We start from the raw sequence: 71,491 nt of genomic DNA on the forward strand, positions 1-71,491 counted from the left end.
AAGTATGGTTACTCCTCATCCATAATTAGCAAACCACCAAGAAAAGGCATAGGCACTTCCTTGGCCAATACAAAAAATACATTTCCAAGTATGATATCAAAATCATCAAGAGGCACAATTAAAAATGTTAGGGGTAATTACCTTTTCCCCCCTTCAACTACCAACCATTGTCAACATGCCCCCATGAACTGACACCTCGACCAAAAGAGAGCATCCAACTACCAACTTTACACACTTTGCCCCCTTCCGTCAAGGAATTCCGTTAATTTGGACAGAATATTCTATTTTTGGGCATTAATTTTGGTTTAAAGACCGAAATGCCCTCCAACAGTAATTAATAAAAAAAATATTAAAATTAATATGTTTAAAAAAGTTGAGGGCATTTATGTCTTTTTACGAATTAAACTGACGGAATGGGGCAAAGTGTGTAAAGTTGGTAGTTGGATGCTCTCTTTTGGTCGAGGTGTCAGTTCATGGGGGCATGTTGACAATGGCTGGTAGTTGATGGGGGAAAAAGGTAATTACCCCAAAATGTTACCTTTTCAGACCAGTCTCCGACCCTCAAGGAGACAGCATGAGCGACACCAACCACAGGTTGTGCTTCTAAGTTCACCGCCTTCAACCGATTGGGGCAATTGCTCACCTTCAACCCTAACATTTCCACCATATGGGCAGCCACAAAGTTATGAGTAGCCTAGTGTCCAGCATGGCAAAAGGACTCTGGGCATTTGCTTTTATGGGGGACTTACAACAGTTCGCTTGATGCTTAACTTTTAAGGGCATTCAACCGAATTTGAAGAGGATTCATCCTCACTTGGGTGTCACCATCCTCACTCTTTTGTTCCACCCCAACAGTGGAAATGACATTCAGCTTCTCCATCTTGGGGCAATCATTCGCTTTGTGAGGTCCGTTGCAAATGAAACAACCGTTGTTGCTTCTACTGGGCTACTTCTCAACAGCATTGTTTTTGCCTTTGTTATTCGGTTTGCCTTTGGTTGGGACTTCCTCCCATCCCATTCCTTCTTTTTTGCCTTTGTCCTTGGACTTAGGCTTGCGTTGTTCCCCATCTTCTCGACTCTGGTGGAAATCCACCAAAGCATCTGCAGCAGCCACAGCAGTACGGAGATCATGAACTCCCTGCCTTCTAAGTTTAAGCTGAGCCCACCCTTTCAGCCCATACAAGAAATTATACAGCTTGTCTGCCTTGGACATGTCCTTGATATCCAGCATCAAAGAACTAAACTGCTTGACATATTCACGAACTAAAGTGGTGTGCTTTAGTTTCTTCAAGGAATCCCTAGCAACCCATGCAGTGTTGCAAGGAATGAATTGATCCTTCAACTCATTTCGCATATTTTCCCATGTTAGCACCTTTGGCCTTTCTGAATCTTCCTCATCGTGGGTCCGCCACCATAGCTTTGCATCACCAGTAAGGTACATGGTGGTGATAGTAACACGTTCTTCCTCTAAAATACGAGCAGCTCGAAAAATACTGCTCCATATCCTAAAGAAAGTTCTCCAGCTCCTTGGCACTCCTAGCACTCGTGAAAGGCTTTGGTTCGGGAACCCTTAGCTTGCTGGGTGCCTCCCCACCCATAGGCATTCCGCTGATAGCCATTTTTAGAATCATCAAGTCTACATCCATGCGGCCAGAGAATGCCTTCACGTCATCACGTAGGGACTTCGTTTCTTCACATATACTTTCTATTCGGTCAACAAGAGCAATATGGTCCTCTGCTCTGTCTACTAGCCACTGTGTGCACTCAACAGTGTGTTGGTCAAGGGTCGTTTGTAGGGATGCAATGACATCTTGCATTGTAGCTATCTATTCGCACAGAGAACAGGAAGACGACCCCTCCACTAGGACGCCCAATAGTGCCTCCAACTTTGCCACCCTATCTCGTAAATCTTGTATCGAACCGCCACCAGCCATGATCTCAACCCCGCTCTAATACCAGTTGTCACCGGCTTAATTTTTTGCTTTGGAACAAGCTTAATCCAGCCACTTGATGGCCTTAAACAAAGCACGAAGCAGTGCCTAAACAGCCAAACCACACCTCATCGAGGTTATCTAACAAGACAATCACAGCACATCACACAATACTTTTACAGGAGCAACACCTCCCAACCTTTTACACTCCATTAACAATGAATGTACATAGGACGACAAGGGCCCTTACAACACAATGGCACCAAAGTCTAACTCAGCCAACAAGGCTTACAAAAGGAACACACAGAATACAACTCTCTGCACTCAGTGTTTCCTCACCAGCAGCTCATACACAAGACTCACTTTGCTTCCCTGCCATTCTGGAGCACCCAGCAGCTCCTTTTATAGCAAAGCATCCAGTCTTCAGCCCTGGCAATGTGGGCGGCCACCTGGCATTTGCCTACACTCTGTTGTAGCATCATATCTCCTACAACCTACCATTGTAGCTAGTGTTAGCCTACAAGCAACCAACCCCAGCAGCCATGCCACATGTCCTCAGCAGTTGTGCCCATTTGAAATGCACCAACAGTTTCTTTTGCTTTCCCCAGCCATCCACCATGATCAGCCAGCCAGTCTATCATAAGGGCCAAGCCCACAAGCATATTTGAAATCAGCCAACCACGTGCTTAGGATTCTGCCAGAACCTAGCACCTTTTGAATTTCACCTAACTAGCATGCTTGGGCTGTTGCCACAAACCACATCATATTTGAATTCGCCCAACCAATATAAAGCTTATCATTAGTACTTAAACAAGGGCTGGGCAGGGCAGTGCTACCACATGACAACTGCCTGCAGCAATCAAGGGGATCAACCAACAGCAAAGGGACTAAGGGCCTGGGCCAAGCCACAGCCCACACAGCAATAATGCATATTGACCAAGCACCTTGACAATGCTTGGGCCAACACCAGCCAACTCTGCCAAGCTTACGAATTTAGCCCAAAGCATGCCTCCCTTATGCTTGGGCTTGGTCGTCAGCAAAGGTGCAAGGCATCCCACTTGCTGCCACCAATGCAGCCATGTGATGGCCTTAGACAAAGCACGTAGCAATGTCTAAAGCAGTCAAACTACACCTCACTGAGGTTATCTAACAAGGCAATCACAACACAACACACAATACTTTTACGGGAGCAACACCTCCTAACCCTTTACATTCTCAATAACAATGAATGTACACAGGAACGATAAGGGCCCTTACAATACAATGACACTAAAGTCTAACTCAACCAACAAGGCTCACAAAAGGAACACACAGAATACAATTCTTCGCACTCGGTGTTTCCTCATCAGCAGCTTATACACAAGTTTCACTCTGCTTCCCTGCCATTCTGGAGCACCCAGTAGCTCCTTTTATAGCAAAGCATCCAGTCTTCAGCCCTGGCAGTGTGGGCGGCCACCTGGCATTTGCTTACACTCTGTTGCAGCATCATATCTCCTGCAACCTACCACTGCAGCTATAGTGTTAGCCTACAAGCAACCAGCCCCAGCAGCCATGCCACATGTCCTTAGTAGTTATGCCCATTTGAAATGCACCAACAGCTTCCTTTGCTTCCCCCAGCCATCCACCATGATCAGCCAGCCAGTCCATCATGAGGGCTTAGCTTCCAAGCATATTTGAAATCAGCCAACCACGTGCTTAGGATTTTGCCACAAGCTAGCACCTTTTGAATTTCGCCCAACTAGCATACTTAGGTTGTTGCCACAAGGTACAACATATTTAAATTCACCCAACCAGCATAAAGCTCATCATTAGTACTCAAACAAGGGCAGGGCAGGGCAATGCCACCACGTGGCAACTGCGTGCAGCAACCAAGGGGATCAATCAACAGCAAAGGGACCAAGGGCCTAGTCCAAGCCACAGCCCACACAGCAACAATGCATACTGGCCAAGCACCTTGAGAAGACTCACAAGGAAGGTGGGGTGCACCTTCAATCTCTCAGGTAGCTTCAACTGATAGGCTACATTGCCCACTCTTTTTACAATCTCAAAGGGCCCATCATACTTCGGGATTAGCCCTTTGTGAATAACACCTCTGCGGAATTTTCTGAGGATTTTAGTTGGCAACTTCAGCATCACTTTTTCACCCACAAAAAACTCTAAGGGACGCCTCTTTGCATCGGCAAACTTCTTCATCTGTCATTGCACTTTAGCCAAACTGTCCTTGGCTTGCTGCAACAACTCCTGCCTTTCTCTAGGAAATCGATAGGCAGTGGAGCATTTACCTCCAGTCCTTTGGGCAGCAATCTCATGAGGGGCTACAGTTTGCTAGTTTGTTGGCCAAACACCAACTCCGAAGGACTCATGCCTGTTGCAGAGGACTTGTACATATTATACCCAAATTGGGCAACATCCAACAAGTCTAGCCAATTCTTCTAGCTAGTCGAGACATAGTGCCTCAAATAATCTTCCAATAATGCGTTCACCCTCTCCGTTTGCCCATCTTTTTACGGATGATAACCTGTAAAAAATTTCAGTTTGGATCCCATGATGTTGAACAAGGCTGTCCAAAATTGGCCAATAAATCTAGGATCACAATTGCACACAATATCTTCGGGCAATCCAAAAAATTTCACCACATTAGCAAAGAACATTCTGGCCTCATGGTCCGCTACGCAGGTACGCAGGTGCTAGGCACTGCCATGAACACGACATATTTCGAGAGTCTGTCCACCACTACCATTACTGCTTCCATCCCCTCCACTTGAGGGAATCCCCCAAGAAAAGCCATGAAAATTGAGGCTCATGGCCTGTCGGGCATAGGAAGGGGTTGCAACAAACCTACTTCCTTCCTTTGATTCACTTTGTCTTGCTAGCACACCAGGCAAGTCTTCACATACAGCTCCACATCATCTCTTAAACGGTGCCAGTAATAAGATTAGGACATGAGGGAAAACATCATTTCCCCACCAGGATGCCTAGCCCACTAAGAATCATGGGACTCTCTCAATAGTTCGCGCCGAATGGAACCAGCGGGGACATACAAGTGATGGCCCTTAGCATACAACACACAATCTTCCAGCTAGTATTGACGCACCACACCTTGCTTCACAAGGTTTGTCATCTTAAAGTAGCCAAAATCGTGCTTGGACAATTCACAAATTCTATCTAGGAAATCTGTTTCCACTCTAGACAGTACAGCCACTACCACATCAACGTGCTTGCAACTAAGTGCATCTGTCACCTGATTATACCTTCATGGCTTGTGCTCCCACACAAAGTCATATTCTTGCAGAAACTCTTGCCATCGAGCCTACTTTGGAGACAACTTCTTTTGAGAATGAAAATATGTGTTGGAAGCGTTGTCGGTGCGGACCACAAACTTCGCCCCCATTAAGTATACTCTCCATACCACTAGGCAATGAGTCACAGCCAGCATTTCCTTTTCGTGGGTAGAATATCTCTACTCCGCTTCCTTCACCTTCCTGCTCTCATAAGCTACAGGATGGCCTGTGTGCACCAAGACTCTACCAATGGCTTTGTCTGATGCATTAGTATGCACTTCAAATGGTAGTTCAAAGTTGGGCAGGTGCAGAACTGGCTCACATAGTTATTGGAGGCAAGCTTCATTCAGCCTTCCAAAGCACCCTACGGTGCCCTTGTTTTGTTCCAGAGGAAGAAAGATGGAGCCCTACGAATGTGTGTAGACTACAGGGCCTTGAACAAGGTCACAGTGAAGAACAAGTATCATGTGCCCCTGATCCAAGACATGTTCGATCGACTCTGCAAGGTTGGCTATTTTTCCAAGTTGGACCTTCGGTTGGGCTATTGGCAGGTGCACATTGCGGAAGGGGATGAGCCTAAAACAACCTGCATAACCCGGTATGGTTCCTTCGAATTTATGTTGATGCCTTTTGGACTCACCAATGCCCATGCTACTTTCTGCAATTTGATGAATGATGTCTTTCATGAATAAATTGATAAATTTGTAGTTATATACTTGGATGACATTGTTGTTTATAGTGAGTCTTTTGATGACCAGTTGTAACACCTTAGATTGGTACTGTCCCGGTTGAAGGAAAACTCATTGTTTGTGAAAAATGAGAAATGTGACTTTGCTTGCAAAGACATTTTGTTTCTTGGTCACATGATCAGTTTGGGGAAAATTCTGATGGATCAAGGCAAGGTGAAGGTGATTCATGACTGGTCTGCACTGAAGACTGTGTTGGAGTTGCGGTCTTTCCTTGGTTTGGCCAACTATTACAGGAAGTTCATAGCTGCCTATGCCAAGAAGGCAGCCCCTCTTATTGACCTACTGAAGAAGGAAGTGAGTTGGCGTTAAAGCGACCTATTTTTTTTCTCCAAAAAACTTTCTTTTCAATTTTACTTATTGATTTTTAATTTGAAGAGAATAATAAAAATATAAAAACTAGGCTAGACAAATACACTTCTAACCTAAATATAAAAACTAGTTAATTGAATACGTTGGCTTCTTTCTTCTTTCCCGCTAAGCATCCAAGATTTGTGCTTCTCCATGGACTCAAACTCCTTAGAAGTTAGAACTCAAACTGTTGTCACGAACAGATTTGAGAGCAGAGAAACTCTTAGCTTACACACTTGTCTCAATGGTCGACGATATAAATTGAATGGTAGCAGAATCAGCAACAGAGAACTCCGGCTAACAGAGAAGGAGACAATAGGAGAGAGTGCAACCTTCTGAGTTTTTCTAGCAGATAGAGAGAGAGAGAGGTCTTATATATAGAGTGGTTACGAGATGTTAATGAGAAGAGGGCATTGAATCTGTCCAAGTTTATTAAGTTGTCTCAGCGTTGAGAGTGCAGTTAGCCACGTGCATGAGGGTCATCCACGTGGCTAACTGCTAACTACGTGGGTTCCATGTAGTGTATCCGGTTGTTGCTAAATGTATATTTAGCAATGTGACCTTTTATATATGTGGCTATTTAGCCACGTGCCACCCTCAAGTGGCTAAATGTATTTTTATTTTTATTTTTTAAAAAAATGGAAAATTATATATTTTTAGCCACCTATTCCTAATCCACGTCGCCAAAATCAATATTTTTTAAAAAAAAAAAGAAAAGAAAAAAGAACAAATCGATATCTGTTCTTTTCTTCTTCTTCTTCTTCTTCTTTTTTTTCTTTTTTTTTTTCTTCCTAATATTGTATACGATATACGTATACGTACGTATATCTCACTGGATCTGGAGAAAGGGCCGGTGTATCCAGCGAGATCCGCGCTGGATCTTCGTCCAACTCGTCGTCGAGATCCGGCGAGGGCTGGTGAGAATACCCACGCCACCGATCGACGAAAATACCCACTCCAAAAATACTCATTTGGCCGAGAATGAGCAAAAAACATCAAAAGACACCAACTACTCCGGAGACTAACAAAAATGACAAAAAAAAAAGTAACAAAAAGAACAAAAATCACCATCAAAAGGACCCATCAACCACCGGCCTCTTCTCCATCACCGACAATGAAAATGAGCTTCTCCGGGTGTTGGCAATCGAGTCGTGCGTCCGAGTGGGGGTGAGTCGTCGTCTGCTGAGAAAAAAATACAAACAAAGTGAGAATTTTTTTTGATGAAAAATGGGGAGAGACGAGAGAGTTGAAAAAAATAAGAAAAAAAGAAGAAAATGAGGAGAGATGAGAGATTTCTAAAAAAAAGAAAAAAAAATATTAAGAAGCTAGATGGCGAAAAAAAAAAAAAAAATTGAAATCAAAGACAAATTTAAAACAAACGAGAGGCGCGGGACCCTTCCCCCCAAAACATGCAAATGGCGACGTGGTTTATTTGCCAGGTGGCCAATTGGCCAGCAACATGGTAATAATGCACGTTGCTAAAATTTTAAATTAAAAAAAAAAAAATTAATTAATTCCTGAAAAAATTTAAAAAAAAAAAAAAAAAAAAAAAAAAAAAAAAAGAAAAGAAAAGAATATTTTAACCATGTGGTTTATGTGCCACATGGCCAATTGGCGACATGGCCAATAAACTACATGACTAAAATTTTAAATTTTAAAAAAAAATTAAAAAAATTAGCCATACGATTTATGTGCCACATGGCCAATTAGCAACATGGCTAATAAACCAAATGGCTAAAATTAGCCACGTGGTTTATGTGCCACATGGCCAATAAATCATGTGGCTAAAATTTAAAACCTCAAAAAAATTTCAAAAAAATTTCAATTTCTGATAAAAAAAATTTAAAACAAAATGAATATTTTAACCACGTATCTTATTTGCCACGTGGCGAATTGGCGAAGTGAAAAATACACGTGGTTAATTGCCAACGCAAAGCATTTCGCTACGTGGTGGATTACACAAATGGCAAAATCGCGATGTGGGTAATCACCACATCGCTAAATCGTCACGTGGCTACACGTGGCTAAAAACTAAGTTTTTGTAGTTGAGAATGCCAAATATGAACAAAGCGATTTATGCTTGAGAAACAATGAGGTAACCCTTTTATCTCCTCTGTTTACTTGGTCCTCTTAAGTAGAACCTAAAACCAAAAGAAAAGGACGAAGAGTGTTTGGAGAAGACTAATCACTTGCAGACATACAAAGGGGACCGTTATTTTGGTGACTTTTGGAGCAGTTGTACGTATGCGTAAATGGAAGAAAAGCCTTTTTTCAAGTCCCCATCGGCGAGCAAAGTTCAGCAGCTCACGACACGATAAACGGTCAAACTAAACAGGACTCCGCAGGAAAAACGACGCAAGGGTACGTAGCCAAGCACTCAAATTCTTCTCCCAGTTTGCGGAAATCAGACGTACTAATTTGGGCTCCATGCGATCGAATCAACACCCAACGGCTTGGTAAGATGGTCGTGCGTGATTATGAGAAGTGTTGACGACAGATAATCATGTTGATATGCTCAAGAGTATATATATAAAAAAGGATGCATGTAACTCTTCTCCTCAAGTGTAAACTTCTTTCCGGCCACCATTGTTGGTTGACCATTTCCATCTCCATGATGAACTATACCAAACAAGTGCTGGAAAAGCTCTTCGTTATCCTCACTTCTGTTGATGCCTGGGTTTGAGAGTGTATTTCCCTCAAACTATCATATCATTCATGATCTACGTACATATGCTGTGCTCTTCTGGAATATATGTCCAGGTTTGTTTTTCGAATGTGGGTTGTGTACGTGTTTCACTTGTCCAAGAAAAGAATTAAGAGGAATAATAAGTACATCATCGTTCAAAGGAGAGCCTTGATCCTTTGAAGCATTCAGATGGCCACCTTATAACCTCTTTTGAAGTGTATATTTTTTTTAAAAAAATAAAAAATAAAAATAAAAAAATAAAAACTAATGTAACCTTTAAATACAAAGAAGGTGAAACCCACCCCCCAAAACTAGTAAATGTAAAAAATAAAAATAAAATACGGAGGTGCTTTCGCATAAAATAAACTTTAGAAGGCCATAACTTTGCCTTAGGTAAACTATGTGCCGCAGAATTTGTGTCTCTACTAATGAGACCATGAGTGTGTCATCTACTCGTTGTTCAAATTTACTCTAGTTTCGTCTTGTAGAGCTCACCGCATTTACCGCCGTAAGCATATCACGTTCCGAAATACTATTTCATAACTCCAAATCTTTGCTAGACACATTTGCCTAATTCACCCTGTAAAACACCTTCCGAATTGAATGAGCTTTTCATTTTATTTGGTTCCCACCCCGCCCCATTTAGTTGGTCAGTATCTTTCATATATATTAGTCTTCGATCCTGTACTCTTTAGAGGACTCAATCGCCCCCTCACAAGAATATTAGGATTGAAGAAACTCTTCTTATATATAAACCATTGTGCTTCTTCATAACCATATCTTTATTGAGATCCCCACAAATAGTTTAAACTCAACTGTGTCACACTTTTTTTTTTTTTTCAGTGACTGCCAGTCACAACATGATAACTAGAGTTTGGCAACTCGCTTAGCTTTCCAAATTGTCTTTCATAGCACTCCAGCACTTCAAACCTTCAAAAAAAAAAAATAGAATTATGTGGCTGAAAAATCAAAAATAAAAAATAATGAAAAAAAAATCATAAAATAAGAATAAGAATAAGGGTTAAATATTATTTAGCCTTCTAAACTTACAACCATTTTTTGTAAGCCAACACGAACTAACAAATGTCATGATTTGACCAATCAAACTTTTTTCAATTTGTTATTATTTAGCCCCCTCCGTTAGTCTTGACCGTTGTGTTGGATTTTCTATCCAACACAACGGTCAAGACTGACGGAGGAGGCTAAATAATAACAGATTGACAGTTTGAAAGGTCAAATCATAACACTTGTCAATTCGTGGTGCTTCATAAAAAAAATGACTGTTAATTTAGGGGGTTAAATAATATTTAACCTAAGAATAATGATAAAAACTACATTTTATATATCTCACAACTATCACACAAAGATAACTTGGAAGTCCAAACCGACCTTGCTAAAAAAAAAAAAAAAATTGATTGAGATTGTCACGTCAACTTTGTGAGATAATTGTAACATAAAAATGTAGTATATAATAATAATAATAATAATAATAATAAGGAAAAACTTTACTTAACCCCCATAAATTGTCGCCGCTTTTACAATTAAATTCAGAGATTTTGAAGTTTAGAAGAATAATTACAAATATAATAAAAGTTCAAATGGGTTAAGTGAAGTTTTCATCGTAATAATAATTGAGCGATAGTGGAAAAAAGCGTTGTTTTGGAGATTGAAAGATGCATACCAGTAGGCCAAACTCTGATATGGTGCATACTTTTCATAAATGTCTTTGACATGTTGTTGAACAATCTCTAATTTCTTCCTCATGCCAACCTTATCAGGAACCTTCCTCCCATGAAACTCTTCCAAATGCCGAACAGTTTCTGAATCCACCGGAACCACTTGATAAAATCCCATGCACATCATAAGTGTGGCGCATGCAAAAGGACCAAACCCTTTGATTTTCATCATTTCTTTGTATATTGTTTCACTCTCAAATACTTCTTCAAGCTTAACCTTTCCACTCTCAACGTCTCTAGCAAGTCTAACAATGTTTTCTGCTCTGTACCCAAGATTGCAATGCCTTTTCAAGAAACTTTCGTCCAAGCAAGCTATTTCTTTTGAGCTTGGAAAATTTCCCATTGCCCTATCTTGTGACTCTGAGCAATTTTCTGGGTTTTTGTTGATCAGCTTATTACTTTGTTTTTGAGTCGCTTTCTTTCTCTTTAATCTTCTTTTTTTGGAAGGTTCTTCTGCTAGATTTTCACAGCAATATTGCTTGGATATTAAACCATTGGCTAGTTCTGATTGAAGCACACAGAGAGCTTTGGCCATGTCCAGTGTCCTCTTCCACCTAATTCACATACAAATATTGTAGGAAACAACTAATTGTAAATATATATACACACATGTTTTACATCGATCATAAAAGAATTGAAGACAGATAACTTACATGCAATTGCAAAGAAGGATTGACTTAATAGCATCCTCAAAAAGTGTGGGAGAACGAAAGATTCGACCGAAATCTTTCTTTTCCGCTTCCGGATACACTTTTTGAAATGCCATTAGATTCTTTTTATCTCGCAATGATATCCTTAACATGCGGGATACTTGTTCCTACAATATATATGAAAGTCAGGACCCATTAATTTTTCTTTTCTTTTTAGGGGAAATTTCACTTAATCCCCTTATGAAATTTCAGGAGGGTTAAAATGAAGCTTTCCATTCTTTTTACAATGTCTTTCCTATTTACATATATAAGTAAACAGAAATTTTATTTAGTAAACTGCTATACGACAATGAGACAACTGAGATTACGTATAGCAGTCTACTAAATAGCATTACCCATACGTAAAAGAGAGGGAGAGAATAGTACCAGTATAACTTTCTCATCTTCAGGAGAAACATTTTCAATGTCATGAACTTGTATAACAATGGAGGTGTTGTCCGGAGGGTGTGAAATAGAAACATTGACAGAGGTGGTGGAGTTTGCAAGTCGCAACGGCCGCCGAAGAGTTTTGGTGGATGGAATCCAGGAGTTTGGAGCCATCATGAAGAAGCCATGGTTGCAGACGGCCTTCTCTAAGCTGAATGTTTCCATACAGTACTCCTCCTCAAGTGGCAAGTGCAAAAAGCAACTGCCCATTTTTGTGCTTTCTCTTCCTCGTTTTCCAATTCTGATTTTAATGCTTGTTATTGACATAAATGATATGATCATACACAGAGTTCTTAATTAGTAAAACTGCAGAAACATAAATGATATGATAATTTTGAAGAAAATTTGAGAAACCCCACAAGCTAAAATCAGCCAGCAAACTCCTAAAAGGCTAATTAAGGCCCTAACTAATGATATATGCTCTCGATCAAAAGCTCATTATTAATGGTTCAATAGTCCCTTTTCTAAGCAACCAATTAAATAGACCATCAAAAAGTTAATTATGAAAAAACAAAGAAACATAATGCAGTATCATGCTAAACACCTGCCATATGTTTAGGGAAGAGGAATGATACGAGAAAAAATGACAAACTATAAGCACTGAAGCTTGATTTTACATAAATGTTCCAGTACTTGAGATTTTCCTAAAATCTATACTATACCACTCATATAATTGAAAAAAAAATATGCTACTTCACACCAATTAAGTAAACAGTTTGCTTTTAATTTGGATTTTAAAGAATTTGATATACTCAGAAAAGCATAAGACACGCATGTTCATCTAACAAAAGAAGGAATGTTCAAAATGTTTTCTAGCCTTTTATAACTGCATACAAACTTCAACATTTTTTTGCCAAATTCATTCATTTGAACACTTTTATAATGCAATGAATACTGCAGACTAATTAAAAAAGAGAAATCATTAAGTAAATCTTCTCTTACTTACTCAGAAGCTTAAGTGGTTCGTCCCTTGCAAACCTGAATCTCTGTGGATCTGTGACATGCACATGCAACACTGGTATCACCATACAAATTGATGTATCCAGTATCTATGTACGTATGCACACATACAACCTACATAACATCATGTACCTATGAATGACTAAGAAAGTAATTAGTCCTACTCACCTTCTTCAGAATGATTCTCACTAGAGTGTTCACTGTCAGTCTGTCAGTATTCTCTATATATATCCTCGATCTCCCCACGTACATTCATGTACAAACAGAAGAAAAATAAACAATTTACAGTACATTTGGTATGACTCCTCGTTTATCCCTACCATTTCCATCACAATTATGTTGACAGCATATATATTTGAAATGACTCCTCGTTTATCCTACCATTTCCATCACAATTATGTTGACATGCAGTATATATATTTGAAATGACTCCTCGTTTACCCCTACTGTTCTCCCCTTTTTATGGTCTTTTTTTTTTAATGATATTCTTGATATTAATTCGGAGTTTGTAAGAATGAATGTCCATTCGTGAGAGATTTATATTCGTTTTTCAGCATCACTTGCACAGGGGTACGTTATAGTTTGATATAATTAATTAATTGATAAATAAGTAACTTAATTTCTTTTTATTAATTATGGGAGTCGGTCAAAGCGATCTACTTACGTACGTAGTTATCCAAGAACTAAAGGTGATCAATGATTAATGGATTGGCGAATGGTTATACAGCTCTCGATCTCCACTACTGGCCTGTTACCGTTAAGAGCGGCGGCGGTGCCTCGTAAACAAACAGACGTTCTCACTCTCTCATGCACACAGCCACATACGACACAGCAATAGGCAATAGAGAAGAAACCCATTTCATTGATTACGCTTTGAAAATCGCAGACGAACTGATCGAGGAATATATAAATGCACCCAATACATTTTTTTGGATGAATAATATTGCACCCGCTACATGCAACCGCTTCGTCACCCACCATTGTTTCTTCAACAAAACCCACCTTTACAACACGCTCTCTCGCACCATATAGCTTCTTCCTCTCTCTCTCTCTCGATCTAGAGTGTCGATTTCCATCAGTGCATGCGTGGGAAAATGGGGAAGGACTTGAAGAGGAAATTCTTCGAGGAAGGCCAGTGCTCCTACTCTCATGCTCGGCCAAGGTGAGTCTCTTCTTCATTCCTGCTTCTCTCATCGATCGCTCATAACTATACTCATAAACATCAGTGGGAGTGTCTCCTTTCATATATTGATTAATAATTAAATAAATCTTTCAATGAAAAAATAAGGTTTTATTCTTTTATTTTATTGTTTTCCTTAGACTCTATACTTCCAGATACTTATATATATGAATCTACATCATTAGCGAGCAAGATCAGAATATATTTCTGAGGAAAAAAATAAAGAGAGCAAATGAAAATTATAATTTTTTCTTTTTATTCTTATGTATTACTGAGTTTTAGCGGGGGGTCAAGCTTGAGCCGAGCTAGCTCGATCAGGCTAAACTTAGCTTTGTTCGGCCCGATTACAGCCCTACTCTTTATTTGTATATATGTGCAACTTTTTTGAACCAATGGAGGCTAGAACCTATATATTTGTTTGCATACTTAATATAATTTTATTTTTGGTGTATCTATTTTGATGCTTTTTCTAGCAAAAAGAAAAAACAAAAACAGAAAATATGTGTTCTATAGAACATGCATGTTTGTATTGTTAGCGTCTGATTAATGTTCTTACAATTTTTTTTTCTAAGAACTACAACCTTATTGTTATATACTTCTTAGGGTAATCTTTTGTCATTAGTAAGCATGCATGTCCCTTGTAGCCTCTGATTTAAATGAGATATTACTATCTAATTGTATATTGTTCATATCCACCACTCTTAGTTTTTTGAAAAGCAGGCTGTTAAAATAACTAGAAAGGCTAACTTCCAATATTTTCTTATTTTGATGTTTTCAATGTTCAAACCTGTCCGTTTTTTGGTTTCCCAATATTATTTGACATTTTTGCTCTCAATAGTCTGTCTCACGCGCACATATATAACCCTTTGAAACTCACTTTGTTTATCCTTCATAAACTACTTTGCAGCATGGCCCCCAGCTCTCGATCTTGGGTGAATTCCCTTCCAGATTACTTTGTAGAAGAAGATTATGAAACAGATCATACATATGAACCAGAAGAGTCTGACTCCTCTGAGGAATTTTCATTCGAAGAAGAGGCAAAGGAAGATTACGACTACCATTACGATGATGGCCTCGGAGAATATGTGGCTATTTCATCTCCTTCTGTATCTATTGAGAAAGAATACCATCCCGAGTTCGAAACCCAGATCGAATCTGAGAGCGGCGACACAACTATGAGTGCTAGGAAGAGTAGTGAAAATCCCAAAAAGTCATTGTTTGAGAGGGTGTGGAATGAGAATGACGAAATATCCATACTAGAAGCTTTATTGGAATATGCCGAGAACAAGCGCAAAAATCCAGTTTCAGCAACTGCTGATATGAATCAGTTTTATAATACATTCAAGCAATCCTTTCACCGCAATATCACGAGGCTTCAACTGGCCGACAAAGTTAGAAGGTTGAAGAAAAAGTTCAAGAATAATATTGCTAGAAAGAGTGAGAAAAAAGAGGACAAAGACTCTCCGTTTTCGAAGCCTCATGAGGCTAAGTTGTTTCAACTATCTAATAAGATATGGGGTTCTATAGGTAATGATACCAATGAAGCCTTGAATGTAGCAAACAATGTGGTTGGGATGCATAAGCCATCTCATAATTTGCATTTCGATGGTTTGGAAGACTTGGTGAAAGAGTGTGGCTTGAGCTTGAGTCAGTTAGAAGAAAAAGGCAAGGCAACCTTAGAAGAAAAGTGGATTGAATACAATTTATCTAAATGGGTGACCTTTGGTAAGAAGGCTGCATTGGACAAAGAGTTGATGCAGCAGGCATTGGATGCGCACAAGTCAGGTCGGGTTTAGTTAGAGTTCCACAAGATCAGTTTATTTTGTAAAATGTTGGGAAAAATGCTTGTAGTAGTCTTTCTTGACTTTTTTATTTTATTTTTTTAGTGGCTTTTAAGAATGGTAATTTACTTTGATTTCTGTTTTGACAAGTCCATCTCTCAGGTGCTTTATGCAGAGACTACAGTAAAATTTGTTGTTGAAATTGGCTTGTATTAACAGTAATTCATATACTTCATTGCATGAAACTGTTTGTAAAGGCAATGGAAACCAGATTCATTACTTATCCACATATTGATGACTACTTAATTTCCTTAAATCATTAAAGTAATTACAAATTCTAGATCCCTTTAGTAGTGTGCAAGCAGACATACTTGAAGCTTGCAAAATGTTGCGGCTAAGCTTTGCATACAAATGGGAAGTATAATATAGAAGAAAGGAATGTACAGCTTTTTAATGGAGGGTAACCTTGTGATCACGCTTTTGAACTTGCTTCCATGACCTTGCCTGCTGCTACTTTCTCCTGCCTTTCTATGTAAGCAGAGGGAAACCATCCAGCCTTTCCTTTGCATTCTCCTTCAGACCATCCATTCGCAGCCACCTGGTGACGTTACAAGAATAAAAGACACTTGAATGCAAATCCAAGATAAAACCAATTCACTCTGAAAGGAACTAAAATCTTATTTGCATGTTTCATTTGCTGTTTAGAAATAATTTGTTCACACTTGATTTCTACAGCCAAATTCGATACAAGATACCAATTTACTCTTCTTTTTTTCTTCAACTCAATGGGAATATGGATAAGACATACATTGCCACTGAGTACACTCTTCCGCTCCATAAATAAGCTCGGGTGACATTTTATATGGAACATATAATGCATTTGATGTGAAGGATTATCTTACATGTCTCGATCATTTACTCAATGTAACTAGGTGGTTTTTCAAGTAAAACTTGAAGCATACACTTTCTGACTTGTTATACTGCTAAACGGTACTGGACCCGAGGACCCTCCATAAAAACCATGTATATCGAACATTCTTAGTCATCTTTTTTTTTTTTTGCTTTTCTTTTTTTGAAATCTCTTAGCCATCTATTGTGGGGGTTAGACCATATTTGAATTAGTAGTGAAGTACCTGCCGAACCACAACGTAATCATCAATGGATAGGCTCAACTCCCCTTGATTTTGAGCATCAAATGAATGTACAGCCTGCAAGATGAAGGATAGGTTTTTTTTTTTTTTTTTGGGTGGGGGAGAACAAAGCCTGATATGTTAAAAGCAACAAAGGAAAAGTCAACTAAGAACAGAAAATCTCAAACAATTGCAGCAATATCTAATGTCAATTTAGATATAAAGAACTGCTAACTAAATAAGTAACTTTGGAGAGAAATTCTAGGCTTTTTGAGGATGTGGAGGTTCAGGCTGGGGCTCTTTGTAGAATTTTGCTTAATATGTTTTTTTTTGGGTGTCGGCGAATGGCATAGGTAGTATGTCGTACGCTGATTTTTTACTTTCTTGTTCGTTTCGGTCCTCTAATTAGGGGCTCCTTTGTATACTCCCTGTGTACTAGGGTTGCGCCCCTCTGCGCTCTTTAATGAATTCTTACTTATCAAAAAAAAACTAAATAAGTAATGCCTAGGATTGAGATTGGGACTAGGATCTAGGATGTTTCACCCAGCAATCTCATGTTTGCAACTGGAGACAGGATTATGATGCCAATTTCAATCCTAGTATATTTACAAGTAAGCTAGAGTTACAACAACACACATGTTTCACAGCACATGTAAAATCAGGTCAAGAGCAAAGAGAGGCAAAAAGGCCTGCTTCAAACCGAAAAAGAACCATAGCCTAATGCTGTAAGTGATTGGAGATTCTATAAAGAGTGGATACTTTATGATGCAAAGGTATATAAACCCAAAAAGAGAAAATCAGTATCCATTCTCTTCTTGCTTTAACTTTTCACTATTTGAAAATACCAAATGATCAAGAATTTTGAGTTTTCTTTGTTCTTCGTTGAAATTGCTAGGTGGCAACCAGAGGCACAAGACTAAAGGTGCAGCAATCACCATTGTCAAGAAAATACAATACGCAGGCTCGCACTCTTTGAGGTATATTGTGATGCCGTGCTCTCAAGACACATGGCATTACTAGATTGATTTCGCCACCATTTGTTACAATTAGAGGACACAATAACCATATATGCGGGGATACCCCAAAAAGACTAGCCACAATTGTGGCTCCCCATAATCACTCATATAGCCTAATTCGAGAAGAACACCCCAAAGAGAGGCATAAATGCCGATTTCAAGACGAAGTACCATAGCCTAGTGCTTTAAGTGATTGGAGAGTATACAAAGAGTGGACACTTCACAAGACAAAGTCATATAAACCCAAAAGAAGCAAGTTAGTATATATTCTCTTCTTCGTTTAGCTTTTTAGCATTTGAAAATAGCAAATGATCAAAGATCTTGAGTTTCTTTGTTCTTGATTGGTCCAACTGGGTGGCAACAAGAGACACAAGATTAAAGGTGCAGTGATCACTATATTCAAGAAAATATGATGCACAATCTGGTTTCTACTTTTTGAGGTACATTGTGATGTAGTACCCTCAAGATATATGGCATTACCAGGTTGACTCTTATACGATTTGTCACAACTATGAAACAGTCCAAGTTGACCTACCACACAACCAAAGTAGGACTTAACACATGCTCATGCTAAACCTTTATGATTTAATTCAGGGAACTCTAACCAAAACTGAAAACCCGACTCAATCAATCAGCCAACCAGCACCACATTGATCGTAGCTGCTGCGGTGTGGTTTGGTTTTCCATTACTAATTGTGCAGTCTAGTGGCCAGTTTTCAATGAACAACATTGTTGGTCTGTAGTTGGAATCTAGCAAAACCCAATCCCTTAGGCCGATGCTTACCCCTAGGCGTATGGCAGTGGCATTAAGGTGTTTAACCGTTGGTGCGAGTTGGCAACGCTGATTGTGGGTGATGTGATGAATATTGGGTTTCGGTGTTGTTTGGGGATTCGAATTTGGAACCTATATATCATGGGGGTCCGTTAATAGCGATTGTGTGGTCGGCGTTAGATGGTAAAAGTGTGGTTATGATGGTCAGTGTGGTTTTATGCGTTGCAAAATGTTCAGTATATTTCTCAATCCCCTGAATAATGAATGACTCGTATTATCCAACAAAGTAGTTTAATAGTTGCCTACTCACTCATGGGTGAATACCTATAGCAAGGTGGAGGGTGAGGTTGTGGGTTCAAGTCCCATCGAGTGCGTATGTGACTTACCAATCCAAAAAAAAAAAGTTGCCTACTCACTTAATGGTGAAGACCTATAAAGGATTGACAACTGGCCATAATCTCACGCTTCTATTTTAAGGTTAGAATGCAATCAGATAATTTTTTTTCTTTCTTTCTTGTCATGTATCAACAGTTGGTATTCTTTAAAGTACAATGACTTGATTTGATTGTCATGAAAATCAATGGTAATGAAACAAACCAATTCTATAACCAATAAGAATCAAACTCCATGCTTCGCTAAGTGTTTAATGATGCGTCTTGCTATGCAAATATGTGAATTTATTTCATGGTGACAGTCATACAACAATTCTGATAACAAGGAAAACTCTCTCCATCGCCAGTTTTTTTTTTTTTTTTTTTCCAGTGTGGGGTGCTTGGGAGGAGGGATGAAATCCTGAGAGTTCAGAGGTCTCACCTTCGCAATAAAGTACTTTTCATTTTGAATAGTATGCCCATGATCACCAGATCTATTTGAATCAATATTTTCATGCACTTGCTGATCATACACGTCTGTCCACATTCTCTCTGACGGCAATGAAGACTCTTTCAATTGCTTCTCCAGTATCATCTAACTCCAATAATAACCATGCAATAAATAAGAAACTAGTAAAGGCAAACCTTTGACAAACAACAAAATATAAGATGGTCATGGGGAACAGAACAAATTACAGGCGACTGAGTCCAAAGCCAGGGTACATAGTTACAAACCTCGGCATATAGCTTCTCTAAAATAGTAATAACCTTTTGATGATAGGTTCTCTCAGCATCCACCTGCACAGATGATCCCTTTTGAGGTTCAAAAACAACTCAAGTACCACCAAAAGATCATGTGCAGAAAATTAGAATAACTGAATTGAATTTCAACAATAAACAAAATTCTACATAAAACTAAAGCCATTAGTAGAATGGGCACCAAACTGCTATCGCACATTTTTCATATCTACAAAGATCCTCATACATAGCTGGAGAGAGTTGAGTGAGGATGCGTTACAAATTCTTTACTTTATATGAAATAAATGAAAATTGAACAACTAATACAAAATAAATGAAAAGTGAACTAGCCTTTTTCATGCACAGTGATATACCATAATACGAAGCTTCTGGAAAGTTATTTGTTGCTGTTGATCCTCAACTGACAACATGGCAGCAGTTGCTTCTCTCCCAAGTGCCATAATTGTAGATTGTAGCTCAGTCAGTCTTGCTTCTGCATTTTGAAGCCTCATTGAAGACTCCACAGAAATAGAGGACTCCCTCGACTTCAGTCGGCGCCTCAACACTTCAGCTGCCTGATGAAAAGATAGTCAAAAAGATATGCCATAAACCCTATAGCACGATTTACAAACAGATAAGACATAAATGATCACCTGGGCCTCTGCCTCTTGGCGCAATTTGTCATAACGGTGTGTCAAGTGGCGAGCATCTTCCAGAGGAGCTCCTGTTATTTGAGCCCGTAGTGGCTCAGATACCTACAGATTCAATACCTGTTACACATCTAGAAACATAAAATAAAATAAAAAATAGTAGTAAAATTGGACAAAAATTTAATTTATTAGAATATGACAGAGTTTAACCTAAGATATTCTTTGGTTCTAGGAAATATGTCTTACAGTAAATAAGAGTACACTATTTGAGAAATTCAAAATTCTGGTGAATTACACAACTCAAAAATGGGGAGAGATGTTAACGATCCTGCTTCATATGGTTTATCCAAGTTTTCTAATGACTTCAATGTACCACCACACATCTCACCACCATATTTTTGGAAGTTTTTTCTTCAACATTTAGGAGGTGTTTATGTTGCTTTTGAAATTTAAAGAACAGTCCCAATTGCTAATAAATGATAACATCTATCTATGAGATGTATGTATTCTATTATTCCTTCACTTTGGCATGTCCCATCAAAGAAATTGCTAGAAAATTTTCAATTCATGAGATGGATTATCGAGGACTATACCTTGTGAAATTAAAACAATATTCATAAAAATAAATGCAGTAAGTGAAGAATTACCTGATCACCAAGTATCCCAAGAAAAGTCTCCTTGTGCTCCTCCATCGAACAATGTGAGGTACCAAAGTAAACAGAAGCTCTTGCAAGAGGAGAACTAGTGCTTTGATTCTCATCTCCATATTTACAACAATCTTGAGCCAACTTCCTTACTAGATAATTTAATGCAACTTTTCATGAATCCACCTTGTAAAGGAACAAAACGAGCAAAGAAGTAAAACTACGCTCACCTATCTCCATTTGCTTTGAGCTTAAAGAAACAAAGGCGTCAATTCCACGAACAATATTCCGCTGAAAATGCTGTGCACCATATTATATTTTAAAACATTGCTTAGATTAACCATCATTGATGCATTTGCTAATCTTGCATCACCTATTCATCCATTAGACCCACTAGGCCAAATAAGTAAATGCTGGTATTACTTGGTAAAGTCTTGATGACTGATTGACTGTACCTTAGCTGCTCTCGTAGAATTGTATAGATTTTGAAGTTGGTGGTGACACTGAAGTTCAGCTTCATCAACCATAACTGTTTCATGACCAAAATGTCCCAGTTGTCTTAACACTGCCTGCAAAATAATGACCATCAGAATCTGTTTTAGCGACATAAGACACGGGATATGCAGTATAGGAATGACCCCATTCAAATACAATAATTTAAAAAGCAGAACGCAACACATCTAGGATATGCCCAAAAAGACATGTATGTGTGTGAGTATGTATCTTACATATAGTCAATTTTTCATTGAAGTGTTGTATATATCAAAGTTTTAGGGTGTAATAGTTTAATAATGCAACCATAAGTTCCTAAATGAGTCAAAACATGTGTAAATCCCTTCCTACATATTCATGTTCAATTTTGTAATACTCTTTTTGATTTGGGAATTTTTGTATGTATTGTATCGAATGAATTTGAATTTGAATTTGTAATCTAGATGGAAATGGAATGAAAAGATAAAATGTTGTATTGAAGAAATGGATAGAACAAAGGAAGCTGAATTCGAGAACCGCAGGGTCTCCAAAAGAAGAAAAATACAATCTGTGAATACAATTCTGAGTGACCCAACCCATTCTACAATTTGGGCTTTATACCTGAACTATATACTAACTAACTAATACAACTGTCCAATTACAGCTCATTCAGCCCAACCACTTCTTACAGTTATTAAACGCCCAGCATCACTACGAAATGTAAACTTCAACTAAAACTGCATACATGTTTATCTACGGAATTAACCCTTCACCACTTGCAATGCACGCTGGTCATTGTGCTTCTCGAAGTCCAGCTGTCAGCCATTCCTTCTCTTGCTTCTGCCAACGCCATCACTCCTTCTGATTACACACTGCCCCATATTTTGAATCACACAATTACACTACTCAATCTCTCCTGTTGCTACTTCTCATCTCAACCGTCCATTAGCTTTAACCCTACCAATCCCTAAACGAGCTTCTCAAACCTTCTCAATCCTTCTTTCACTACAACAACATTTCTCAGCCTTATTGTCTTCCTCTTTCTACGGTGATCATGAAAAATTACTCTTTTATCAAGTTCTATACTTGAAAAGATCATATCCTAATTTTCCATGTGTTTCCGCTATTCCTTCAGCATACTCAAGTATTAAGTACTAAATGCATATTTGTAAATATTTGAAAAGTATCATATCTTATACATATCCAATACAGATACAGCTCCCTTCTAAAAGCATCTATGCTTTAGAAGATCTAATTTGAAACAAATGAAACCATACATGATACACATTAACTATGATGTGAAACAAATGAAGCCAATTACATATTAATATGATCAACATCAACTTGCTTCTTCCACTGAATCTTGATTACACAATATGAAAGCATGATCAGCGAAATTGACCAATCAAGTGTGAGTTTAGTTCAAAATACTTACATGGTACTCATCAGAAAATGTTAAATTCTCTACAGTGTTTGAAATAAGATGTCTCGGTAACCACTATATTTATGATCACTTTCCCATGAGTCCAAATCCTTAACATTAACTATGGCAATCAAGTTTTAATTTTGGAAAATTTGCTTCTTTTTTTAAAAAAAAGAAAAAAAGAAAAAAAAAAAGAGAGAGAGAGAGAGAGCAGAAAGACAGCTTTCGGGAACTTTTAAATTAATCTTCTTTCTTGCTGGGGAAGGCCACGCGGGGTTTAAGGGCATAAATTATGAACAACTTTCACAAGTACTTAATGAAGAAAAATGCTCCAAATTAAACTCTGTTTTTCATACCTCACACTAAAAAATATGATTCTGATTGATAATTGTCCTTTTTGGGGACAAGAAATAGATTCATTGAAAGGTACCAAATAAACCCATTACAGTTTTAACCATAACATGATCCATTGAATTGGAGAGCAAGAGAAAAAGGTGGAAGATCACCTGCTGTTGCTTGGCAACTTGCTCCCTCAGCTTGCTCGCTTGCCTCCGTATGCTCTCCATATTGATCGGAAAGCCCTTTCTTTTTACGCTTAGTTTTACAGGGAACACAGAGAGAAAGAGGAAAATGTAAAGGGTTTGGGAGTGAAGTGAAAAAAACTGTCGGGAATCGCTTATTAGCGAAACAGAGAAAGGTGTCGGTCCAAAATATGTCTATTCCTTGTCTTTTTACTTCCACTGAAAATGAACGTAAGGGCCTGTTTGGTAGCTTTTTCTGTTTGTAAAACAGCAAAACGCGTTTCTTGTTGTTGATTGAATGATTGCAAACTGTATTAAAAATTAAAACAAATAAAAACAAAAACACCAAAAATAAAAAATTCTAAAAACTTATACATCTTTTCGAAAACAGTTTTTCAGTGTTTTCATTTTGTCTAATTTGTTTTTCTTCCTCGGTAAAGAGAAATATTATATATATATATATATACACACACACACGTATATGTTAAATTATATTTAATTATTTGCATACTTACATAAATATTAGTATACTTATGACATAAATAATAATATTATATCAAATATATCATAAATTATTTAATATTTTTTATAAATTATAACTTATAGCATTATAACATATGACATACATTTTTTAATATACTCTTAAACTATAGCATTATAGCATATACTTATAGTTGATAACATATGAGTATATAACATTATAACATATACTTATATATACATAAGTCAAGCATAACAAGGGAGTCGAGCTTTTTATGAGCTTGTTTACGAACGTTAATCGAGTAAAGCCGAGTATATATCGCCTAATAATCAAGTCTAGTTTCGTGTTTACAAACATATCGTTTAGTAATCGAGTCGAACTCAACTATGTTCACAAGTAGACTGAGTAGTTATGTTCATTTACAGCCCTACTTACTTCACTTTCAGCCCAAATAAAAATTATGATACCTAACCATTTATCCAGTGAGATGGATTCTATAAATAATTTCTCATAATCACTTATCCGAATTCTCTCAACTTTGAGCAAATAATTGTAAAGGATTCTTATTCCCTTTTGTAGCTTGTGGGAGTGAGCTTATTGTGCTCTTTTGATCGGGCCTTCTTTCAGCCTGCATTTAATGCAGACACGTTTTTTTGAATTTACAAAAAATTGACCTTAAACAAAGTGCAATTCCAGTGATAGTTTGGGAGTACGAACTTTAATTTAAGGGTTAAATATAGGAGTGACAGATGAGCCCAACTGCTCGTGAATTCAGTTCAATTCGGCTCGTTTAAACTTGATTCGATCTCAATTTGAAAAATAAATGAGTCATTCATGAACACAATAATCTGCTCATATATTAAATGAAACATACTCGTATAAAACTCGGCTCTGTTCAAACAAAGCTCGTGAACTTGGCTTGTATAAGTTCAACTCAACTCGTTCGGTTCGAATCATTAGCTCTTCCATGCGTGTGTGTGTGTGTGTAAAAATAAGTTTTATAAATATAAGATTATATAATTGTAGTGTATAAATATTAACATAGTAAACATAATATATATATATAATACTACAAACGTTCTATTTAGAATGTGAAACATATATCAAAGTTAAAATTGTACTGAATTTTAATAATTTTTTTTTGAGGTAAAAAATTAAAAATTATTATAAAACCATAATCGAGATCGAGCCGCTCGAGCTCGATTGGAGGCTCGGCTTGTTAAGTTAGCCGAGCTCGAGCCAAGCTCGAACTTGGCTAGGCTCTTAACAAGTCGAATTCGAGCAACCCTTCAAAACTCAGCTTGAGCTCGAGCACCTATACTATGTATTTGAGTCGAATTTGACAGCTTCAAACTCGACTTGAATACAGCCCTTTAAATATCATTGACTCCCTTAAACTATCTCTTATTTACAAGTTGCCTTGCAAGTTATCACTTGTCACACTTAACTCCTTCTCGAACTATCATTTTTCTTGCAAAAAAAACCCCACCGCTAATAAATCTCGATAAATTAAACGAACTATGCGTTTTTTAAACAAAAAAAAAGATAGAAACACCTCGAATAAAAAATAAAATAAAAAAACTACATAAAAAAACTAAATAAAAATATTTAAAAAATATGGGTCGTCGTCAAACCACCCCCAAGTGTTTGGGGGTGGGTCGGCCACCCCCAAAAGGTGACTTGACAATCCTTGAGGGTGGTTTGATTAGCCCTATAGCGCCCCAAGTTTTAAGACATAAAATATAACATCTTAAATTTGAATTTAATACCTAATTAGGATACCAAAGAATATATAAATATTCATTAATATTCAATATGTACATTTATAGGATTAAATATTCATTAATCTTATAATTCTAAATTGATTAAAGAAGTTTAACAAATCTTAAATCTAAAATTACGATAGAAAGAAAAGAAACCAGTCTAACGAGAGAGCGATCGATCTAGACGTTTTGACAATCAATCCATACAATGCTTGATCCTCGATACTTAGCGATCGATCAACCTGACGCTCGATTGCCAATGCTTAGCGCTCGATCGACATAGTTATGCAAAGCGCAGATTTCATCAAACAATTGTCCCTAATATTTTTTTATATAGATATAGATATTGTCCCTAATATTATAGAAGTCATGATTTCATGCATGACTCATCACCACAGCGCATCACCCAGCTTGCTGCCCACGTTGCTTACCAGCCGTTGATCAAGTGTGACTCAAAGTTGTCTTAGCCGTTTAAAGCTTCTATAAAAAAAGGTGCAGCCCCTTTGTTGACGCATTGCTCTTCTTCCTTCTTTCTCTGTTTTTCTTTCATGGCAGAAAGCTTCTCTCTGTGTCCTTTGTAAGAAAAACCCAGAAGCTCTCATCTCTTTCGGCCAGCAGCTCAAACAGCAGCAAGTTCTTCTCTTCTCCTATATTTCGATTTACAACAGAAAAAGGAAAGGAAAAACAGAAAACTCTCTCTCTCTCTGTTCTCTCGGCCAACAGTGAGTCCAGCTCACTTTCTGCTTGAGACAACACCTTTCTTTTAGCTGAACCAAAACTCAGTTATCTTCTTGGTGGTTTATCCGACCAGCAAGCTATTTAACGAAGAAACTTCTCTCTGTCTCGACTTGAAGCAGAAAGGAAAAGAAACTCTCAAAAACTCTCCCTCTGCTTCGGTTTGTAACAGAAAAAGGAAGAGGAAAATCCTCTCAAAACTCTCTTTCTCTTATCTCCCTCTCTGTCGTAGCCAACAAATCTCTCTCTCTCTCTCGGGCTCGGCCAGTAGTCCAAAGAAAAGCAAGAAAAGCACTCTCTCTCACTCACAGTGCCTCTCGGCCGGTTAGTGGACAGCAAGGGGATTAATATCCCAGTCCTTTTTTCTTGAAGCTTTTGGTAATTAAGTTTCCTAAAGCTTTAATTTAGTTTTTATGATTTTATAAGTTAATGGGTTACTTAATGTTTAAATGTTATGTTTAACAGGTATTTTCAAAAATGAAGTATTTTGTAAATAAGCTGTTATAATGCCCGAATAAAAATATATATTTTATAAAAAGTACCGTTATACGGCCCAAAATTATAAAATATATTTTTAAGCATTAGTCATACTAATGCCGTTACTCTGCCTAAATTTTATAAAAGGATAAAATATAAATTATCTATAATTATACAGTTATGCTGTCCACGTATTTTAACAAATATTATACCCATTATTTATATTAATGAGGTTGTTATTACTATTTTTATACAAAAAATATTACATTTTTTGCATACTAATGCTGTTGTGATGTTTGTTTTACTTTGTATGTATTTTAGGCATTAATTAATAAATGTCGTAATAATGCACACATGAAAATATGTGGTCATGCAATCGGTCTATGTTGCATGCCATTATAATATCCAAGCGATATTAAGAAGTTCTGTTAAGTTGTTTTGGAATCGAAAGTGATAAAGATAATAAAATAATATTCTTAGCGATTTGTACTAACACACTATCACATGTACAAAACTATATTATAATGAACACTTGTGTGAATATTTTCCGAAGCAGGAAAAGGCTGTAAGTATAAATTACTTACTGAGCATGATACTGATTTCCATAATCTAATGATTATAGATTTGTTGAATTGTATGTGTGTGAATGGAACATTGCATTTTATGCTTCTTGTTGTGATTAATGAATTGTTAGAGCAAGACCAGGAGTTAGAGGCCCACGACACCAATGAATAATAAGACCGGAGATGATTAGAGTCTTACGGCACCAATAAATATTAAGACCGTATCATGAGTTAAAGTCTTACAACATAAATAAATAAGACTGCATATAGAACTGTCATAATATCATTGCATTATATGTTTTTAAATAAGTCAGTAACTGTTATTTTATTGAAACAATTGACTCACACAATTACAGTATGAGATTGTAGAGTTACCCACGATCTTGTAGATGTTTATGTAGGAATGAAAGGAGAAGGATCAGGACAATTAGGATCTTTTTACCGATACCGATATATGTGGATGAGGCTATCTACTGCCTCTTTAGTGTGATGGATTACCCTGCTTAGTCTATCTTTTTATATTTATGCTGTGATTTGTCTTTATGCGTTTCTTTGGTATGTAATAATTTGTATTATGGTTTGTATTAGGTTAAAATAATGATTACGTAATATATGTGCTGCATGTGGCACATATGTTACAATTTTTAGTGAGTATTTATTATGTAAGAATACTTTGTTCATATTAATTTATATCTAAAAGTATTTTAGTTAGTTCTGATGTGTTATATTCTTAAGTTTTAAAAAGAACAATATGTTTTGCTACAAAATTTTATTGTCTCTGATGTCATAATGTCAAGTGGTTTATTAGATATAACCACTTATACCTTTTTTGTAAAAAGCGGAGTGTTACAAACACGAACCGCCTGGGGGTGGTTCAAGACCACCATCAAAGGATCCTTTTTTTTTTTCTTTTTTTTTTTTTTTTTTTTTTTTTTTTTTTTTCTCTTCTGTTGATGGCTTTATTTATTTTTTTAAATAATAATAATAATAATAATTTTTTCATTTTTATTTAAGGGTATTTTTGTAATTTTTTCTTTCTTAACGATTTTGACTATCAAATGGATTTTTTTGCTAACAAATAATAGTTTGAGGTTGTTGTTGAGTGTGCCAAGTGGTAGTTAGTAGACTAATGTATAAATGAGTAGTAGTCAAAGGGGTAAGTATATTTAGCCCTTAATTTAAAGGCCTTTAAACAACAATCATTTAGTATATACCACAAAAATGCTTTTACATTTTTTTTTTTCCAATAAAAAATATTATTTAGTCCATAGGTTTTCATTCTATTTCAATCTAATCCTTATGTTTTTAATTTCATAATGAGGTCCTTAGTTTTTTTTTTTTTTTTTTCAAATATGTCACTCTGTCAACGTATCATCCACTTAATTTACATGTCACATCAAACCAACCAATTAATACTACATGAATCACGTTTGACACGTGATATGCCAACTATACATTATATCTTTGGAGCCTCTCCGGGGATGGCCAACCACTTTTTCTTTTTCTTAAAAAGAAAATTAAACTTTTTTAATTTTTTTTATTTAAGATATATTTCTAATTTAAAGTAAGTGTGCGACGTGCACGTATAATTGGCACCATAACACTGCGGTCTTTTATTGAAAAGATAAGAGTAACCAATATAAAATAGGTGATTTATAAAAATAACCAGAATACATAGTTTAATTACTAAGTAAAATTGAGATTTATAAGTAAATTTTGGGCTCTTTTATAGGGATATAGAAGGCCTATGTATACGCGCAGCACCGCCTTATAAACAGCGCCGGTTATCGAGGAATGAATCAAGGAAAGCAACCAAAGCGTCACACTCGAAAGAAACGTGGGAAAGAAATCCCAGAAAAAAACAAAATCCCATAAAAAACAAGCGAACACCCAAAACAGGAATGGTGAGGCTTCGCGGACACAGCCGGCCGGACAACAGCCCGGAGTTCTTCAAAGTTTTCCTCCCCTACACGAGCTCGCACCAAATGGTAATCTCTCTCCCTCTCTCTCTTTCTCGCTATTACTGTTTCTCTAATGGTTGGTGGGTATATGTGAGGCTTTGCTATTCAGTGACTTTTGTATTTGTTTTTGATCAAAAGGGTAAAAGACTGGGTCTTTCTTTTTGGGTTCATTGATTCATAAAGTTCTTTTTTTGGTTCTGGTTTGTCATCATCAAACTTGATACAAAAGGCCTCGTTTTTATGTGTCAGCCAGCCGTCAGGGGTTTGAATCTTTACGATATATCCGAGATTAGAAAAGGGTCTACTTGATAGAATGATATTATATTTTACACCTTTTTTCTTTTTAGAAGTTCGGAATTTGATGTTCTGTTTTGTAAAATACCATGATGATGATGGGATTTTAATTAATTTTTTTTCCCCATATGTTATTATATAATTCAATAATGTAGAAACTAGCAAACGTTGTAAAAGAATTGTTTAAGATGCATGACTGTTAGTAGCCAGCGTTAAGCTGTTATGATTGAAAAGATGTGAACTTTATACGTATTGCCATATATGTATGTCTCCTTTATATACAACCACACTATAAATTATATTTTTTTTTAAAGAAAAAATAGAGAGAGAACAACGTATAGTACTTGAAGAATTGTGGATAAAGAAGTTCTTTCTGCAAAGTATATCAAACAGTGGACTTCTATGTCGTGCTTCTTGGTCTTCCTTTAATTTTTTTTTTTTTTTTTGTTCGAGTTTTGATAAGCCTTAGATTCCATTTGGATATTAATAGGTTCTTTTTAGAACCTAAACAGGTTATTAGTCTTGTCGTGTAGGCTATATTTATCCTAGAACAACATTTGTATTCAAAGGAAGATGATTAAATGTTCTATGCCCTATGATATAGATTACAGTGTGTACACAAGATAGGAATGAGTGTCTTGTGCAGTGTTTTTGAATATTAGATAGACTGCTTGTTATCTGGTGAAAACTTAATCTTATTTGATATTGCAGGCCATACCGCAAGCTTTTATCAGGCACTTCAATGGAGCCATACCAAAGAAGACCATTCTCTTTGATCATACTAAGAAGCCTTGGCATGTCACACTGGAGCAAACTGACGGGCGCTTGTGTTTTAAGAATGGTTGGCAATGCTTTGCTAGTGATCACTCTTTGAAATTTGGAGACTTCCTGGTTTTTAAATACAATAGTAATTCTTCGTTTGAAGTGAAAATATTCGATAATACTGGATGCAAGAAGGGAGAAACTGTGGCTATTGAGAAGACTATTCCAATTGTGGATTTGGAACAAGATTCTGAACCAGAGAAAAATTGTAGAAGACTCACTTGTGCTGGCAAGCGAAAGCTTTCGGAAATAGGCTTCAAGAAAAATGAAGAGGCAGGCAGTGAGTTGTAGTTAATTACTTCTTATTTTCAGCTAATTGCCTATCTTCCAGTTTTTGTTTTGTATAACATGAATATATATGATTTAGAAAGTTGTATGCTTACAGGCTCATCTAAAGCTGGTCGGCATAAATCACGAAGAATTGTTGAAACAAATCTTGAAAAACAGATTATCCCAAAAGTTGCCCAATTTGTTGCACCAAAGAATCCATACTTCGTGGTGGCCTTTGCTAACCATATGCAGTATACATTGGTGAGTTTTTTGGTCTTGTATTTTGCAGTGTATATGCATTGTTGTTCCAATATATGTTGGGTAGGGCTAAGCACCGCCCCCTTACGAGCAGATTTCAGCCGCCTTAGCCTGGCCCCCGTATCCGCTCCCCAGCGGAAGGCTGTTCCAGAAATTGCCTGCCCATCCACAGGGGGCGGAGATCGGCTGTAACCACCCTCAACGGATGGATATTTTTTTAGGTCTCTTCCGTTTAGCCCGTGATTCCAAACTTGCCCTTTTGCTGGCCTCCTTGAAAATCTCAGTGGTGACCTTGTGCTGAATCTGGAGCGCACGCAATAATAACCTAGATTAAAACTAGTTTCTTTTTATTGGAAATTCTGTAGGTGTGAATCAAATTTTGTTTTTATTCTTGCAATATACTCTTAAATTTAATCTGAACGGCAAAACTTACTCTCTATTTTTTATTGATCAATCACCTTTTGTATATATACACAAAATTGTTATCTTGCCACTGTGAATTTAATAGTCATGTTAGCTTGACACACTTTCTTTAAATGGCAGAAAGAATAAAATTTTCATGATATTATTTCTGATTGCAGAATGTTCATAGATCAGTGATACAGGCATTTAACATTAGATTTAAGGAAAACATGGTGATTCGTGACGAAAACAGAAATTCATGGCCAGTGAAACTAAGTTTCAGAAATGATGGCCGAATTTCTCTTGGTAGTGGATGGTCTGATTTCAGAAGGAAGAACAACTTACAAGTAAGAGACCAATGTGTGTTTGAGTTTGTCCTTGGAAGGGGAAATATGTGCAAGGAACTTCATGTTCAAATTCTTCGTGGAAATGCAAGATTAAAGAAACTTTGTCACCGTTGGCATTTGCAGCAGGCAGGGGAGGGGGCCAGTTCTTCACATAGTGTAGGTTGAACTTAGTCATGTCATTGTCACAGTTTTTTTTTTTTTGTTAAATTTCTTGTTTCTGTAGATACTCCTGGTTTGAAAATTTGTGTTTAGATCCTGGCACTTGACTTTCATGATTTCTTTGGGGATTGATTGATTTTATTTTGAACATTGCATATCCTTGGGCCTAGCACTAGGAATAGGGGAAAATTTCTAACTTTTTGTCACCTTGCAATATGCACAAGACCACCTTTTTATCCATGCCAATGGATTTACAAGCGTCTAGGGCATCAACTCAGACTTCTAACCCCAGTTTCATCTTCTGAACCTCGGTGTCTTTTTAAATCATTACATTTGGGGTAATTACCTTTTTCTTCCGTCGAGTTATTGTCAATATGTCACCACAAACTAACACCCCGATCAAAAAATAGCATTTAACCATCATTTACATATCAAAACTCCAATTCCGCCAATTAAATTCGTGAAAAGACTCAAATACTATATCTTCAAATCAAAATTTACGTAAAATATCCTCAAAATTAAACACATAAAAAAAAAAAAATTTAAAAAAAAGGAAAGAAATGGGGTGGCTACGAGGGGCCATTTTTTGGAGTGGTTGCAAGGCCAACCCCAGAAAAAACCTAGGTTGGCCTCGTGACCACCCCCCTCCCCCAAGCTCGCAGGGATGGAGCTAGAGTTCTTATGTGCATGGATCAGCGGCCAAAAACTTTTTTTTTGTAGGGGCTAATAGGCTTATTTTTTATTTTTTATTTTTTATTTTTTTACAAATTTTTTTTGCCGCCCCCCCCCCTTTTTTTTTTTTTTAAATATATATATATATATATACACACATATATATTAGGTTTAATATTTTTTATTAAATTGCTGTTTAAGGGCATTTTTGTTTTTAAACAAAATTTAACATCTAAAAATCGCATATTCCGTTCAATTTAACGAGATTCTTTACTGAAATAGAGGTAATGGTATGAAACTGGTAGTTCCATACTCTATTTTAAACGAGGTGTCAATTCATGATGACATATTAACAATGACTAATAGTTGATGAGAAAAAAAAGGTAATTACCCAATACACTTGGTTTAATTATTTTGTAATCAAATACCAAATGGAAGGTTTTTTTTGTCTTGAATAGCCTGTTGGTTTATTTATTTACTTATTTTTATTGAATATGGGAAAGGAGAAAAGGGGAGACTAGTCTGTTGGTTACAGTTGAAGTTTTTTACTTTCTTGTTTCTCTACAGTCTGCCCATGGTTATTACCTCATTTTATTCTTAATATGAAAATTTGTGTTTAAATTCGAACTCGACTATCATGCTTTCTTAGGGATTAATTGTGTAACACCCCGACCAAAAAGACAGTCGGTGGAATATTTGCTTATTTCACGTGACGTTACTACATTATTTTAACTCTTTTTTTGAAACTATAAACTCACATTTACATAAAATGTTAATTAAACACCATTTGGATCAACACTTGTAAATGAAAAATTAATGTCTGGTTTTTATTGTCATGTTATTACAGTTATATGACAATTGTATAGCAGTCTACTAAATAGCGTTATTCATAAAAATTATGTAATAATCACAACAATTTATGAGACCCTAAAACTGTGCTTGGTTTGTAATTAGTTGTTAAAATATTAATTAAATAGTTAAAATTTGATTTTTTTTTTATAAATATAAATTTTTAGAATAAATAATAATTTAACATATATTAAGATTTAGAGTATAAATATTAACCTCTAATCCAGGAAAAAATGGAGGCATTACTATTATCAGGGTAACGGTTATGGCGGTTTGCTAGCTGGCAGTTATTGCAGTACTGAAGTCAAACCGAACAGCTAACCGCATGTCAAGTAATTTGTGTTTTGGGCCTCTTTTTAGTGCATTTTTTAAACAGTTTTTAGCCTGTTTTAATGTTTTAAAAGAGAGTTTTTGACTCCTTTAAATAACTAAGCAAATATATTTTTAATATAATTAAAATTCAAAGTATGTCTTACCTCGGCTACCATCACAGTCAATCATAAAAGGGTGGGAAACCGCAAACAATGGAAGAACAAGGGAAGAGGAAACGTATAAGGTTTGGTAATGCTCTTGTGGGGAATTTTCAGCCAATGACTTGCCAACTCTTTTTATTTATATATATATATATATATATATATATATATATATATATATATATTTTATACCTGTAAGTAAAGCCACTTCTTTTAAAACGACGTGGTTTTGGTATATTACTTTTTTAATATATAAAATATATATTATTTATAAGTATAAGAGATTAGCGGTTATTAAATGTCTACGCCTATTTTTAAAAAAATGACATCCAAACTTTTAAAATGTTAATTTAGGGTATATATGTTTCAATTTTTTTTTTTTTTTTTTCAATTTCAACATTCCATTAAAATTTTTCGTGAAATCACATCAAATCCCAAAATACCAATGTAAAATTTGAATATTTTTTTTTTAAAAAAATAATAATAAAAGATCGGGTATTATTTGAAACTCTTATTTTTTTTTTTAAAAAAAAAACCGGTTTTTCAACCATAGAAGAAAATGGAAGATAAATGGTCTGTTTGGCAAGCCATTGCTAAATACCTATAATTGTCTTTTTGCCCATCAAACAAAAAACATTTCAACTTTTTTACACTTTTTATATCACATCAATTATTTTTTATTATTATTCAAATAAAAAAACTAACTACAAAACAAAAAAATAAAGGCCGTGTTCGGCAAGTGGCTTGCCTTGTCAGAATAGTGTTTTTCTACTATTTATGTACTTTTTATTACATTTTTTAATTTTTTAATAACAATCAATGTCAAAATATTCACATTTTTTAATCTTTTAATATCACATCAATAATTTTTTTATTATTATTCAAATAAAAAATTTACTAAAATATAAATTTTTTTCACCCTTTTATACAAAACTTTTTACTTTATATTATATCTATAATTTTTTATTAACTCTAAAAATTAATAATTTACTATTTTGATATGATAAGTCCCTTGCTAAACAACATAAAAGTTTTATTCTTTGAGATTTGATTTGATGTGATATGCTGTGATAGCTCTTTAGTGAAGGCTGCTCTGCACTCTGCAGTGTACACAGGGAAACTAGAAGAAGTAACGGCACTTTGACGGCGATGTTTCAAATTTCAAATTACTCAACGGTCACTGTAAGACTCATCCAATCCTTTTCATTTCCACAAATATTAATTTATACGATATTTTGGGATGTTGATTCTTCTTAATTACTAAATTTATTGTCTTGCGTTTCCCGAATAAGTTTGGAGTGGTGGGAAAGATTGTTGAGTTTAATTTGTTTTTGAGTTGTAATAAAAATTGATCGATTGATATAAAGTATAAAGAATATATATAAAAAGGTAAAAAAAAATTATTTTTTTATTTGAATAGTAATAAAAAATTATTAATTTGATATAAAAAGTAAAAATATTTTGAAATTGATCGTTTTTTTAAAAAATAAAAATAAATGATGGAAATGGGGTGCTTGGTAACAAACACCGCCCGTTGTTTTAGGAGAAATGGCTAATTGAATAGTTTGGATTTGTGTTTTTTTTTTTTTTTTCAAAAAATGAAGGTAATGTGATGTGTGTGTGTGTTTTTTTTTTTTTTTTTAAATGCACAATTTTAAAAGTCAAATTGTGATTTTTCTAAATGCTTAACTATGTTTTTAAAAATTACATTTTCAAATCACACATTTTAAAATTACCAAAAAATTGCACTTTTTAAAATCGCAAACCCAAACTATCCTGAACATCCCATACCACCAAGCTACTAAAATATTCCTCATAATTTAAGGATTGGGCTTGTATGTTGTTATAAAAATAGAAAATTGTACCATTTGGTTATTGTGATTGGTTTAAATTATAAATCACTCATTGTGGTATTAAAATTAATTCTCAGATCTCCGTGTTTGGCCTAATTTACAAATTGCTTTATGGAGTCAAGTTTCGTTAAAAAAATTTGACAGATTTCGTAAGCGCCACATCAACACCAATAAGATGATGACATGCGTAACTTTTAATAAAAAACGTAAATATATTAAACAGTACCAATTTATCATACTTTATTATAATTTAATTATGAAATGTTGTTTAATTATTACATTTGAGCTTAAATAAGACATTGGGTATTTTTGGCAAATACTTTTAATAGAACAAAGTAGTGGGTTGTTCCCTTCAAAAAAAAAGTAGTGGGTTGTTAATTTTAAAATTAGTAAAAATTGATGGTGTAATATAAATTTTTTATCAAACAGCACCAATAATGCAATGAAGTGTACTTTTGTAAGAATTTGTATTGCTGAACTCTGTTCACCTTTCTTCTTCTTTTCCTGTTTTCTGCTCTATATTTTCTTGGCCATGACTAAAAGCCATGCAAAGAAAGAAAAAGTGTACGTGAAATGAGGAAAGAAAGAGGCCAAAACAAAGAAAAAGGTATGACTAAGAAGTAAGAAGTGGCCCCACAAGTAGATCCCAAAGAAGAGAAAAAAAATAAAAAGAGAAGACACGTGAAAAGTAAAGTCAACAAAAAAGGACCGGAAATTAAAAGGAAAGAAGAAAATTCTTTGCATTGTTTGGCCCCTCCCAATGACACCTACAACTATGGATTATCTTGCTTCTTCTTCTTTTTCTTCTTCTTTTTTTTTTTTTAAATAATTTTTTTTTATTTAAATAAAAAATAAAATCAGACCTCAATCTATTTACTATGGTTTTGTATTTTTTTTTTTAAAAAATAAAAATAAAAAAAGTCAAAGGTTATAAAAAAAAAAAAATATGGTCAATAATTATCATTCGGTGACCAAGTAACATTTTTCAGTGTTAAGTTTAAAAGAGTGACGTGGAACAAAAAGATACAACATGCATTTACAATACGAATCCTAAATGAAGAAGAAGAAAAACTTGGAAATCTAAATTTGGTGACCGGTTTACGGGTAAAATACTTTATGTTATCTCTTTTAGCTAAGTTAGAGTATTCTTGATGAATCAGTTTGTTGAAATGGTTTAAAATGAGTCCTCAATAGCCTTACCGTTTTGGTGAGTTTTCAATGATCTCTATTTACTCATTGAAACAATAAAAAAATTATTAAAATTTTATTTCTTTTGTTTATTTTTGTTTATTTTTTAATTTCTCTCTTATGCATCACACATAACTTTCTTTTTGAAAAATATTATTTAAATAAATAAAATAATAATAATAAATAACTAAAATGATGAGACTACTATTAGTGTTTTAAAAAAGATAAATGACTAAAAAAAATAAAAATAAAAAATTAATTATTTTTATTAGTAAAATTTAATGAGACTGTTAAAAATAGTCTTATTTCCTACCACTCTGAATGGGAGCATTGATTATATACGATGTCAGACGAAGGGTTAGTCAACTCTTTGTAATTTGTTTGGTAGCTCTTTAACTGATGTAAGCTGCTCTGCAGCTCTGGCTCCGGTACACCCTCCGATATCTGGTACGCTGGACAGGAATGCGAAGAATCACAATGCCGATGTCAGGCTAAAGTTTAGTATTTCATAGCTCTCTTTGTAGAGACGTGTACGTTATTTGTTCAAAACTCAAAAGAGAGGCGTTCCCGCTCTTGTGCTTAAATCATCAAAAACTTTAGCGGCTTTTAGCCTGACAAATCCCGTTTCTCACTCCTCCTAAGACACACAAAGAATGGTGAGGTCCCCGGCCGGACACAGCAGCGAGTTCCCGGAGTTCTTCAAAGTTTTCCTCTCCTACACGAGCTCGCACCAAATAGTAATCTCTCTCTTTCTCCCTATCATCTCCACAAGCTTTTTTTTTTTCAACTCTTGGTGGGTATGACGCTTTGCTATTCAGACTTCAGTCAGTTTTGTTTTTGTTTTGGATCGAACTGGGTTTTTCTTCTTGGGTTCATATATTCTCATAAACTTTTTTTTTTTTTTTTTGGGTCTGGTTTGCTATCTATCTATTTGATATTGCAGTCCATACCACCAGCTTTTATCAGGCACTTCAATGGAGCCATACCAAAGAAGGCCATTCTCTTTGATCATACTAAGAAGCCTTGGGATGTCACACTGGAGCAAACTGAAGGGCGCTTGTGTTTTAAGAATGGCTGGCAATGCTTTGCTAGTGATCACTCTCTGGAGCTCGGAGACTTTCTAGTTTTTAAATACAATAGAAATTCTTCGTTTGAAGTGAAAATATTCAGTAAATATGGATGCAAGAAGGGAGAAACTGTGGCTATTGATAAGACTATTCCATTTGTGGATTTGGAACAAGATTCTAAACCAGAGGAAACTTGCAGAAGACCCCCCACTGATGTTGGCAAGCGAAAGCATTCGGAAATGGGCATCAAGAAAAACGAAGAGCCAGGTAGTGAGTTGTAGTTAATTCCATTTTTTTGTTATGTATAACATGAATATATGTGATTTCGAAAGATGTATGCTTACAGGCTCATCTATAGGTGGTCGGCTTAAATCGAGAAGAAGTGTTGAAACAAATCTAGAAGAACAGAATATCCCAAAAGTTGGTGGATTTGTTGCACCAAAGAATCCATACTTTGTGGTGGCCTTTGTTAAACATATGCGGTATAGGTTGGTGAGTAAGAAGGGTTGACAGACTCTCTTTTAAATGGCAGAAAGAAGAAAAGTTTCATGCAAGATATTGTTTCTGATTGCAGGATGTTAACAGATGGGTGATAAAGGCATTTAACATCAGATTGGAGGAAAACATGGTGATTCGTGATCAAAACAGAAATCAGTGGCCAGTGAAAGTGAGGTTCAGAGATGATGGCCGATTCGCTCTTGGCAGAGGATGGTCTGATTTCAGAAAGGAGAACAACTTACAAGTAAGAGACCAATGTGTGTTTGAGTTTGTCCTTGGAAGGGGAAATACATGCAAGGAAATTCATGTTCAAATTCTTCGTGGAAATGCAAGATTAAAGAACCTTCCTCGCCATTCGGATTTGCAGAAGAATGGATGAATATATGAAATACCAATGGTGGGTTTTTTTGTGTTGACCAGCGTGTTGGCTATAGTTGAAGCTTTTTAATTTCTTGTTTCTTTTTATTCTTACTATGAAACTTTGGTTAATTAGATCCTGCACTCGACTTTCATGCCTCCTTGGTGTTTAAAATGTGTATTTTTTTTTCTTTTTCTTTTTGAGTATATTCTATTTTGAGTTGGTTGTTATTTTTTTTAAATTTTTTTTTTTTTTTTTTTTTTGGTGATTGATTTAGTTCTATTATTATTCTAGGAGCATCTTTGGTCGGAATCTAAATCTGAAATTGGAGACTTTCTAGTTTTGGGTTCATATTTATTAAGGATAATTTCAATTAATTTTTTTAAACTTTCATCACATTTGCAATTATCCCTTAAACATAAAAAACTCTCAATTTAGTATATCTATTTTTTTTATTTTTTATTTTTTTAAATCGTAACATACTTAAACAATACATTTTCTTATGATTTAGTTTAAAATTACACTTTTAATACACAAAACTGCGGTGCTAAACACAATTTTACTCATGGGTTTTGAAAACAAATCACCTTACTAGCCAAAAAAAATTCTCTCATACACCCCAGATTCGGCCACTCTCTCTCATTCTCTCTCAATCCTTCAACTAAGGCAAAATCACATTCCAATCGACATACCCCTCTCTATTTCAAACTGATCATACACTTAAAAGATGATGTGAATATTAGCAAAACAAATATGTGTGGTTTATATATATATATATATAAAACACAAACAGATATTGAAAGATTGAAATACAAACAGATTACAAGCTAATCCTAATCTTCATGTTTGACATCTGAACTGTGATGTTTATCTTCTGTTGAATCAGTTGGTGATGAGATTGGAGAGTCCGTTCTTGGTGTAAATAGGGTGCTTTGCACCCTCCAATAGGAAACAGATGCCTCGGCATTGAACAGCAATATATATATATATATATATATATATATATATATATATATATATATATATATAGAAATGATTCCTACACTCATTTCTCACAACAGCTCCACAACAAGCTGACGTGGCTGGTAATATTTTATTACTTTTTTTGTTTTGTTTTGTTTTCTTTTTGTAAAAAAATAATAAAATACTACCAGCCACGTCAACTTGTTGTGGGGCTGTTGTGAGAAATGAGTGTAGGGATCATTTCTCATATATATATAACCTTTCACACCAAATAATTTTCATCCGCAAAATACCCGGTTTCCCATTCAACACACCACCGGATCTATGCCACCGCCCCACCAAATGCTGCCGTCCACGCGGGTTCCATCGGGGCCTCTATCAATCAATTATCTATTCGATTGCACTGAACTATGGGCACGTAATTGCAAGAATTCTGATTAATTGATTTTACCGATGTGTAGTGAATATTTTTGTATCACTCTCCTGTGTTGATTGTCCACATAACTAGACTCATATTTAAAACGAACCAGACAGATGACCCAAAGTGTTTCCAAAAATGAATTGAATATAAATCAATTAAGACTATCAAGTACGCATATATAAGATTCCATGAGGAAACCATTAGCAAATTTAACCACCAGATGTAGTGCGCGCTGTTAGCTGCAGTGAGACCTGCAGATAGCTAACAACAATGAAATCAAAATGAAAGCTATATATATACATGATACTGGTTACTGATGTCAGAGCCAAATACCACTCTCATGGGCCATGGAGGTAGTTTGGCCATTGGGGGTGACTGAACCACCTTCATGGGCCATGGAGGTAGTTCGGTCACTGCAAGACACGTGTTGGGGTGTCTTTTATTTTCTGTTTTTTTTAAAGTTTTTTTAATTTTCTTACATTATGACACGTGTCTACTCTTATGAGTTGACATGTTTCCAACCGTTAGTTTTTGGAAGGAAAAATTAACGGAGGTCACAATTCCGCATTTTCCCAAACAACAGGTACTATCTGTGATACGAATGAAAGAACTTGAGGTAAAAAATAAATTTTTTAAATCACATGTACCAATAAAGTGTTTAATTTTTTTTTTTTTACTTATTTCATTTCATTTAAAAATAATAATACACGAAATTAGAACCAAACCCATTTACATGGTTTTTGGTTTAATAAAAAAAAAAGTTCATAATTATATTAATAGTTGTGTCAGGAGATCAAGCCATGAGATTGTGTTGAAGAGGTGTATATGGATATTTTGAAACGAAAAGATGTGGAGAATTAAAGTCGGAGTGGAAGGGTATAAATAAGATTAGGGTTTCAGAATGGTACGTACCTGAAGCAAAGGGACAAAGACAAATGAAGTTGATCACCGTAGATGCTTAAACACGTGGACCCAAACAGTAATGATAGGAGATTCGATGGCATCTAGGAAGGAGGATGAGATATTATTTTTCATGGGCTTTTATGGGTTGGGCATTTGAATGGGCCAAGAGTACATTTTAGTTGGATAGAGTCCGTTGGGTCCCAAAGGGTTGCCCTAAGTGGTGATGGCCTTGAATTTACTCGTCGTGCTACTATTTACTCTTCTTACAAGAAATATATATATATATATATATATATATATATATATATATATATATATATATATATATATATATGTTTGTAAAAATTGTAGCATTAATTTTTGTGATTGGCTTAAATTACAAATCACTCGTTGTGATATAAAAATTAATTTAGAGAACCATGTGGTTTGCCTAATTTATAAATCGCTCACTAAAATCAAATTCCATTAAAAAAATTTAGAGATTTTTATTTCTATTTATTAAATTTTTAATGAGCATGAACGAAAGTTATTTAACAAAGAAACAAAAAAAAACCACTCACTCGCCATGTTGCAAAATAGGTTGATTACAATTTTAACTAATCAAAAACTTTTAACTAAAAATGCAAGAAACATTGCTTAGAAAAAACAAAATAGAAACATTGATTCAAATAAAAAACTTCTAACTAAAAGTGCAACACTAAAATAGAAAACTTCATAAAGACCGACGTCCTGCCTGATCTTCCCTTATAAGTACAAAGTGGTTTAACGCATAAGAGTGAAGAAGGATGAAGGATAGGTAATTACTGGAAAGCACAGAGAAGTGATGCGCAGGCGCAGAGAAGAAATGATGTAAAAACATCTCATACACATCTTCTACAAATCTCATACATATCTCATTTTCAAATCCATCATTGGATTTATGTGTTCAACAAATTCAATTGTGAATTTCAAACTTGGTTGTATGGAGATGTGTAATAAGACATTATGCACACAACCGCAAACCAATACACGTGGTGAGCCATGTTGTTAAACACAAAATGAATCTTGATGAATAATTTATCTCCAAGTGGACAGGCTGCCTCGAATGTGAACCAAACGTATAACAAATGCTTAAAAACTCCAAGATGGATCAGAGTATGGATGAGGAAAGTAACTACCCGAGGAACGTTATATATCGAGAAAGCAACTGGATTATTGGAGAGGAGGTGAATTCCCAAGAGGCTAGTAGAGAACTCAAATTCAGCAGATTGCATAGTAAAAATAAACATGCTTAACTACGACTTGTTGATAGCATGTTGAAACAGAGAGAGAAGGGACACACAGAGAATAAGGATGAAGAAACATGGAGAGAGAGAGAGAGAAGGGACACACAGAGAAGCTAAAAAGATAAAGAAACAAAGAGAGAGAAGAATGATGAAGGATGGGTAATTACTGGTATGCACAGAGAAGGGACGCGCATGCACAAAGAAGAAATGATATAAACACATCTCATACAAATCTCATACACATCTCATTTTCAAATCCACCATTGAATTTATGGGTCCAACAAATTCAATAATGGATTTCAAACTTGGTTATATGGAGATGTGTAAGACGACATTGTGCACACAACCGCAAGCCAATACACGTGGTGAGCATGTTGCTTAATATGTTGCTAAACACGGCTACACATTTGTCTCCAAGTGGACAAGCTACCTCGAATGTGAACCAAACGGATAACCAATGCTTAAAAACTCCAATGTGGATCAAAGGATGGACGAGGATTACCAGAGAAACATTATATATCAAGAAAGCAACTTGATTATTGGAGAGCAGGTGAACTCTTAAGAGGCTAGTAGGGAACTCAAATTCAGTAGATTGCATAGTAGAAATAAATATGCCCAACTACGAGCTATTGACAGCATGTTGAAACAGAGAGAGAAGGGACGCATAGAGAATAAGGATGAAGAAACAGGGAGAGAGAAGGGACGCATAGAGATTCTAGAAAGATGAAGAAACAAAGAGAGAGAAGAATGATAAAGGATGGGTAATTACTGGTACGCACAGAGAAGGGACGCGTAGGCGCATATAAGAAATAATTTAAATACATCTCCTACAAATCTCATTTTCAAATCCACCATTAGATTTATGGGTCCTACAAATTCATTAATGGATTTCAAAGAAATGTAGAAACTGAAACCTTTCCTCTAAATGTAAATGTGTGCTTCAACTTTGGACGAGAGGGAATAAGCACAATCTTCTAATGTTTCTATCACATGCCTGAGTTGCCGTCATAGCATTGGCTTCTCTACAATGGGGCTGATCTTCATTATAGTTGTGCATAGGCATCGATACGGGCTAGACACTATGAATTAGCTCTAGCGATTGCCGCTTCTCCCCACGGATACATCTCATATTCAAATCCACTATTGGATTTATGGGTCAAACAAATTCAACAGTGGATTTCAAACTTTGTTGTATGGAAATATATAGGGATGTATGTATGTTATTCCTCATGAAGTTGAATAAATGCCAGGAAACATGTTCCTAGCATTTAATTAGTGTTTGAAAAATTACAATTACTGGCATATATCACATATGCCAGAATATCATGGCACAAATTATTGTGCCATGAATGAACCAACTTAGGCTAGGAAATAATTCTTGGCGCATTGTTGCACCCCTTGGCGCATGCCCGCCATTACTTTTATTTAATTAAAATTAATTTGCATTAATCTTGTTGAACCAAAATTTTTAAAACCTATAAAATCGGTTTCTAAAGTATCAAAATCCTAATAAACAAAAAATTAAACATCATACACAAATCCTGATAAACTAATATTACTTAAACATATTCTGATAAACAAATTCATAAACAAGAAAGTCATTATCATTCAAGAAAGTCTTCATTTAGAATCTTTGTCCTTCACTGTTGAACAATATCCCCCAAAATAATGGACATCATACACAAATCCCGATAAACTAATTACTTAAACATGTTATGATAAACAAATTCATAAACAATAAAGTCATTGTCATCCAAGAAACCCACAAAATTCTTCATTTAGTAGCTGTCATCCAGTCTTCATCTTAGGTTGAGATTCCAAGCCATTAGAAGAAGGTGCATTTGAAGAGCTGGGTGGATCTACTCCAACTACTGATGGATCCGTGGTCCTAGCCAAGGCCATGGGTAAAGGACTTTGTTTGAGGCAGTTGCAGGATTTTCTGCATTATATCCATCATTTAGCATGTCTGCTTCCTTTGATTATAAACCCTACAATATATTTTATTATTCATATTCCAATTGATTAGTCTAACAATCTCTTATAAACAAAAGTAAAGCAACATCAAAAGAGAAATTAGATCATGAAAATAAAAACTAAATGAAAGTTGCAACGAGTCAATGGACCATGATGAGAATTAGTCATCGGAGCCCCTCAAACAGCAAGAAAAGAAGAGAGCCTTAACTCCAATATAAGAGTTAAAAAGAAGCTAGCTACAATTATAATACTAATTTCATACTCAAGAAGGTAATTTTATCTTACACCCAAAAATGAATGGCTATCAAATATGAGCAATTTAGCTCTGAAGTAGTTAGCAAGTGCCTTTGCCAACATCTCCTAATATATCTCAGACTCTATAAAAAGATTTAAAAACATAAAAATTCAGTTCAATTTTTTGGAATATGACCTACAGGACTAGAAAGAAAAATTCTTGGATTCACAGTAGTAAGCTCTGAGGTATACTTTGCATGTTCTTTATGCTTCAAGTGTATAAATGAAGCTGCAATCAGTACCTTTTTTGTGTTCTCATTGCAAGTAGGACTGTGCAGATTGGCCGTCACCGTGTCGACGCCGAGCTACCACCAACATATGGCGGCGCAGATTTTGCCTACCGATGTCGGTTTGGTCGGTAGGCGAAATGTTTTCCTTAGAGTCGGTTTTCGCACCGACCCGAATCGATAATGGATTTTTTTCTTTAAAAAGAGATATATTAATCAAAACGACTCCGTTTTGTGTTATGAAAACAATCGTCTTCTTCCATCCTAACCTGAAAGGCTGAAACATTGTTAACCATTCAGCAAATAAAAAGCTCAAATCACTCTTTGCCTTTGCTGTTTTGAGAATAGAAGAAGTCAGATTCTTTCCATCTCTCTTGTTGTTGCCAACACCGTCAAACTCTGAAACTCATTCTCTCTCAGTTGTTCTTGCCAGGCCATTACTTAGTTTTAAGGGGTAAACAACTTTTTCTTTTATGCCTTATTCCTTATATATTTGTTCTTTGCTTATTGAAGTTTATTAACTATGCACACTTCTTGAGACATTGGTTTGGGTGAATTTGACTTTCTCCTAAACACGTCTTGCTAACATCAGAACATGTATTAGCTTTGCTTGAGTACATGTCTTAGACTGACACACTAATAAAGCACCAAACTGACACAAAATGTTTGGAGCACTATGCCGCACAACCTGTGTCAATCACTATGCGTGTGTGCCAATCATGGACAATGCTAAGTGAGAGCCTTACTGTGCACTATGCAGATCGGTTTTCTACTTTTTTTCTTTAAGAGAATGAGTCTCTAATATATATATATATATATATATATATATATATATATATAATACAATACAATATATATTCGGAATACAATACGTATTATATTGGTTGAACGGTGATACAGTGGAAAACAATATATATTATAATATCCTTTGCCTCCATTAATTTCTTCTGTATCAGCGTGGCTATATGTATATATATATATATATCCTAATTTCTTTTTCTTTGTGGTCGGATGAGTATGATGTATATAATCTTTGTTTAAAATATACAACAACCAACTTGTACTTGTTGTGAACTAAGTCATGGCCTTGTGTTAAAGCAGTACGGTTTGTGATAAGTCATTGGCAAAAAAATTATATATTGATCTTGTTGTTAACTCAAAGTGAAAGAAAAGTGTTCTATAATCCCTTAAAAGTAAAAAAAGGGAAACTAAATGTCAATTTAGTTACATTTCCTTTCCCTCTTTCTTGCGAAACCAAAAGGCTGCACCCCACTCTGTTTTCTCTGAGGGGAAGCTTGTCAATTGTCACGGTGTCACCCTTCTTTTAATAATGCCTGTAGCCAGCTTGCCACTTTCCATGCATCTTTCATCTTCTGCTACAATGACAGCCTAGAAAGACTAGCTGACAGCCAACTTATATCATGATTTATTACCAAAAATAAAAATCATAAAAATTCTTACTCCGCTTAGTGCTAAGCCACAAGGTGACCATTATGACATTATATGAACAATATTGATTTTCGTTCTCAACTTCCTCCACAAGATACAAAGCTAACATCTACCTATCTCTCTCTTAGTAGTCTGTCCAAGTTTGAACCAGCCATCTGCCGCTGCGTCTCTCTCATTTGCGCCTCCCTCATTTTCGTCTCTCATTTGCTCTTTCCAAGAATAACCAGCCATCTTGGTTTTATGGTTTCAAGTTTGATGGTTTGATGGTTTTATGGTTCTGCGGTCTGCCAGCCCATCGACGCCGCCACCATACCCACAACCTTGCCGCCTTATGAACAAGCGATGTGGAAGCCAATTTTATCATCGGTCTAAAATCAAACTAACAGCAAAGCCTCTCTCTCTAACTGATTACCGACCGTTAACCGGTAACGATAACAGTCCAAATATACCAAGTCGGAAAGAAGTCGGTGAAATTACCGACTTCACCGACAAAGTTGGGACGGTAGTCGGAAAACCCCCTACCGTCCCCGATTCCCCCGATACCCACCCCTAATTGCAAGAGAGGAAAAAAAGAAATTTGAACACGTTTTGAACACTTTGGCTCATATACTTTAACCCTAATTAAAACAACTGCAAGTAGTCATAACTATAATGCTACCAAAGGACTAGTCTTAATTAGGGTTCCCTGCAGTTGTTTTATAGCCCCAAAATGGAACCAATACGCACCTAATGTGGGGAAAACAAGGGAAGGGGAATATAACCCTAACTAAAAAACAGGGGAAAATAAAGAGTAGCAGCAAAATATGAAACTCATTAAATATGAAACGTAGCTTCAAATCGACGGCCCATAATCAGTACTACTCGGTTTCTAGCGTCCCAATGAAAAGAACGACGAAAAAGCTGGGGAAATTAAAGAGAAGGGAAAACAAGGGAAAATAACCCTAACTAGGAAAAACTGAATTTTATTCAGCCTCCAACATATTGAAACCCTAATTCAAAGAGAAAACATGAATACAAGGTGGAGGATGAGAGATCGAGAGGGAAGAAAAACACACATGCGAGGGTTCGATGGAGGCGATTTGTGGAGAGCTTGTAGACTGTAACAAACCGAGAGAAGCTTGAAACACTCCAGCAAAGAAGGAGGACGTGCATGCTTGATCATCCCTTGCGGGTCGATGCGGCCAAACCACACAAAAAGAGTCTGCAATAAGTATTGGTACTCAAACACCGTACATGAAGTATCTGGCTCAGCCTGTTAAAAAAAGAACACTAATAATTTTTGTTTTTTTTAAAGAAAGGTAAAATAATAAGCAAAGAATATATATATATTAACTTACCAAGGCGAGAAATGCCATTATAATAGGAAATGCAGCCAAAAGAGGTCGTACTAATTCATGGTTGGGTAAACATTTCGATGAATATTTAAGTACTGAGAAGATGAAATTTTCGGTGATGCTAGTCTCATCATTGACCAGGGTCAGCTCCAGGTATGCGACAATACAAGAGCACACATAACAGCGAACTCATATACGTGGTGAGCCACATTACTAAATACAAAATGAAAGACTAGAATACACAGTGTCTTAATAATATATATATTAACTTACCAAGGCGAGAAATGCCATTAAAATAGGAAATGAAGCCAAAAAAAGTTAGAGTAAACATTCCGATGAATACTTAAGTAGTGAGAAGAGGAAATAGTCGGTGATGTCAGTCTCATCATTGACCAGGGTCAGCTCCAGGTATGTGACAATGCAAGAGCACACTGCACACACAACAACGAACCAATATACGGGGTGAGCCACGTTACAAAATACAAAATGAACGACTAGAGCACGCATTGTCTTAATAATTAATTTGTCTTTAAGTGGATGGCCTGCCTCGTATGCGTTGGAGATGTATTTATACCATTTCTCTTTATAATTAAGAAATGATCACATATATTCCCTACACATCTCTTACAAATTTCCATACAATCAAGTTTGAAATCTACCATTGAATTTGTGAGACCCAATGTTAGTCTCAGAAATCCAATGGTGGATTTGAAAATAAAATGTGTATGATATGTGTTTATATCATTTCTCTTTGTAATTGAGAAATGATACACATACATCCTCTACACATCTTCATACAATGAGGTTTCAAATCCACCATTGAATTCATTGTTCCTATAATTTGAAAATGAGATGTGTAGGAGATTTGTAGGAGATGTGTATGAGATGTATTTATATCATTTCTTTTTGTAATTGAAAAATGATACATATACATCTCCTACATATCTTTATACAACGAAGTTTCAAATTCACAATTGAATTTGTGGGACCCTCTCATAAATCCAATGATGGATTTAAAAATGAGATGCGTAGAAGATGTATTTATATAATTTCTCCTTGTAATTACTGGTACTCGACACAATCCTTACTTATATAGGCGTCCTCCTCCTCATAAGTTTTGTGAGGTACAAAGATGAGGTGGAGATTCTATAGCTTCGAGACACTGAGGGAAGATGGCATATATGCGTTCGTACCTCGCAAAGCAAAAAAAAGGACACCTCAATCTGTTATGGCCGTTTGGGGGACGATCCAAGCTACAGCTACGATTTGCTATGGTCGTTTGTGCTTGAGCAACAGAGAGATGGTGCAATACAATTTTCATTATATTGATATACATTATTTCTGGAGAGGATCACGGAGATTATGTTGAAGATGAGGTGTACATGGATGTTTTGAAAAGAAAAGATGTGTAGAGTTTGAAGGGGAACAAATCAGTGGAAAAGAAGTGGATAATTAAAGTCGGAGTCCAAGGGTAAAACTAAGGGATTAGCATCAAAGAAATTGTAATAAGTTCCATTTTTTAAGTGTTTCGATGTAAGGAAACCATCTAAATACCATAATTTGAGAGTTTTTTTTTTTCTTTTTTTTCTTTTTTTTGAAATTGTAAGATTTAACGCAAAAATAAGATTGAGGTTTTAGAATGAAGATGGAAGAGAGGCGACACTCGAAACAAAGGGAAAGATAAATGAAGTTGATCAATGTGGATGCTTAAACACGTGGACGCAAACAATAATGATAGAAGAGTTGAGATAGAGAAATGATACACCTACACATCCTATACACATTTTATACATTTCTATACAATCAATTTTCCTATTCACTATTGAATTTGTGTGACGTAATGTGAATCTCATAAATTTAATAGTAGATTTAAAAATGAGATGCATAAGAGAAATATAAAAGGTGTAGAAATTTTATTTCTTGTCGAGATATGCTATGAGTGCCAACTAGGAAGGAGGATCAGATTGTTTATTCACTTCATTTTCACCTAGACATTTTGTCATTCAAGTTGGTTTCCTTTAACAGTACAATGGGTTTTAAAATTTTGTATTAATTTTTGTTTTCTATACTGTTAAATTTTTATCCCCTTCTGATAGGTTGCTACCATATGCTGCAGATAGGGATTGGATTACTTGTGCTCCGGCAATTCAGTGTTATCATGGGTGTTTTTATTTTATTTATTTATTTATTATTTTTCCCAAAAGCTACCAATTGTGTGCTCAAACTATAAAAAAATGTCAATGTCCCCCCCCTAAGACCAACAAAAAAAAAAAATGACTCTAAATTTTTTTTTCACCAAGACAAAAATGTCTTTGTAAATTCGAAAAAAAAAGGCTAAAAAAAAGGAATAAAAAAATAAAAAAACAAAAACAAACGAAAAAATAGTTGAAAATTATAAAAACAATATATATATATATATATATATATATATATATATATATATATATATATATATATATATATATTTTATAAATAAAAAAAGCGAACGAAAAAAGAAAAAGAAAAACCAGTTTTTATTATTTGTTTAAACTTTTGTTATTTAAGATTTTTTTAAATAATTTTTTTAGTTTTTTCTTTTAAATTTTAATAATTTGATGAAGGGTATTTTTGTTAATAGGGGGGACATTGACATTTTTTTCGTAGTTTAGGGGACACATTGACATAATTGGTAGTTTGTGGGGGACATTGACAATGATATAGTAGTTTGATAGGGTTATGTGTACTTTTTCATTTTTTGAATCTAAAAAAAGGAGAAAAAAATACATAATTAGTCATTGTGATTGACCTAATTTACAGATCGCTCTATGTGGTATCAAAGTGAATTTAGAAGTCTCTGTAGTTGGCCTAATTAAAAATTGTTTCCTAGAGTTAAATTCCATTAAAAACTTGACAGATTATGCCCGGTACCACGTTAGCTCAAATAAGATGATGACACGTGGCACTCTTATAAATATTAAAAACTAAACAACTATTTTTTAAAAAGAAAAGGGATAGCTGCCGGCCCCAGGGGTAGGAGGTGGCCAGTTGGGCAGCCACCTTTTCTTTTTTTTTTTTTAAATAATTGTTTTGTTTTTTATATTTTTATTTTTAATATACTTATTTTTTTTATTAAGAATGTCAAGTGTCGTCGTCTTATTGGTGCTTATGTGGCACCTAACAAAATCTGTCAGATTTTTTAATGCAATTTAACTCTATAAGCGATTTGTAAATTAGGATATGAACTAATTTTACATTTTTTTTTTTTAAAAAAAAAAAAGAAAAAAGAAGAAGAAAATGAAGTGCTTCCCGCACCATTTGCCAGATTGACCTTGAAGGTATGTAAGGGCGGTGATATGGTACTATGCAAGGGCTGTGTGTGGCAGGTGCAGACGCGGGAATTGGATTGGAAGCCTGGCTAAGCTTGGGTGTGGCTTTCTTTAAAAGAGAAAGATTGATCCTGGCCCAATAAATTCGGCCCAAACATATGAAACCCATTATATTTTATCTGATAATATAGCTTATAAGCCTTCTATGCGTTGAGGGATTTGTTATGGCCATTTGGGTAAGGGTGAAAAGGCGGTTACGGTTAGTGGTTATTGACTAAAACCGCTAACTGTAACCGCCTAGTGGTTATCAAAAATATGAAAACTGCCTAGGCGGTTGGCGGTTATAAACCACCAACTAACAACCGGTTCTATTTTTTATTTATTTTTTTGGCCTTTTTGCTGTTGGCCGATCACCGATCATTCAAAAAAAAAAATAGCAAATTTCACATCGTCAACCACAAACATTTAGATCTAAGACCTAGAATAATAAATCAATGCCTAGAATAACAAATTAAGGCACAAATATTCAGATTTAAGAACTTATCAAAAAAAAAATATTCAGATCTCACCGAAGTTCGACGGTGTTGATTGGGTTTATGGCGACCTGGAATCATCCACGTAGCGTCAAAACCCCAGGTTTCTGCTGTCCCAGTCGGCATCGCAGACCTTGAAGAATTAACAATAAAACATGATCCATGGAGAATCTCGAAGATGAGAGACAGAGAGAGTCGAGAGGTTGAGGGTGAGTGATGGTGTAAAGATTGAGAAAATGGAATGAGATGAGTCAAAGGGCTCTTTTTGTATTCTTTAGGGTTAGGTTGAAAACGACGTTGTCTTTTTTGTGTTCTTTAGGCCTTAGGATTAGGTTGAATACGGCGTCGTTTTCATACGAAAGAATATATATATATATGACCGCTAACCGCCTTTGTAAAAATTGCTAACTGCCTTAATAGGGCGATTAATGGTTTTTAAAGTGATTTTAATGGTTTTGCGGTTATACGGTTAGCTGTTTTAGGCGGTTTTTTCACCCCTACGTTTGGTTTGGGGAACGGTGTTGGCTGCAGCTACTATTTGCTATGGTCGTTTGTGCTTGAGCGACGAAGAGACAGTGTGCTACAATTTTCATCGGGCTCAGTAATCTTTATGAACATACCCTAAAGGCCTCAAAAGAGCCCACGCGAACAACTGTAGCTTTTGAAATGGAGGAAGCGGAGGCAAAGCCCCAGAAGGCCAGTGGTTGCCGGTGCTGCATCTCTAACAAGACAACCGGTGAAGTGGCACATGCCTCATGATAATGTCTTCCGGAGTATATGGGCCAAAATTCAGTATCGTGGCCTGATTATTAAAAGTCTAGTGAATTGATTTTGATGCAAGTGTAGTGAACATCAAAGATATCAAAATTATTAAAAGGTCTCCTGGATACTTAACCTTGCTTTGCCTGCTCTAATCTCATAAAAGCCTAAGCTAATGAGAAAAGGTGGATTTGATCACTTAACTTCTAAGTGTGACAAGTACAGTTTTGTTCATTGTAAGGACCTTATGTTTACTATCTCTTTGTTGAGTTGATTGGATTTCGTATGCTCAATTGATTTGATTGGGGTATGGCGTTGGTCCGACGGGATCTAACGGTGTTCTAGAAGTGGTTCAACAATTTGAGAATGAGAAACTCGAACTCAGAAAATAGTTTATAATTTTAAAAAATGAAAACAATTTTACTCGTTACTTAAGAGTAATATAATTTTTTCCTATTGCTTCAAAATAAAGGATTTTCTTTTTCTTTAGAACAAATTTTGTGCCTTTTCTTTTTATCAAAGCATACTCGTTAAATTGCCAATTATTACTATAGCTTAAGCTTATAAAAAAGGATTGCTTAATCATTTATCATTTAGTTAAAATTCTAACACTTCCCCTCGGTGATAGAATATCGGTATTGAAATGTAGATCTAACACTTGTAATATTTTAATTGAAATAGAAGGTGAATGAGACAAAGTTCAAACTCAGGACTTCTACTCTAATAACTTATCTCAAAAGGTGATACTGATAATAAAAGATTAATTTAATCATTTAGTTAATATTCTAATAATAATGTTAGCATTTATATATAAACAAAACCACCTCCTCCTCCTCCTTCTTTTCTATGCTTGTGCTTTTAAAATGGACAAAAAAAAAAAAAAAAAAAAAAAAACACTTTTGATTTTCAAGCAAACTGGCAGGGTTTTCATGGAAAGGGAACTTAAGGATATATTCCTTTCAAACTTGCAGACATTGACTAATTCTTTAAGGGTGGCTTTTGTTAACATTTCATTCAATATCCACATGCAGGGACGAAATCAAGGGGCTCTGGAGGCCCTTCCCTGGATTTTGGAAAGTTCTTTTAATATATATATATATATATATATTCTATACCATATTTTAATTATAAAATTATTTTATGATGTGACAATTTCAATAATATTAGAGATACTAATTTTTTTACTAAGAGATGGATACTAAGATGATGTGGAGCTTATTCATTGGTACCCATAGCATTTATTTTTTTTATTAATTGTTTTGATTATCTCCAATGAATAAGCTCTACATTATCTTAGTAAAAGATTTAGTACCTCTAGCATTATTCTTAATTATCATTGTTTTTTTTTTTAAAAAAAAAAGTTGATGATTAATTGAGGCTACTACATTAATATTACAAAATAATTATGAGATAAGAATGTAATTTTCAGCATTACTTTTTTATTACTATGTTTTTCCTACCGGTGCATGTTCTCATGATCTCATGGCATGGGCCCATTGTTTCTTAAAAGTCTCATGGCATGGGACCATTGTTTCTTGAAAGTCAACTATCATGCTTCGTTTGATTGGGCGTAAAATATTTTCTGAAAAATATTTTTTGCATTGTATGATGTTTGGTGTAATTTGTTTTTCTTTTTTTCCTTTAAAAAATAAGGAGTATTTTGAGAATTTTGACACCTCTTCGTTAGGATTTTATAGGGGTGAAATTCAAAAAATAAAAAATAAAAAATTGAAAGATAGATACATTAAATTAAGAGTTTTTAAAGTTTAGTGAAGTAATTGCAAATGGGGGTTAAGTGAAGTTTTTCTCACCTTTTTTTTTTTTTGATTTTTTGTTTTTGTTTTTGGCTAAAAACGTTTTTTAAGCTCCCAAGCACAAAATCAAACGGAACTTAGAGAATTTCCAATGGCTTAGCCATTTTCATCTTCAAGCTAAAATAGCTAACTAATTCACTAAAATGTCTCTTCATCCGATTATGCAAATCAAATGCAAAATGCATTTGTGAACAATACCATTTCACTTTTCACATATGCATCTCTTTTTTCTTTTTTCATTTTTCACTTTTCCTCTCTCTCTCTCTCTCTCTCACTCACCAAAACCCATTTACGCCATAGCAAGATTCTAGTATATCTCCGACGTTGAGAAATTGTATTTTAGAGTATGTCTATATGACATAATCTATGTTTGTCATTTTTAAGTCGCACTCATGCGAACCACCTTAGATGAAAACAAAAAACTTGCTAACTTTATAGCAAATAACTATTCAAAAAAAAATGACAATTTGAAAAATGTTATCTTTGAAAAAATACAATCCTTCGAAAGAATATTTAAATGATATAGAGAAATAATAAATAATCGAATGTATGTTACTTTTTGAAACTGATTAGCTAAAATAGATAAAATAGGTTTTAATTAGCCATTTTACATATTGTCAAGGTTTAGGAAAGAGAGAATTTGAGAAGAATGAAGAATTCTATTAATCTGAATCAAATGAACTTTTACAAGACTTTCAGAATATATACTGTACTACAAAGCTTACATTGGAAGTCAAAGACTAACTAAACAGACAATTAACAATAATAAAAACTGTTTAACAAACTAACAGAAAAAGAGACACGTGTCTATATAATTAAACACATGTAAAAAGATCTAAACTCTGATACTCCCCCTCAAGATGGATGGTAGATGTCACGGACAGACATCTTGGACAACAGAGAGTGAAAAGGAGCACAACCAAGAGGTTTAGTCAGAATATCGGCGAGCTGATTGTGAGAAGAAACATGAAACGTCTTGATAATGCCAAGCTGGATTTTCTCCCGAATCAGGTGACAATCGAGCTCAATGTGTTTTGTTCTTTCGTGGTACACAGGATTTGCAGCAATATGGAGAGCTGCCTGGCTGTCACAGTAAAGGAAAGCAGCTTGTGGATGAGGAACAAGTAAGTCCTTGAGTAAGGAAAGAAGCCACATTACTTCACAGCAAGTAGAAGCCATAGATCTATACTCGGCTTCGGCTGAGGAGCGAGAGACGGTTTGCTGTTTCTTGGACTTCCAAGAAATGAGAGAACTCCCAAGAAACACACAATAACCAGTAATAGATCGCCTGGTGTCCACACACCCTGCCCAATCTGAATCACAAAATGCCTTGAGATGGAGGTCAACATTAGCAGGAAAGAAAAGACCTTGAGCTGGAGCAAATTTAACATATCTGAGCACACGGTGAGCAGCATCAAGATGAGGCTGCCTTGGTTGAGCCATATATTGGCTAAGGGTTTGAACTGAATAAGCTAAATCAGGACGAGTGATGGTTAAGTACAACAAACGACCAATCAATCTCCTGTACTCAGAAGCATCTGAGAGAAGAGCACCATTATCCCGGGAAAGCTTCAAGTTTTGCTCCATAGGAAACTGAACTGGCTTGGAAGCCAAGAGACCAGAATCCTCCAAAATTTCTAAAGCATATTTCCGTTGACAAACAGAAATACCACCGGATGACCGAGCAATCTCCAAGCCAAGAAAATATTGTAAAGAACCCAAATCTTTGAGCTTGAAAGTGGCATTCAGCATAGTAATAAAAGAAGAAACAGCAACAGTATCATTGCTAGCAATGGCCACATCATCCACATAAATGAGTAAAGCAATAAAGGAAGAACCTTGTAAGCGAGTGAACAAAGAATAATCTGCTTTAGATTGAATAAAACCAAGACTAATGAGAGTGGATGAAAACTTAGAAAACCATTGTCTTGAAGCCTGCTTCAAACCATAGAGGGACTTGGTTAATCGACACACTTTTGACTCCCCCTTAACACCAAAACCCGGGGGCATTTTCATATAAACTTCCTCATGCAAATCGCCATGCAAAAAAGCGTTGTTGACATCTAATTGGTGCAAAAACCAATTGTTGGCAGCAGCAAGGGCTAAGAAACATCGCACAGTAGTCATCTTAGCAACCGGTGAAAAAGTATCATGATAATCCAAACCCTCACATTGGGTATACCCCTTTGCGCAAAGGCTCCATCAACAAAATCTGACCTCTAATAGAAGAAAACGATTCATTTAAACCCATGAGAAAATGATAAATGTACTCCTGATGAAATAATTCAGCAACAACTTTCATACTACCACAGGAGCAAGGAGGAATGGAACGATAGTTACTGAGTTCATCCCAAAGTGATTTTAGTTGTGTAAAATAGGAACTCACAGAAGAATCCCCCTGAGAAAGAGCCGAAATTGATTTCTGGAGCTGGAAAACTCTAGGTCCATTTTTCTGAGAAAATCGCTCTTTGAGATCAAGCCACATACCGTGACAAGTATCAATGTAAATGACGCTGGCGGCAATTTCTTTCGAGACTGAATTAAGAATCCAGGACAAAATCATGTTGTTGCAACGCACCCAAGCCTGAAATTCAGCGCCGGTGTCGATCGCAGGTTGAGGAAGAGATCCGTCGACAAATGCCAACTTATTCTTTGCAGTGAGAGCCATTGTCATGGAACGACTCCAGGTATTATAGTTTTCACCAACGAGTTGTTGAGAGACGAGAATCGCTCCCGGACTTTCACCGTGAGGAAGATAAAAAGGACTTGCAGGATTGGTGAAAACAGAGGATGAAATTGAGAACTGAAGAGGTGGATTGTCAGTGTTTGGTAAAGGATTATCAGTAGGTGAAGTATGAGAAGATGAAGGAGGAATTTCGGACTCCATGGTTGTACGCTCTGATACCATGTCAAGGTTTAGGAAAGAGAGAATTTGAGAAGAATGAAGAATTCTATTAATCTGAATCAAATGAACTTTTACAAGACTTTCAGAATATATACTGTACTACAAAGCTTACATTGGAAGTCAAAGACTAGCTAAACAGACAATTAACAATAATAAAAACTGTTTAACAAACTAACAGAAAAAGAGACACGTGTCTATATAATTAAACACATGTAAAAAGATCTAAACTCTGATACATATAAAAATACATAAGTTATTGAGAGTGCTCTTACATTCATTAAAAGTGTGTTTTGTCATTCATTCAATTGATCGTTATAAGGGTAATTTGGTCTTATAGTAACACTTATTTTTGAGGTCTAACCAAATCATTTTTTCCGAGCAAAAGAAAAAGGAAAAAGTACACATACTCCCATTAAACTATTATTTAATTGTCAATGAGCCCTCTAAACCTATGAATTTTCTTTGTCTCAACCTAAGAAAACTTGGTTTTTTTTTTAGTTTTCTTTTTCGAATTCACAAGGATATATTTATCTTATTGAAATTTTTTTAAGGTTATTTTTATCTTTTTATTGGATTTAGAGGAAACATTGACATTTTTTTAATAAGTATAAAAGAAAATATTGACACAATTAATCGTTTGTTTGGAGGGCACATTAGCCTTTAAGACAATTTCATGACCCCGTTATTTGCACATAAAGACGAAAAAGGTTTTAAATACTTGTATCCTGGCCTGTATAGTGATCCATGAGGCTTCCTAAGCAACGTCAACAACAAAATGCATTTTTCCAGTGAAACAGGATAAACATAATCTTTACCACTTGTGAAACAGCATAATTCAACAAATTTCAGTGCTTCATAATGTATCTCTATGGTAATAACAATGATCAACACAAAAATGCAAAACAACAAATAATATTTTTAAATGACAAAAATATCCTTCATAAAATTATATAAAAACAAAACAATTTTTTTTAAAAAAAATAAAAATAAAAATAAAAACCAAGGTTTTCCAATTTTTTTAATTTTTTTTTTAGATTTTCTTTTATATAATTTCCAGTTTGGGGCACCACCTTGGATTTTCATTTTTCTCTCTTATTTTTTTTTTTTTAAAAAAATTTGTTTTATTTTTTTAAGTTTTAGATTTTTTTTTTCTTTGAATTCATAAGGATATATTTGTCTTATTTAATTTTTTTTAAGGTTATTTTTGTCTTTTTATTGGCTTTAGGGGTACATGGACATTTTTTTGGTAATATAGGAGGAAACATTGACAGAATTGATAGTTTGGGAGACAAAGTAACAATATGATAATAGTTTGAAGGAGGAGGTACGTGTACTTTTCCAAAAAAAAAATATCATTAATTCTTTTCTTTCTTTATGAGCAAAAGAAAACAATTTATTTTCTTTTATATTTTCTCTTTCCGCAAGGTACTGGACTTCCAACATCCCATATGTTTGAAGAAAATAATTGAAACGAGATTTTAGATAAAAAAAACCCATCAAATTGGTAACAATTTTACTATTAGAATTAATATAAGTAGAATGAAACATATTATCACTGCTTTGAGCAATCAGCGGGCAGGAAGGACACTTTCTTGGCCTCAAGATCATCCTCCACTCTTACAAACTTTTTGAATGGCTGCAGGCTGCAGCTTACACATCAGCACCTCTAAAAATGGGCTGTGATAATGGGGTACAACAATCTCATCACCTTCAGATCTGAAGCAAAGACTAAGAACATTCCTCGGATCACTAACAACTGCAGCATCAATGGCTGCCTCTAATGCCATTACCAAATCAGCATGCAGTTCAGGTGGAAGAAAGGTCAACGCCATCCCGGCGTTGATAATAATGTTACCCTCTTCAGCAGAGGAGCCCTTGTACACAGCAAACCTCTTGTTTCCAAAGCTAATGGCTTCAAGAGTAAGGTAATAGAATGTGGCCCGTTCATTTGCAGCTAAGGGAGTTTCAGGCTTTCAGCCACACCGCTGCCAGAAACCACTGCATTTCCGCCAAAACTAATCTTGCTTGTAGTATTTTGAGATAAACCGTATGAAAAAGAGCCGCCAAAAGACTTGTTTAGTTGAGAGATTAGAGAAAAAGAGCCACCTCCAAGGCCGATTATGACAGACCCTGCCTCGCCAAAGGTGCCATTGTTATGGTGTCCACAGCCAAAAACAATATCTGGGATTGAAGCTGAGCCGATTGTTAACGTTTCGTCAGCAAGATCGCCACAAGTGAACGAGAGGTCTCCATAAGAATAACTGTACTTGCAGGCGCCACTGCTGTAGGAAGTTGTCTGTACTTGCAGGCGCCACTGCTGTAGGAAGTTGTCTCTAACGCAGTGCAAGGACCAGACTTGCATCCTACGGTACTGTATGTTGAGGATTGGTCAGGATCAAAGAGAGAGGAGTTTTGCTTGTAGCATTTCTCACATGGCTTACACTGTGTCCACGTCAGATCACTGCCGCTATCGGCTATACTGTTCATGAGATATTCTCCATCACTGGCTATTATTATGGATTGAATATTTGAGCTTGGCTTGAAACAATTGACACGTGAAATGGAACGATGAAAAGCATTGTGCAAGCGATCATAATAGGTATAGGATTGATTGTAATCACGCTGCATGAGATCAACAGTGAAACCACCATTACTGGCTTCTGTGAAGGAAACCACGAAGAGATGAAAGGAACATATTAGTGCAAAAGTATAGGGGAAAGAATATAATCTCAAAGTAGCAGCCATGATCACTTGAAAGAGTATGATAAAGAAAGATTGAATGAGAAATGAAGAAAAACATTGGTTTTAGCGAATTTATAGAACTTGAGAGAGAGAGAAGCCATAAGGTGGAAGGTCAAAGATCAAAAAAGATTTGAATGCATGGTGGGATGGGATATAAAAAGTAAAAGGAAGAGGAAGTGGCATAGCCTATGATATCAACGTTATGAATCTCAGTGTTCAATGCAGCTAATAAATTTCGAACAATCCTCCAAGACATACTCCTTGTGATCCCCGTGTGTACATACCTGATAATTTGAGAACAATAACTCGACTATCATGAGTAAAAATTGCTGCTCTTGACTAGCAATTTTTTGATATGGTACAAGAAAATAAAAAATAAAAAATTATCTACATAAGAACCTCAGCAAGCTGGAGCAATTACCAAAATCATATGTGGCGGCTCATTGACAAAGCATTTCGCACCGTGTTCAAACCAAACAGCTCAATTAAAAGGTGAGTCACGCAGTGCACACATCCTGAATCAGGTTTTGCTGAAGGATATATTTTATGGTCAAGTATACAGAACTGTTCAAGCAAGATGATAACAGTAGAAAATATACAGTAAAGACCACGATGTTATATCTTTCAGTCATCCGCTTTCTTGAGTGATAAAATGCAGATAATTAGATGGACATCATCCAGCAAATAAAGGACATTTCACAAATGTAATATTCATGGACAAACCCAACGCAATGAAACATTCAGGAAGACATATGCCCTCTAGGACAATTTCATGACCCCGAAATTTGCACGCCAGAGAAAGACGAACAAGGTTTTAAATACTTGTATCCTGTAAAGTGATCCATGAGGCTTCCTCAAGCAAAGTCAACAACAAAATGCATGTTCCAGTGAAACAGGATAAACATAATCTTTACCATTTGTGAAACAGCATAATTCAACAAATTTCAGTGCTTCCGAATGTATCTCTATGATAAATAACAATGATCAACACAAAATGCAAAACAACAAATAGTATTGTTTTGACATGAATGGTAACATTACCCATCATGGTTGCCTTGCCCCTGATCTGTTCTTCTCATCGCATCTTAATTGCCATGTTAGGTGGTCCTTTAGAAAATATAGAATGTGAATATCCCCCCAGAGTCAACTCTTCAATGTGATGATCTGGAATGATATAGTATATGGATTTTGAACTTGAACTGATATAATGTTCAGGTGTTGGTTACTGGGATGGACGTTAATTAAAAAGAAAAAAGAAAAAAAAAACATGGACATCAAGACTATTCCATATCAATTATTTCATCTTCAGTGTTGGCTTCTACCATTCACAACAAAATTTGGAATTGGATATGAAGACTGCAATCTCCTATTATTCCCATTCAAATCAACAAACTGAAGCATATTAGTTACCCTTCTCCATAATAGACCTACGTCACCTACTGGTTCAATATTTAAAACAGATGAAAACTCCAACACAATAAATTAACTCCAGAAACGAAATCCTAAGAAAGAAATTAAAAAGAAAAGTATTCAACCAAATTTATCTGACCAAAATCTGGAAATTGAACCTATTAACAAATTTTGATTGCCATGTAACCCCAAGAGGTTCAATGAATACATTATAAATGCAGTATGGCGCTACAATAGATGTGAAGCAGTGGAACATAATTGGAAGATTACATACAGCAACATATCAAGACATCTTTGCCAATACTTCTTTAAATATAAACCCTTCCAAACAGACATCATCTTTACAACATATCTTCACTGACAGAAACAGATTATTAGGTATATGACTATAATAACCACAGATAGCTATAAGTATACTGTTTCCAGGCGTAAAATCGAAGACAAAAATCCAAAACTATACTCAATTTTCGTACTCTACTAATCACTTAGCTCATCTTCAATGCCAGAAACACTCAACCTCGCAGACGCCTGCTTAGCCCACTTGACGATTTTCTCAGCCTCCCGGCTAATCTTCTCCTCCTCTTTCATTGCCTTCTTTAGCATCTTTTGCTGCTCTTTTGTCGAAAAAGTGCTCAAATCCGATAAAAATTCATCGTTCTTGCCCCAGTCAAGACCGATACCCGTATCCTGATTTTCCTTACTCTTCTTGTGAGAAGCCTTCTTTGGAGAACACCAGAAGCAACCGGCTTTCTTTGGCGGAGAAGGCGAATCCATCAATGAATTCGACGAACCCAAGGGTGAAGACAACGACCCTGATTTCGATTTTAATTTTGAGCGCCTTTTCTTATCTGGGTTTTGTTTGGAAGTCGAGAAAATCATATTTTCCAGCGACGAATCAGAAGAATTCGAAGGAGATGAAGTCGACCCATGTTTCAAATTCGGCCCTGAACCCCTTATCCCATCTGGGAAAGTCCCTTTTTCCATTGAGAAATTGGAGCGATCAAGAGGCGACAAGGCACGCCCAGAAGGTGATTTCGGCTCCAAACCCGTTTTCTCATCCGGGTCCTGTTTGTAATGTGAGAAAATTGCAGCATCTTCCTCATTACGATTACCGGACTGTGTGTCAGCCTTATCAGAGTTGTTGTTGAAGTCGTTGTTTGTGTAGGGAGGTGGGGCTGAGCGTTTGGGCTTAGTGAGCGGGAAGGATTTGAGTTTGCGGAAACGGGACTCGAGCTCGGCGGGGAGGACAGAGGAGTCGGTGAAAGAAGAGCAGTTGATGGCAGAGACTTGCTCCAGAACGCAGAGATCTTGTGCCTGCGAGATTAGCTCTTCCACTGCCGATTCGTCTGTGTCCGATTGGTACGAGAAATCGGCCATTCTATTTCGTATATCGGAGATGCGAGCTGTGGCTCTCTCTGTGTGCGTTCAATTTTGGGCTCTTTCAGCATCCCAGGGGCTTCGGGGCAGTGCTCAGTGTTCACACTACGCGCTGGGAGAAGATGCGTCTAACGGCTAACTCATGCTTTTGGCATCTTTTCCCTTTCAACTTTTCAACGGCTGGGATCCACTTTCAGTTTCCTACGGTCCCTACCGAGATTTTCTGTCATTTGTATCTTTCGGCTTGATGTGAAAGATATGTAAAGTGAAAATAAATTTATGGTATGTTTCGGTAATATTTATTTTTTTATTATTATATTTTATTATTTTTTAAAACTATATTTGAGTTGTTTTTTAATTAAAATTTTAATTAAGTTTTATCTAATATTTTTTAATTTTGTCTCAAATTTTATAAACCATCCAAACATAATTTCAAAAAAATAATTTTTTTCTATATTTATAATTTTAAATATAATATAATACAAAAAAAATTACACACTCAAACGAGTCTTTAAAGTGAATAGAAAAATAAAATAAATTTAAACTATTTAATTATAAAAATTGACAAAATGAACACATCCGCGTATATTATAGGCAAATGTTAAATATTACACCTTTGTTTTATAATTTAATTAAAAAAATTTACCTTCAATAAGGATGGGTTGTAAAACCTTTATTTTACAGCATCCAATTATAAGTTAACAATTCATAAAAAAATAAAAATTATAACAAAAATACTATAAACCTTAAAACACCAAATCTATCCCCCTCTCAGCACTCTCACTTTCTAAGGAAACTCCCGACCACGTTTCCACAGCCAATAGGCCGGAATCCAGCCAGAAGGAAATTCCCAAGCACATTTCCCCTGTCGAATCCAACTGTTCTGACCTGAGAATGGCTAGATCCCGGCCAGTCGGTCTAGGAGTGGCCAGATCTAGGTGGGCCGGCCGAGATCCGGCTGTTTTGGATGGATAACAGGTTGCCTTGACGTGGCTGGATGATTGGTCGTCGACGGAATCCGATGAACATTTGGCGGTGGTCGTCAGCGGAATCCGGCAGCGGGTGGCTGAACAAGTTTTGGGTTTAAAACCGATTGGGCTCTTTCAAAATGAAAAATATTGGGTGCTTTTCATGCATAGTATATTTTAGTCTTTTAATGATGTGTCAACTCTTTGGTGGATGCTGTAAAACATCACTTTTACAGCCCATCTCTAAATAAAATTGTTCTAAGAATTAGTTGAAGAGTAATGCTACTTACCATATATATATATTATTTGCACACATTATCTTGATGTACATCGAGTATACATCAAGACACATTGGGTGTATGACCTATGTATATGGGTTCATGGGTTCCACACATATGAGATTCAAATGCACGGGTCTCACACTAAATATGTCTTGGTGTATACTTGATCCACACAAAGGTGATGTACAACAATCATTTGCCATTTGTATTTTATAAGAAAAAAGTATACATAATCTCCTCAAACTACCAATTATGTCAATCTCTCCCCCATAAACTACTGAAAAATATCAATGTTCATCCCTAATAACAAAAATATTCTTCATAAAATTATTAAAAAAAACTAAAAAAAATTATTTTTAAAAATATAAAATAACAAAAAGTTATACAAAAAACTAAAAACAAAGAAAACATTAAAAAAAAGGGTTTTTATTTTTTTTCGATTGTTTTTTTTTTTATTTTTTTCTAATTTTCAGATTTTATTTTTTTGTTTTTTGTTTAAAAAAAAAATCGTATTTTTCTAATAGTTTTTTTCTTCTTTTTTTCCTTTATTTTTTTAATTTGTTTTTTAAAACTTTATTTTATTTTATTTTTTATTTTATTTTATTTTTTTTCGAATTATAAGAACATTTTTGTCTCATTGAAAAGAATTTATAGTCATTTTTGTCTTTTTGTTAGTCTTACGAAAGACATTAACATGTTTTAGTAATTTAAGGGGGACATTAACATAACTGGTGGTTCAGTGAAGATGTGTCTGATTATAAGCTTATGTTTCGAATGACATCCAAAACCTATATTGGGTCGTGCAACGTGAAGCAACACATGAGCTTATAAACAGACCAAGTATGTCGGATATGGCTTACGGGCTATAAGCACCTATGCTATAGTTAATCTAAGGGTTTGAATTTAATTTCATAGGTTTAAACTCAAATCCAAACCCTTGGATTAATTAAGCATAAGTGCTGTAAAATAAATTTACACCAGATAAGCCTCTTCCCTAAATACCACACCACCAATATATGAAAGTGAAACCATGCAGATACATCATACACATATAGAAAGAAATTAATGCTCACCAAACCATGCAAATTATAAATATAAATACACTTATAGGTCAGAATGGATTAGGACCGAGTAGCTTTCACCAGCTAGCTTTTAAAATAAAAGATAATCAACGTACACTCTTCGATCACCTACTGCATTTATATACACACTCTAGCTTTCACCAACACTCGATTGATCTTCACCGGCCTACTGCATTTACACACCCCCACACGAAATCTGATTGGAAGATGCATTAATTCCTTTAAACTTCATTTACTCAGACACCACCAATCTCTTAATTTTGCATTCACTGATCAACTCAACTACTTCAAATGTCTGTATTTTTTTTTTGGAGAAATAATAAGCCCCGAAGCCACGTGGTCCCCAAGTTAAGTCGGAGGTTCAACTCATAGGCTTGACCCGGTCCGACCCAACTCGGTCATTTCGGTCAATACACCTCGGTCAGAACACCTCAGATGTTTGTCACAACCTTATACGAAAAAATCAACTCGGTGTCGGAGCACCTCGGACTATGACTTTTCTCCATAGATTGGTCACCTCGGACAGGAAGACTCCATTGGATGCGGAATAAACTGGGATTCTATATGGAGCGAATAAGTCTCAAATATTTCCACATTGGAGGATTGGTTTGCGTACAATGCAAGCGCCGTGAAGCTATCTTCTCAAATTCAGCAAGTAAGCATCTGTTAACCATTAGAACTCTATATCCAGGATTCGTGGGATTTTTGTTTAGTCCCCAATACCAAGATTTCTGGAATGGATCTATATCCCAACATTAATGGGATACAGACCCCTATCAACATGGAACTCATTTAAAAAGAGGTAGAGTCCTATCCAACTTCTACTCAATTCAAATTTTATGAGGATAAGGTTGAAACCTACGCGATCTAGGAGTTCAACTATACTTCAAGCAATCCAGTGAGTCTTTAACTAAGAGCCTATAAATAAGACTAGTACACCAGATATTTTTGATATATTTTCAAAGCTCAGAGATTTTTTAGTTCCCCTTGAAAGTCATAAAGCTTATACTGATTTAGTCATCGGAGTGGGCGTAGTCGGTGTCCTTGACTAGTCGTTTGTTATTTTCGCAAATCCCAAGGAAGGCAGGGAAAGAAGTAAAAGAAGCTTGTTCGGCGAATCATAAGGCAACACGTCGCCATATCGGAAACTGTACCAATAGTTTGGCGCCGTTTGTGGGAATCGACATTGTTCCTTAAAAAAAAAAAAAAAAAAAAAAAGGTCATGGCGAATACGCGCCGTATCAATCCGAGTAAGAACATCACCCATGAAGAAGCGAAGTCCATCGGCCCTGAGGCCCGAATAGCCTGAATCAACAGTTGGCTCAAGCGCAGAAGAACGTAGAGGATCTATTGGCTCAGAATGCAGTGTTGCAAGCTGCCCAAACGCCCGCACCATCGCAACACCTAGAAGGGGGAGAGAATAGCTGAAACGAAGATCGTCGAGTGGCTCCGAGCGAATACCTGGAAGGATCTGGAGAGCAAGGTGACCCTCGAAATGAGAACAACACCCTACAAGGGAACCAACCTCCACCCCCATCAACTGAAGCTGAGAGGAAGCTACAATAGACGATTCTTTATTTGGGCGCAAAGTATGACGTACTGTCGAAAATCGTGGTAGAAGCAGAGCGGGAAGGAGCCTCTAGTTAGCCTCTTTCAGAACACCGACTCCATGTTTATGGAAGAGGTAGCTAACACGGCTTTGCCCAAGAAGTTCAAGGTCCCGGACATTCCCATCTTCATGGACAGTGAGGACCCAATGGAGCACCTGATGACCTTTCGGTCTCATACGTCTTTGCACAAGCACTACAAAAAAAAAAAAAAAAAAAAAAGCAAATTCTGGACGGTTTTAAACCGTCTAGTATATAGAGTCGCTAAATAAATTTCTAGACGGTTTGGGCAAAACCGTCCAGACTTTTTTTTTTTTTTCTTTTTTTTTTTTCTTTTCTTTTCTTTTCTTCTTCTTCTTCTTCTTCTTCTTCTTCTTCTTCTTCTTCTTCTTCTTTTTTTTTTTTTTTTTTTTTTTTTTTTTTTTTTTTTTTTCTGTTTCGATTATTTTTTATATTAATTAATTTTTTGATATTAAAACTAATTAATATGATCTGAAATTCTGAATTAGTTTTTTGTTATTGGATCAGTGCATACGCCGGCCGACGACAGAGAAGGAAAGAGAAAGAGAGATCCGGACAGCCACGGAGAAAGAGAGAGAGGAAGAAAGATCTGTCACCCACGCACACCGGCCGGCGACAGAGAAAGATAAAGGAAGAGAGAACCGGCCGGAATACCACGTATTCTGGCCGGATCTCTCTCTATATGCGGCCAGAGAGAGATACCGAGCGTGGGTTTCGGCCGAATCTGGTAGGAAACCTAGACGACTTCGCCAGATCCGGCCGGAAACCCAGACGGCCTCGCCAGATCCGGCACTCCATCTCCAGCACTCTCTCCCGTTGTCCCGATCCCGCCGTTCCGTCGAGATCTCGTCGCCCGTGTGAATCAACAAACCCAAAAAGGAAAGACCCCGCCCTTTACATTGAAGTGTCGGAGAATAGCATTTTGCTTCACCCTCAAGGTTGTCGTTCGGCCAGCTGGGGTTCATGAAGGGCTGGGGTTCACATTTGCAACGTGGGGTTCGATCAGAGGGGCTGTAGTGCTATACGCTTTCTTTGCTTGGGGAATATGCGTCATTTTGACATGCTTCTCAATCCGCGTCATTTTCTTTAGACGCGTTTAAGCTGTTGATAGTGTGTCAATCTACAGTTGAAAAGTTAGGTGCCTATCCATGCCATTTGAAAACTAATGAATTTTCAGACGGTTTGAAACAAACCGTCTTTAAATTTAAAGACAATTTGGAAAAAACCGTCTGAAAATTTATATTTCTGGACGGTTTTTTTCAAACCGTCCATAATTAATTTTTTATTTTTTTTTCAATCCAAGCGATTTTTGTCACTATTTTTTTTTTTAATATCAATAATTCCAGACGGTTTTTGAAATGTAAATTTCCAGACGGTTTTCTCAAAACCGTCTATAAATTTAGTGACGGTTTGATCAAAACCTTCTGGAAATATAAATTTCCAGACGGTTATTTTCAAACCGTCTGTAAATTTATGGACGGTTTACTCAAACCGTCCATATTTATTTATTTAGAGACGGTTATTTAAAAACTGTCTATAAAATTTTAATTCTAAACGGTTTTAGAAACCGTCTAGAAAAAAACCGTCTATAATTGTCCTTTTTTTTTTTTTATATAGTGAAGACCCCCGATGCAGTAGCATGCCGAGCCTTTCCACTCACCTTGTCAGGAAAGGCCCAAGACTGGCTCAGGAATCTTCTACTGAGGTCTATCGATAATTTCGATACCCTCGGACAAAAGCTCTTGACGCAGTTTATGTCAGGAAGGGTTAGGCGAAAACCTCGAGGGTACCTACTCTCCATGCGCCAAGGTCGCAATGAATCTCTCAGGAACTACCTCTGGAGATTCAACCATGAGAAATTGGAAACTAAGAGTGCACCTGATGATTTCATCTACAGTGCAATTTTCCAGGAGCTGAAGAAGGATGGCCCCCTCATGGCAGAGTTGGCATTGAAACTGCCAAAGGATTTACACGCCTTTATGATCAAGGTTGATAGGTACATCAACCAGGAGGAGACACTTCGGGCCTTCCTAGGCCCCCCCTGAGAGGCAGTCAAAACCTTCTTCTTTCGAGAAGTCGAGTAAGAAGAAGAAGTCCAAGGCGGTGCAAGATAACAACCCCTTGGATTACAAGAAGGTGAGGAAGAATTTTGGGGACTACAAGTGGACCCCTCTGAATGCCACTCTCATTGAAGTTATGATGGCGATAGAGAAGGATCCCCCGCCTTCCAAAGGCCGAAACCCCTCCCGATGGTACCACCAGCTCGTCTGGCGGACAAGTATTGTGCTTTCCACAGCTGTTATGGTCATCTTACCGAGTAGTGTATATCAATGAGACAACTAATAAAGAAATTCATTGAGAATGATAAGTTGGTCTGGTTTCTTGTTAGTGAAAGAAACCATCAGGATCGAGCTTGGGCCCCGAGGCCAAGAGAAGAGGAAGAAAGGCGACATAGGAGGGACTATGCCCCGAGACGAGAAGGAGCCTGAGAGAATGACAACCTCCCCATAATCCATACCATCTAGGGAGGATTCGAGGGAGGAGGTGAGTCTAGTTCGGCTCGGAAGGCTTATGCTAGACAGCTGGACAACTTTGAGGTGTATTTGGTGCAGAAGCCTCCTAAAGCCCGAAGGTGTGATCCTATGATTGTAGGATTCTCGAACGGAGATTATGCCGGAGTTTCACTCCCGCATACTGACGCCCTTGTAGTATCATTGACTATTTCCAACCATCAGATTCAACGTAAACTGATCGATACAGAAAGTTCCGATGATATTCTGTTTAAATCAGTGTTCGATCATATGAGCATTCCCTGGGGTAGGGTGGTCCCAGTTGTATGCTATTTGTTGGGCTTTGCTGGTGAGAAGGTTTCGCCTCTCGGTTCTATTGAGCTTCCAGTCACCGCAGGGACTTACTCGAGGTAGAAGGTCATCGTGGTGAAGTTCTCGGTAATAGATAGACCCTTGGCATATAACGTCATTTTTGGAAAAACTACTCTTAATGAGCTGAAGGCCGTCACATCAACTTCGCATCTGAGTATGAAATTTTCAACCGCTAAAGGGGTCGGAATTGTGAAGAGAGACCAGAGGGAGGCTAGAAGATGCTACAACCTATCCTTGAAGAATACTCTCAAGACTCACAATCTCGGGGAGAAAACTAAAAAAGAAGAAAGATAGCAGTCACAGTTAGGAGAGTTGGTCGAAGGTGAGGAGTTTGAGGTCAAAAATTCCAAAAAGAAAGTACAAAAGGCTCGCAACTCCCCCAACAAATAATGGAAGATTTTTATTTTTATTCTTAATAATAATAATATTTATTTAAAAATTAATTGGTACTATTACACTAACTAATATTATAAAATAATTAAAAAAATAAAATATAATTTGTACCATTACTCTTTCATTTATTCACTTATGGTAGACTGTGGTTAATAGCACCTTTTAAGTCAAACTCGAAGGCTTTGAAGTTTGAACTCGCCCCAGCCGAAATTTAATTTATTTTTAAATGTGAAAGATACATTTAAAAACCTTTATTAAAGAATTAACAGATGCGGTAATCTTCATAAATTTTGGTCTTCTTCTTCTTCTTCTTCTTCTGTTCTAGCATAAAAATTCACCATAAAACTATCAACCGTATTTGTTATAACATATAGAGGTCTTCTTCTTCTTCTTCTTTGTTCTAGCATAAAAATTCACCATAAAACTATCAACCGTATTTGTTATAACATATAGAGAATTAGGCAAATAAAGATGCAAGGGAACAATTATTCTTCTTCTTCATCAACCGTATTTCTTCTTCTTTCTTCTTCATTCTTCTCGCAACGAAGCCGAGCCATACCCGACCAATGGGCCTTGCACAGGTACAAGATTTTCTCTTCACGGGCAGTCGGTAAGGTTGAAAATGCGGATGCGATTATTAGAAATATTCGCATCCGCATAATGTGGTTATCATTTTTAATTATTCGTATCTGTGTGATTATTATCTGCTATCCGCATATGAGGAAATGAACATTTTAGACTTTAAAATTGTAATTCCTGTGTCTAATAAATACAAAAAGGCATTATCTTATAGTTGAACACTATTGTTCTGATCACACTTGCTAATTATTTTGTCATGAAATTTTCATCTCATATATTATTTAACTTCTTGCATCATCTATTTATAATTTTATAGTTGGTAAAGAGAAAAGATATTGAAAAACTGCTACCCGCATACGAGTTAACACCAAAACAACATTATTTTGGTAAATTTAATTAAATATATATTATATATAAATGGTATGTTGATGCAATTATTAATATCTATTTGTGTCTGAATTTATGAATAACGAATTGTGTATAGATGCGGATAACGGATAACAGATGCGAGCGATTATTATCCGCTCGTATTTTCACTCGTAGTGGTGGGTATACAAAGTGACCCTACCTTAGAGGAATTTTTCATCATTAAAAGGAAAATAAAAATAAAAAATGAACATAACTACAAATAATAAATATTTGGTACAAAATATTTAGAAGTAAACCACACACAAAAATTTCACATTTTCAACCATTAGAATTCCTAATCATTCTTAAATGTAAAAATAGTCAGGTTTATGAGAATACATACTCTCAAACGTCACATTAAAGTAGGGTTAAATAAGTTTGACCCAATATGATTTAACAACTTTCTTTTTTGTCTTATGTGGTTCATTTCGTATCGTAGATGGTACTTCGTTTATGACTAAAGAAGGAGATTATATATCCGTTCAAAAATTAACAGAAGTCAACACCACAGGCCTTAAAAAAACAACACATGTCTCTATGTATAATTAAAAATAAAATAAAAACTAAAATATATATATAAA

General features: G+C 35.9%; 7 protein-coding genes across 8 annotated transcripts; 3 read left to right on the top strand and 4 right to left on the bottom strand.

Annotated features, from left to right (window-relative positions):
- Positions 1 to 5,625: 5,625 nt before the first annotated feature.
- On the top strand, positions 5,626 to 6,270 carry LOC133853918 (uncharacterized mitochondrial protein AtMg00860-like). The gene is made up of 2 exons (XM_062289942.1): positions 5,626 to 5,810; positions 5,985 to 6,270. The coding sequence occupies exons 1-2, from the start codon at positions 5,626 to 5,628 to the stop codon at positions 6,268 to 6,270; spliced, it is 471 nt and encodes a 156-aa protein (XP_062145926.1).
- A 3,511-nt stretch (positions 6,271 to 9,781) lies between these two features.
- On the bottom strand, positions 9,782 to 15,101 carry LOC133854585 (uncharacterized). Its single transcript, XM_062290822.1, has 6 exons — positions 12,996 to 15,101; positions 12,814 to 12,861; positions 11,808 to 12,108; positions 11,385 to 11,548; positions 10,677 to 11,285; positions 9,782 to 9,925 (listed from the first exon to the last, which is right to left on the bottom strand). The coding sequence occupies exons 3-6, from the start codon at positions 12,075 to 12,077 to the stop codon at positions 9,835 to 9,837; spliced, it is 1,134 nt and encodes a 377-aa protein (XP_062146806.1). The 5' UTR covers positions 12,078 to 12,108; positions 12,814 to 12,861; positions 12,996 to 15,101; the 3' UTR covers positions 9,782 to 9,834.
- Positions 15,102 to 16,079: 978 nt separating this feature from the next.
- LOC133854586 (SH3 domain-containing protein 1) lies at positions 16,080 to 23,717 on the bottom strand. 2 transcript variants are annotated; one of them, XM_062290824.1, is made up of 10 exons: positions 23,510 to 23,716; positions 21,565 to 21,678; positions 21,340 to 21,409; positions 21,113 to 21,261; positions 20,469 to 20,570; positions 20,190 to 20,390; positions 19,813 to 19,875; positions 19,520 to 19,672; positions 16,922 to 16,996; positions 16,080 to 16,386 (listed from the first exon to the last, which is right to left on the bottom strand). In XM_062290824.1, the coding sequence occupies exons 1-10, from the start codon at positions 23,567 to 23,569 to the stop codon at positions 16,261 to 16,263; spliced, it is 1,113 nt and encodes a 370-aa protein (XP_062146808.1). In that variant the 5' UTR covers positions 23,570 to 23,716; the 3' UTR covers positions 16,080 to 16,260. The 2 variants fall into 2 exon arrangements, with proteins under 2 accessions (XP_062146808.1, XP_062146809.1); XM_062290825.1 differs by lacking the exon at positions 16,922 to 16,996 and having other exon boundaries at positions 23,510 to 23,717.
- Positions 23,718 to 29,332: 5,615 nt separating this feature from the next.
- LOC133855004 (putative B3 domain-containing protein At5g66980) lies at positions 29,333 to 32,192 on the top strand. The gene is made up of 4 exons (XM_062291297.1): positions 29,333 to 29,531; positions 30,510 to 30,900; positions 31,006 to 31,151; positions 31,730 to 32,192. Exons 1-4 carry the CDS (start codon positions 29,445 to 29,447, stop codon positions 32,060 to 32,062), a joined length of 957 nt encoding a protein of 318 aa, XP_062147281.1. The 5' UTR covers positions 29,333 to 29,444; the 3' UTR covers positions 32,063 to 32,192.
- A 4,284-nt stretch (positions 32,193 to 36,476) lies between these two features.
- Positions 36,477 to 39,128, top strand: LOC133853920 (putative B3 domain-containing protein At5g66980). The gene is made up of 5 exons (XM_062289943.1): positions 36,477 to 36,510; positions 37,509 to 37,576; positions 38,035 to 38,425; positions 38,505 to 38,650; positions 38,733 to 39,128. Exons 1-5 carry the CDS (start codon positions 36,477 to 36,479, stop codon positions 39,033 to 39,035), a joined length of 942 nt encoding a protein of 313 aa, XP_062145927.1. The 3' UTR covers positions 39,036 to 39,128.
- A 19,636-nt stretch (positions 39,129 to 58,764) lies between these two features.
- Positions 58,765 to 59,905, bottom strand: LOC133853921 (probable aspartic protease At2g35615). The gene is made up of 2 exons (XM_062289944.1): positions 59,371 to 59,905; positions 58,765 to 59,114 (listed from the first exon to the last, which is right to left on the bottom strand). The coding sequence occupies exons 1-2, from the start codon at positions 59,903 to 59,905 to the stop codon at positions 58,765 to 58,767; spliced, it is 885 nt and encodes a 294-aa protein (XP_062145928.1).
- Positions 59,906 to 61,464: 1,559 nt separating this feature from the next.
- On the bottom strand, positions 61,465 to 62,832 carry LOC133854470 (uncharacterized). The gene has a single exon (XM_062290696.1). It carries the CDS (start codon positions 62,687 to 62,689, stop codon positions 61,790 to 61,792), a length of 900 nt encoding a protein of 299 aa, XP_062146680.1. The 5' UTR covers positions 62,690 to 62,832; the 3' UTR covers positions 61,465 to 61,789.
- Positions 62,833 to 71,491: the final 8,659 nt, after the last annotated feature.

The sequence above is a fragment of the Alnus glutinosa genome, chromosome 13, assembly GCF_958979055.1.
Source record: "Alnus glutinosa chromosome 13, dhAlnGlut1.1, whole genome shotgun sequence".
In the NCBI taxonomy this organism is placed as follows: domain Eukaryota; kingdom Viridiplantae; phylum Streptophyta; class Magnoliopsida; order Fagales; family Betulaceae; genus Alnus; species Alnus glutinosa.

Coding starts and splice junctions, on each gene's coding strand:
- LOC133854470 (XM_062290696.1), bottom strand. CDS start 62,689: ATGGCCGATTTCTCGTACCAATCGGACACAGACGAATCGGCAGTGGAA.
- LOC133853918 (XM_062289942.1), top strand. CDS start 5,626: ATGTGTGTAGACTACAGGGCCTTGAACAAGGTCACAGTGAAGAACAAG. Junction 5,811..5,984: donor AAAACAACCTGCATAACCCG/GTATGGTTCCTT, acceptor GTAACACCTTAG/ATTGGTACTGTCCCGGTTGA.
- LOC133854585 (XM_062290822.1), bottom strand. CDS start 12,077: ATGGGCAGTTGCTTTTTGCACTTGCCACTTGAGGAGGAGTACTGTATG. Junction 11,549..11,807: donor AAGATGAGAAAGTTATACTG/GTACTATTCTCT, acceptor TATATATTGTAG/GAACAAGTATCCCGCATGTT. Junction 9,926..10,676: donor TATCAGAGTTTGGCCTACTG/GTATGCATCTTT, acceptor TTTTTTTTGAAG/GTTTGAAGTGCTGGAGTGCT.
- LOC133855004 (XM_062291297.1), top strand. CDS start 29,445: ATGGTGAGGCTTCGCGGACACAGCCGGCCGGACAACAGCCCGGAGTTC. Junction 29,532..30,509: donor ACACGAGCTCGCACCAAATG/GTAATCTCTCTC, acceptor TTGATATTGCAG/GCCATACCGCAAGCTTTTAT. Junction 30,901..31,005: donor GAAAAATGAAGAGGCAGGCA/GTGAGTTGTAGT, acceptor GTATGCTTACAG/GCTCATCTAAAGCTGGTCGG.
- LOC133853920 (XM_062289943.1), top strand. CDS start 36,477: ATGAGGAAAGAAAGAGGCCAAAACAAAGAAAAAG. Junction 37,577..38,034: donor CGAAGAATCACAATGCCGAT/GTCAGGCTAAAG, acceptor TTGATATTGCAG/TCCATACCACCAGCTTTTAT. Junction 38,426..38,504: donor CAAGAAAAACGAAGAGCCAG/GTAGTGAGTTGT, acceptor GTATGCTTACAG/GCTCATCTATAGGTGGTCGG.
- LOC133853921 (XM_062289944.1), bottom strand. CDS start 59,905: ATGGCTGCTACTTTGAGATTATATTCTTTCCCCTATACTTTTGCACTA. Junction 59,115..59,370: donor GGCGATCTTGCTGACGAAAC/GTTAACAATCGG, acceptor AAACTCCCTTAG/CTGCAAATGAACGGGCCACA.
- LOC133854586 (XM_062290824.1), bottom strand. CDS start 23,569: ATGGAGAGCATACGGAGGCAAGCGAGCAAGCTGAGGGAGCAAGTTGCC. Junction 21,410..21,564: donor ATTCTACGAGAGCAGCTAAG/GTACAGTCAATC, acceptor TATGGTGCACAG/CATTTTCAGCGGAATATTGT. Junction 19,673..19,812: donor TAGAGAAGCTATATGCCGAG/GTTTGTAACTAT, acceptor TATTGGAGTTAG/ATGATACTGGAGAAGCAATT.